The sequence below is a fragment of the Giraffa tippelskirchi genome, chromosome 7 (assembly GCF_054371585.1).
Source record: "Giraffa tippelskirchi isolate mGirTip1 chromosome 7, T2T-mGirTip1v1.2.pri, whole genome shotgun sequence".
Taxonomy (NCBI): Eukaryota; Metazoa; Chordata; class Mammalia; order Artiodactyla; family Giraffidae; genus Giraffa; species Giraffa tippelskirchi.
This window is the reverse complement of record NC_137281.1, coordinates 87038574-87104506: the sequence shown is the minus strand read 5'-3', so window position 1 is coordinate 87104506 and position 65933 is coordinate 87038574. Positions and strand designations below refer to the sequence as shown.

At 51.4% G+C, this 65933-nt stretch overlaps 7 protein-coding genes across 22 annotated transcripts; 3 read left to right on the top strand and 4 right to left on the bottom strand.

Annotated features, from left to right (window-relative positions):
• Positions 1-6327: 6327 nt before the first annotated feature.
• DHRS1 (dehydrogenase/reductase 1) lies at positions 6328-14875 on the bottom strand. Of its 2 annotated transcripts, none has more exons than XM_081506398.1 (9): positions 14599-14875; positions 14028-14202; positions 12419-12562; positions 12190-12269; positions 8375-8507; positions 7918-8064; positions 7299-7368; positions 6896-6976; positions 6328-6718 (listed from the first exon to the last, which is right to left on the bottom strand). In XM_081506398.1, exons 2-9 carry the CDS (start codon positions 14175-14177, stop codon positions 6582-6584), a joined length of 942 nt encoding a protein of 313 aa, XP_081362524.1. In that variant the 5' UTR covers positions 14178-14202; positions 14599-14875; the 3' UTR covers positions 6328-6581. The 2 variants fall into 2 exon arrangements, with proteins under 2 accessions (XP_081362524.1, XP_081362525.1); XM_081506399.1 differs by having other exon boundaries at positions 14432-14641.
• A 35-nt stretch (positions 14876-14910) lies between these two features.
• Positions 14911-20821, top strand: NOP9 (NOP9 nucleolar protein). Of its 2 annotated transcripts, none has more exons than XM_081506396.1 (10): positions 14911-15270; positions 15449-15892; positions 16810-16920; positions 17191-17332; positions 18003-18195; positions 18813-18953; positions 19350-19424; positions 19644-19880; positions 20092-20197; positions 20538-20821. In XM_081506396.1, the coding sequence occupies exons 1-10, from the start codon at positions 15024-15026 to the stop codon at positions 20693-20695; spliced, it is 1854 nt and encodes a 617-aa protein (XP_081362522.1). In that variant the 5' UTR covers positions 14911-15023; the 3' UTR covers positions 20696-20821. The 2 variants fall into 2 exon arrangements, with proteins under 2 accessions (XP_081362522.1, XP_081362521.1); XM_081506395.1 differs by having other exon boundaries at positions 19350-19475.
• Positions 20797-27305, bottom strand: CIDEB (cell death inducing DFFA like effector b). 4 transcript variants are annotated; one of them, XM_081506400.1, is made up of 5 exons: positions 23531-27305; positions 23018-23162; positions 21966-22115; positions 21540-21730; positions 20797-21370 (listed from the first exon to the last, which is right to left on the bottom strand). In XM_081506400.1, exons 1-5 carry the CDS (start codon positions 23569-23571, stop codon positions 21238-21240), a joined length of 660 nt encoding a protein of 219 aa, XP_081362526.1. In that variant the 5' UTR covers positions 23572-27305; the 3' UTR covers positions 20797-21237. The 4 variants fall into 4 exon arrangements, with proteins under 4 accessions (XP_081362526.1, XP_081362527.1, XP_081362528.1 ...); XM_081506401.1 differs by having other exon boundaries at positions 26833-27288; XM_081506402.1 differs by having other exon boundaries at positions 26243-27015.
• On the top strand, positions 25819-27684 carry LTB4R2 (leukotriene B4 receptor 2). Its single transcript, XM_081506397.1, has 2 exons — positions 25819-25914; positions 26270-27684. The coding sequence occupies exon 2, from the start codon at positions 26290-26292 to the stop codon at positions 27364-27366; it is 1077 nt and encodes a 358-aa protein (XP_081362523.1). The 5' UTR covers positions 25819-25914; positions 26270-26289; the 3' UTR covers positions 27367-27684.
• Positions 27685-30729: 3045 nt separating this feature from the next.
• LTB4R (leukotriene B4 receptor) lies at positions 30730-32788 on the top strand. The gene is made up of 2 exons (XM_081506394.1): positions 30730-30870; positions 31486-32788. Exon 2 carries the CDS (start codon positions 31501-31503, stop codon positions 32548-32550), a length of 1050 nt encoding a protein of 349 aa, XP_081362520.1. The 5' UTR covers positions 30730-30870; positions 31486-31500; the 3' UTR covers positions 32551-32788.
• A 570-nt stretch (positions 32789-33358) lies between these two features.
• On the bottom strand, positions 33359-50324 carry ADCY4 (adenylate cyclase 4). Of its 7 annotated transcripts, none has more exons than XR_014058579.1 (26): positions 49952-50324; positions 48499-48706; positions 47089-47286; positions 46822-46983; positions 46116-46265; positions 45524-45672; positions 45335-45446; positions 44484-44611; positions 44190-44348; positions 43820-43952; positions 43444-43617; positions 40664-40707; positions 40444-40530; positions 40191-40260; positions 39773-39870; positions 39012-39096; positions 38787-38924; positions 37814-37924; positions 37455-37639; positions 37201-37285; positions 36588-36746; positions 35513-35610; positions 35113-35220; positions 34881-34995; positions 34450-34574; positions 33359-34366 (listed from the first exon to the last, which is right to left on the bottom strand). XR_014058579.1 is itself a non-coding variant. In XM_081506383.1 (26 exons), exons 1-26 carry the CDS (start codon positions 50035-50037, stop codon positions 34214-34216), a joined length of 3369 nt encoding a protein of 1122 aa, XP_081362509.1. In that variant the 5' UTR covers positions 50038-50289; the 3' UTR covers positions 33359-34213. The 7 variants fall into 7 exon arrangements, 6 of the variants coding, with proteins under 6 accessions (XP_081362509.1, XP_081362510.1, XP_081362512.1 ...); XM_081506383.1 differs by having other exon boundaries at positions 35513-35659; positions 49952-50289; XM_081506384.1 differs by lacking the exon at positions 49952-50324 and adding an exon at positions 48996-49127 and having other exon boundaries at positions 35513-35659.
• RIPK3 (receptor interacting serine/threonine kinase 3) lies at positions 50087-54160 on the bottom strand. 5 transcript variants are annotated; one of them, XM_081506389.1, is made up of 10 exons: positions 54007-54160; positions 53643-53783; positions 53195-53504; positions 52563-52708; positions 52391-52437; positions 52007-52174; positions 51825-51910; positions 51265-51594; positions 51061-51121; positions 50087-50423 (listed from the first exon to the last, which is right to left on the bottom strand). In XM_081506389.1, the coding sequence occupies exons 1-10, from the start codon at positions 54024-54026 to the stop codon at positions 50239-50241; spliced, it is 1494 nt and encodes a 497-aa protein (XP_081362515.1). In that variant the 5' UTR covers positions 54027-54160; the 3' UTR covers positions 50087-50238. The 5 variants fall into 5 exon arrangements, with proteins under 5 accessions (XP_081362515.1, XP_081362516.1, XP_081362518.1 ...); XM_081506390.1 differs by having other exon boundaries at positions 52007-52171; XM_081506392.1 differs by lacking the exon at positions 51061-51121.
• Between the last annotated feature and the right edge of the window lie 11773 nt (positions 54161-65933).

Genomic DNA, 65933 nt, shown 5'->3' with positions numbered 1-65933 from the left:
TGGCCAAGAAACTCACTGCCTGGAAGGGCTTGGACGACAACCACCAGTGCACAACTCGAGGGTATGCCTTGGGTTTGGGGCATATACAATGTGAGTGGTGCCAAGAAGTAGTAGCCCTGGGTTCTATGCCTGCATGAGAAACAGAATCCTTGGAACAAGGTGAGACTGTGGGGTGCTCTGGCTGGTTGATGAGAACAGGGGACAGAGGACAGTCCCAGGAAGGAAGAGCTGCTTGCTTTGGGGAGGACCCAGCCCTTACCTCTTCCCTGTCCATTTCTTTGTTCAACAGAGAGTGACTGGGTGCCCCAGCACTGGACGCCATGGTAGGCATGGAGGCCAAATAGATGCATGGAGCTTATGGTCCCGAGCAGGGCTGTCCCACAGGACCTTTGGGAACAGTATATAGAGGCAGTCAAGTAATCTTATAGGCAAATGTAACATTACAGCTTTGCCCTTAGAGACATGTGTGACTCTGGTGGAGCTCTTATGCTAGTAGGTGAGGTTCCCAGGGAAGTGCTCTTGGAGTTGGGGCTGCAGGTGCAGGGGAGGAGTCCTGTCTTGGGGCTCAAACACACATCTCCTCTGTGCCTCCCCAGCGGCAGGCCCTATGGTGCCTGCAGTCAGGTCATCCTGGGGGGTGCACATCCCTGCTTTCTCTCTGGCCATGCTCTCTCAAGAAGGCTGCTTTGATTGCGTGTCCCCTCACCTAGTCCAGTGCCTGCACCATGGTAGCCACTCAACAACCATTTACATAATTCAGCTAGTCAATCCTTGATTAGTAATCACTGAGTACCAATACAGTTCACCCCACAGTATGACGAAGACTGCCAAGGTCCCTGCTCTCATAAAGCTTATTCTCAAGCTGGGGAGACCCACTGTGTAGAAGCAAATACATACAAAAGATGGTTTCATCGAGTGGTAAGTGCCCCCAAGGAAAATTAAATACCCCTAGGGTATTGAGATAAAGCTAGTGGTGGTGGTAGGGGTCCTGGGAAAGAATGAATGAGTGAATGAATGAATGGTGAGCCATGGTGGTCAGAGCAAGAGATGCTGCACCCATCTGGGTGGGGAAGAGGAGGCTGAGCTGGGACTTAGATCCTTTAGATACCAGAGCTGGGAGCTGAGGGTGAGGTGGGGAAGGGTGGTCAGAGATGTCTGCACCCTAGGTCTCATGCGAGGTGAGGAGGAAGTGGAGAGGGAGTGGTGTGGAGCCTCTAAATTCAGTGCAAAGAAGCAGAACGGCTGGAATTGCTGACTAAAGCAACACTGTGTCTCTGTATCCCCTTTGCATCCATCATGACTCAGGCTTGAGTTCCGAGGGGAGTGGAAGGGTGGGGCAGGGAGGACCCGGAGCTGAGGCTCAGGGAGTTTGCAGGGTTGGCCAGCCTCCCCAGGGCTTGTTCCCACAGAGGCCTCTGGTGCCCCCACAGCTGGCAGCCGTCCTGTGCAGTCCTCTCCCAGGCCCCAGACCCCTGAGCAGGGGGCAGGGAGCTGAGGTTGAGGCAGGAAATAGATGGGCTCCAGGTTAGACATTTACAGCCAGCCCCGTTTACATTGCTGAAACTGTGTAACTCCGACTGGGACTCGAGCCCAGCCTAAACCCAGAATGGGACTTGAACCCACAATTTTTTTATTTGTGTATTTATTTTAAATGTCAAAGCCTAAACATTTTTAATATTTATTTATTTGGCTGTTTCGGGTCTTGGTTGCAGCACTCCAGATCTTCACTGTGTCCTGTGAGATCTTTCCTTTAGGCATACGGACTCTCTAGTTGTGGTTGCAGGCTCAGTAGTTGCAGCATGTGGTCTTACTTGCTCCATAGCATGTGGGATCTTAGTTCCCTGACCAGGGATCAAACCCATGTTCCCTGCATTGCAAGGCAGATTCTTAACAACTGGACCACCAGGGAAATCCCTCATCATCTTTTTTTTTTTTTTAATGAGGTTTATGAAGAGTCACACTTTAAATTTTTATTTATTTTTGGCTGTGCTGGATCTTCCTGGCTGCTCGTGGGCTCTCTCTAGTTGCGGCAAGTGGGGGCTACTCTCTAGCTGCCAGTGCTCAGGCTACTCACTGCAGTGGCTTCCCTCGTAGAGCATAGGCTCTGGGCGCACAGGCTTCAGAAGTTGCAACGCACAGGTTTAATCGCCTGGTGGCATGTGGAATCTTTCCAGACCAAGGATCAAGCCAGTGTTCCCTGCATTGGCAGGCAGATTCTTAACCACTGGACCACCAGGGAAGTCCCCCCTCATGGTCTTTTAATTGAGATCACAGGCTTGTTCTCAGGACTTAATGAAGCTCAGGTTCTTGATGTCTCATTGCAGAAAGAATTCAGTGAGAGACAAAGGGATAGGTAAGAAGTGGGTTTATTTGAGAAACATGCTTCACAGACAGAGTGTGAGCCATCTCGGAAGACAGGAGGCCCTGAAATATGGGGTGTCAGTTTTTATGGGCTGGGTAATTTCACAGGCTAATGAGCGGGTGAATTATTCCAACTATTTGGGGGAAGGGACAGAGATTTCCAGGAACTGGGCCACCACCCACATTTTGATCTTTGATGACTGGCCTTAGAACTGTCATGGCACTGACTGGTGGGTGTGTCATTTAGCTTATGCTAATGTATTATAATGACTGAAAGCTGGAATCTGAGACCCCATGGTTCTGCCCCGCTTCCATCACCTTCTTGGTTTTTTGCATCAGCCAGTTGGTCAGAGCTACCTCCCTGGGGACTCCCTGGGGGCAGAAGCTCCACAGGTGGCCTCATCTGGGCACTCCTAGCCCTTGGGCAGTTGCTCTAGAAAGAGGAGTCCATTTCAGGTGTGACATGCATCTTGCAGGAGCAGTGTGGGTCCACTTCTGAGGAGCCCAGGACTGGTCAGGCTGCTGAGGCCCGGCTCCTCAGCAACACTACTGCTTTTTGCAGCCATTTTCCTCCATTCCTTAGGCACTCAGTTGCTGTTTCTCTTACTCTCCCTGCTGGCAGGGTAGGGAAGACTTTGGCGATGGGAGCACTTGCATAAGAACATGGGACGTGGTGGGGCCTCTGGACCCAGGGCTGCCCCTTGCTTAGAAGAGTAGGACACAAGGGCCAGAACAGGCCTTTCAAGCCTGGAAAATACAACCCTTTAGTGGAAGAGAGGCCCAGATGTGCATGCAGTCAAATCTCTCCTCTGAGTATGCTTAGCTCTCCACTTGCACAGGTGTGGGCTCTCTCTGTGGCTGCTTCTAGGTTGGGACTGGCACTGGTGAGTAGGGATAAAAGGAAGACTTCTCACCTTACCTTTGTATACCTTTTGGATTCTGAACCATGGGAATGTTGTGTTTAGAAATGTACATTTTAAAATGCTAATCAAAAGTCTCTTTTCCATCCTGCCCTGGGCGCCTTTAGGGGATTAAGCATCTCCTGGGGGCTGGCCAAGTCCCTAGATTTGCTCTGGTAGGGGTGGGGGCTCCATCTTAGCAGCCCCTGTGTCCCACCAGGGCTGACTTCTGGCAGGCTGGTGTCTCCTTCATAGCTCCAGCACGCTCTTTCTTTCTCTGTGCCTGTTGCTGCTTTCAAGGCCCCCGTGCTAGTGGTAACACCACGGCAGCCCTGCAACTGCCCCCTCCCTTCCGACAGGCCCCATCTGTTGACTTTGCCTCCTGCAATCTCTCCTGAGCCCACACCCCCATTGCCATTACATCCTGGGACACTGGTCAGCCTCCATGCAGCTCTTCAGTTTTCCCCCTGGTCCATCTTCCCCACCCCTGCGCCCCAGTCAGCTTCCTCAAATACAATTTGTGCATACTCCTCTCCCGCTTACATCCTCCTGTAGCCAACAGCATTAGTGCTCTGCTCAGCTCTGCACGCCCAGTGCTCTGGACGCCCCTTTCCATTTTTGTACCCGATGCCCCTTCAATGTGCTTTCAGGGTTGACACCTGCAGCTCTTCTTGGAGGGCTGCTCTTGATCTCCTGGACCTGGTTTACCCCGCCCAGCCCCACCTGGGCCACGCTGTGGCTGGTGACTGCTCAGTGGTAGTGGTGGTGGGGAATGAAAGCCCAGCTCCTTGCCCCAGTAGGGCTACCCTGAGGCCATACATCTAAGGCTGTCCCCCTGGGCTCCGAGGGAAGTCACCTCCACAGCTGAAATGGAGCTCCAGCTGGCCTCTCTCCAACCACCTACCTCCCCTGGGTGTTCTGCCTTAATAGTCACTCAGTGTCTAAGATGAATCCCTCATGTGGAAACCTACCGCCCACAATTTAAATCTTAATCACTGATCTGTATTCATCTTCTTTCTCTGAAAATTTATCCCATATCACATCTACACTTACGTCATAGCAACTTCTAGCTGTCCTGCAACATAATATGTTTCAATACCTGCCTTTTTTTTTTTACAGTTAGGAAAAACTACTCCATCCCCATTCCTTAAGTCTCTAATCAATATCACTCTCTTCAATTCCCTAATGGAGCCAGCTGCTTCCTCCTGTACTCTGTTCTGTGTAACTTATTGTAACATCCATCTCACCAAATTGAACTAGTCTTCTCTAGCATGGTGCTGGGCAGAATGCAGGTGTGAAAGAAATGTTTCTGAATGAATACTGACTCCCAACATGTCCTAAGACTCTCTGCTATTGGGTTTCTCAGATCTTGACACTCTTCTACTGCCAATCAACACTCACTGTCCATGTTTCATTCTCTCAGAGCTCTACTCTACTGTTTACATTTGTAAGATTAATTAAGTCTTGTTGAAGGGAAGCAGTGTGGTGTCTTTTGAAGAACACCGCTCTCTCCAACTTCTTGAGACACCAGGACCAAGGCTACACCCTGCATGGTGTGGACTCTTGGGGTCCCAGTTCACTCACTTCCTACGTTAAGTGGAAGGTCTAGCTGACTTCTAAGGTCTTCCAGGGCTGAATGAAAGTCCTCTGTGGGCTGGGGCCTACTCTGTTTGGTTCTCTGCTCTCCCAAAGCCAAGAACTAACGGTGCTTGCTGCAAAGCATACTCTTGCATGTTTTAAGAGATGAACTGACAACTTCACTGGCTCCATATTGCTTGGCCCATATGTGTTATTTCACTTAATTTCCAAAGGGGTGGAGTCAGGATTTGTATGCAGATTTGTACACCTTTGAAGCCCATGTTCTTCCCATCATGCCTTGTGGCCTTAAGGGGACAAGGCCCTTATGAAAGGATTTGTCCCAATGATGGCTTTTAAAGATGGCTGTGGAAGGCTGGAGGAGATCCTGAGGCCCTTGTCCTTCTTAAAGCATACAGGCAATTGCTGCTGCCCCTGACCAATCTCAGGGGAATTTAGGGTGGTGAGTGGAAGCGGGTGAGAGGGTGGTGAGGAAATCTGATCGCTGTGATCTAAATGGGGTGCCTTGGCAAATGGTGGAGTTTAGGTATGCAGTTCCAGTCACATGCTTGTAAGCTGGCTGGCTCTTTAAAAAAAAAACCCTGATTGACAGCAGCTGTTGATTCCTGTGGCATGTATATTTTCACCATGGCTGAACTCAAGCAACCACCGTGAAGTCGCTGGCAGCAGGATTGGAGGAGATGCACATATCAGCTCTCACAGGTCAGAGAGCCACCCCAGCAGTCACTGGAGCAGTAACCGGGGGCTATTCCCAGAAAGCCACGGGAAGATCGCAGCTTCCGTAGGCTCTGTGGGAAGCCTCGGCTCTCCTGCCTTTTGTGAAGATTAGAAATGGCCTCTGCCACTCTGATTTATAGTAGCTCTCCCATTACCTTGATGACCGTGGAGTGGCTGGTGGGAAGGTGGCCTCAAAGGGGCCCTTGGCTCCTCTTTGGAACACACCCTCTGTTGCCTTGCCTCAGGCTGGGACAGACCCCCAAGCAGGGAAGGCAGCCCTGAAAGGCTCTTGTGATCAGCTCTTCAGGAAACAGTTTCTGGGGTGTCATCCCAAGAGGGAGAATGTGAGTGTGTCAGTGCCATCAACTATTCCTCTGCCTTTCCCTTGGAATTTTCCTCCCCAATTCCAGGAAATCCTGAACATTATGGACTCTGCCCTCCCCGGATTGGGCCTCACCCTGGGATCAGGCCCAGCTAGAAGGAAGTGGGAATCCCTGAAGAGATGGCAGAATGAGGGTATGGGAAAGCAGTGAGGAAAGGGGGTGTGCCTGCTTCTGGCTGGGGAGGTACCCCGCTCCCTGGCTGGGGCATGGGACGGGCAGCTCTACAGAGAAGAGAAGGAGCAGATGTAGAGGAAAGGGGCCGTGTCCTGAGGATGCAGCTCCCTGAGAACCTCAACATGTTGCCTATTGTTAGGTCTTTCTCTAAAGTACCTACCACCTTGCTGAGCAAAGGATAAGCACTCAAAAATGAGTTGAAGGAGAAATGAGAGATTTATTATTAGCCCCTAGAACATTTTTCAGTGTTAAGGCAAAAAGTAAAATGCAGGGGTAAGGAAGGCCTGAAGAAGGACCTATAAAGGCCCCCAGGGCTCAACCAGGGCACAGCAGAGGCTTCTCTTCAGATCAAGGGTGTGCAGTAGGTAGGCAGGGAAGGTGGCTGTGTTCCAGCTGAGATAGACCAACCACTCAGCCCAAAGGGAAGCAGAATTGTGTGAGGCCAGCAGGGTTAGAACTTGCTAGCATAGAGGGTCATGACCCACTTGGGCACTCGGAGAAACCCAGGCAAGTAGGAGGCCAGCCAGCCCAGGCTGGAGACATGGGAGAGGGCGGAGCTCAAAGACAAATAATCCTGGACAGGGCGGCCTGTGGACCACAGGAAAAGGAGAAGGATTAGATCCTTGTTTCCCAGTCCTCAGACACCCCCACACAGCTGCAGAGACTGAGTGGAATGTGAGGGAGGAAGGGAGAGAGGGGGCGAAGGAGTAAGCCGGAAACAGAAGGAAGAGAGGTTCAGGCTGGCTGCTGGGCCAGAGCTCTTACCATCAACATCCTGCAGGCCGTAGCGCCGCACCAGGTCACAGGACGGCAGCACCTTCCCGCTCAGGCTCAGGATATTGGGATCTGTGGGCACACAGACAGCTGAGACAGCCTGCGAATGGCCCAGGGTGACAAGGCTTGGGCCCAATGGCACAGGGCATCACCAAGACAGGCTTAAGAGCCCATATTTGTTTCTTTCTGTTCCTAGGAAGGTTTCTGGGCCTCTGGCTCCTGGCCACCATTCCCAGGATCCAATTCCTGAGGCTCCCACACCACAAACTGGGCATCGGACACTTTGGGGGTAAAAAGAAGGGCATATTCCTGGCTCAGGACCCAGAACCAGTGGCCACCACCCTGCAGATCCTCCATGCCCTTTCTTGTTACCAGCTGCCCCCAGACTCTTCACCTGTTGCCAATGCCACCACACATTTGCCACTCATTTCTGTGGTCTCCGCGGATGAGAAACGAAATTTGAACTGAAATACAGGGGCAGAGAGTGAAAGGTTAATTTCCAAGAGCACTGCCCACATCCCTTTCCTGCTTTCAGCTTTTGTTCCAGGAGAGGGAGGCCCTTGTCACTGCACTGCAGGACTCAGCATCTGGGAAGGTATGGGAAGCACTCCTTCCCACATCCAGTGAGCCCTGTACCTGGGTACTGGTACCCACTGCCTTTCTGCCTTTCCTAAGTGGAAGAATATGGGGATGCCAACCACGTCTGGGCCTTCTAGATTAGTTCAGAGTGGAGGTCAAGACTATGGGCTTTGGAGGTGGATAGTCTTTCCACTTGTAGGATATGTGACTTTCGGTAAGTTTCTTAACCTCCCTGAATTTCAGTCTCCCAATCTTTAAAATGGAGCTACCATCTCACTTACGGAGTGAAGGACAGAATGTGTGTCAGTGCTCAGCCCTGCACCTGCCACAATGAGCCCTGGTATTTACTCTTAGTTGCTGTTGCTGTCTTGTCATTGGGGAGGGAAAAACTGGTTCCTTGCATTCCCTGCCACCATCGCCCTCCCCTTGCCCACCTGCTTAATCAGAGGATCTGAAGCATTCTCCTCCTTCATCATGTGCTCCTTCAGCAGTTCTGTCTGCACCAGCCCTGGCCACAGAGACACATAGCTGACCCCGTGGCGCCGCAGCTCCTGGGCACAGTCAGCAGCCATCCTGTCACACTGCAGAGGGACAGAAGGCCAGGTGGGAGTCAAGGCACCTGGTTGTGTCACCTCCCTCTCCTGCCTACCCTGCTTCCGCCGAGGATGTCCCAAACCCCTGGCCTTCCCAGGAGCCCCGTCTTAGCTATCCACCTTCCCCAGTGCACTGGCTGGCCAGCTGAGAGGAGCCCAGGCTAAGGAACTGTCTATGCAGGGGCAGAGGAAGAGCTGAGGGCCAGCCTCACCACCTGGACCACCGGGGATCACCTCTCCTGAGCTATGGATACTGTGACTGTTCTCCACCCCAACCCCTGCGCCAGTGTGTCCTCACCGCAGCTTTGCCCACGCCATAGGGGACGTTGAAGAGATACTTCAGCCCCCCAATGGAGGAGATGATCACGATGAGCCCCCGGCCAGCTGGTACCATCAGCCGAGCCCCATACACTGAACACAAGTAATGGCCTCTAGAAGGTGGGGCAGAGAAGAAGAAATGAACCACGTCAGGTCTGTCTCAAGAAGCTTCTTCTGCCCCCTAGTGGCTTCTGAGCCAGGAGGTAGTGGTGGTTTAGTCACTAAGTCATGTCTGACTCTTGTGACCCCATGGACTGTAGCTAGCCAGGCTCCTCTGCCCATGGGATTCTCCAGGCGACAATAATGGAGTGGGTTGCCATTTCCTTCTCCAACAGGGCTGCCAACCTGGTGAACCAAGGGCCTGAGGCTACATTCTAAGAAACCCAGAGGTAGAACTAACCACTGAAGGAGGAAAAATGGCAATCTTTAGAAGACCGTAACGGAAGAAAAGTGCTCTGTCATGTCAGCAGTGACAAAGCTAAAATAGCTCGGGGGGATAAAATATAATAAATACATAGGATCTACAAGGAAAAACTATAAAGTTCTATTTAATATAAAAGAATAAGTACAAGCCGCTCTCTCCCTCTGAGATGGCCCACACTCTATGTGTGGACTGTATTTCTCTCTAAATAAATCCACTTCTTACCTAAATATGCCAAAAAAGAACAAGTACAGACACAATCTGTTTAGAAGAACCAACGTGTAAAACTTGAGTTCTGCTTAAATTAATCCACAGATTCAGTCAATTTGAGTTATATCTCAATAAGACTTCTGGAAAAATTGATAATAATCTAAAGGTCAATGAGAATAAATGTGTGAAAATAGCCAGGAAAATTCTGAAAAAGGAAGAATAATATCTTGTGGGTGAGGGGGATATGCTGCCCTCACCCTGCCCCCCTACATTGTAAAATGTACAATGACATAATAGTTAAAAGAATGCAGAGGACTTCCCTGGTGGTCCACTGGCTAAGACTCTGAGCTTCCAATGTACGGGGTTCAATCCCTGGTCAGGGAACTAGACCCCACATAGATCCCACATGCTGCAACAAAAGTTGAAGATCACACCTGCTACACCCAAGATCTGGCTCAGCCAAATAAGTAAATATTTTTTAAAAAAGAATTCAGGGCTGGCTTTATAATACCTAAATAAGTAGATGAAACAAAATACTCAAAAGTTAATCCAAGTATAAAGAAGAATTCAGCAAAGTAGTAAGGGAACATTTCAAACCAACAGGGAGAGATGGTTGTTGTTCAGTTGCTCAGTGGTGTCCAACCCTTGGAGACACAGCTGAGAGACTAAACAACAAACATCTGGCCAACAGATAATTTGGGCTTCCCAAGGGGCACTAGTGGTATAGAACCCCCCTGTCAATGCAGGAGACATAAGAGACGCGGGTTCGATCCCTGGGTCAGGAAGATCCTCTGGAGGAGGGCATGGCAACCCACTCCAGTGTTCTTGCCTGGAGAATTCCAAGGACAGGGGAGCCTGGAGTTCACTTCAGAGTTGGACATGAATGAAGTGACTTAGCACGGTTGCATGGTCAGTTATTTAGTGGGTGGGATGGGTTCTCTACCTCATTTATTGCTTTAAAATGCATTCCCAAAATACTTGGGTATAAAAAAATGAGTGCCTAAAAGCAATAAAAGAAAGTATGACAATGTATAAATAAGCCTGAGGTAGGGGAAGCTTGTCTCAGTACCACACCAAGATATAAATGACTTATTGATGTTAAGACATATGTATATATGTAGATATACAACTACACACATGTATATACATTTAAGTATGTTTAGAGAGCTGAGGAAAGCATGCAGGCAAGTAACGAGTAATAAATTGGGAAAGATATTTGTAAAATACACATTAAAGGAATCTATTCTACAAAGGTCTCTTATAAATTGATGTGAAAACAATAATTTAGTAACATAACTCACAAAAGAATAAAGAACCAATACAAATGTAAAAAACAAAAGCTCAACTTCACAAATAATAGATAAATGTGAATTAAAAAAACACCTTCAGATATCTTTGGCTTATTAGAATGGCCAAACTTGCTTGACCTCGTGGCCTGATATTGTCTAGTATGATAGAGGACGTGGGGAAACAGATATTCTCCTTCATCGTTCTGAGATTATAAATTGGTGGGGTCTTTTTAGAGGACAGTTTGATAATGTTTACTAAAATCTCTGAGGTACATATTTTTTAGCCTAATTTTTTCCCACTATTGCAACAGATAAGGGGTTAGATAAATAAATTATGGTTATGTCTTCCCAGTGGAATATTTAAATGAATGGTAGAATATGTACTAGGCTGTTAATAGTAGCTACATCTCAGGCAAAAGAGGAAGGGGTGGTGATTATGGAATAAGATTATACTAATCTACCCAGTATATTTGGGGGCTTCTCTGGTGGCTCAGTGGTAAAGAATCCATCTGCCAATGCAGGAGATGTTAGTTCGATCTGTGAGCCAGGAAAATCCCCTGGAGAAGGAAATGGCAACCCACTCCAGTATTCTTGCCTGGGAAATCCCACGGACAGAGACTGGCAGGCTATAGTCCATGCGGTCGCAAAAGACTCAGACATGACTTAGTGACTAAACAACAACAACAACAATATCTTGGGCAAAAGAGAAAGGTAACTAGGGGAATATGATTACACTCATCAACACAGTATATTAAAAAAAAACAACACACATACGTGATAACCAGAAGAACATTTCTTTTGCACAGGAGACAGGACTCTCCAAATGAAAACAAGTAGAGTGAGTAGAGATGGTATCAAAAAGGCCAGCCTCAGGCAATGCAGAGGAAAGGCACAATAAGTATGTGTGGGAGAGGTGAGAGGAGGTGTTGGTGAGCTTCCGGCAGGGTCCCAGAATAACCTTCGCTTTGGAGAATTCATCAGGGCTCAGGCGTCAGGGTCTGGAGCTCAAAACCCTGCCCAGCAAGAGATGAGAGTGTGGAAGGCCCCTCTCTTTAGAGGGCTAAGGATATGGGTGTTGCCAATTTCTAGGTCTTTGGGTTTTCTTGACACTTGGTTGACCATCTCCTTCTCCTCACAACTTTTATTCCACTTTGGAAATGACAAGTGGATTGTAATCCTGCTTCCCTGGGATTGCCACTAGAAGCCAAGGGTTTCCTTAGATGCTTTAGATGTAGATTTGCCTATAATCTCTGGGTGACTCCCACAGGTGGCTGATCACATCCATAGCTTCTGAGAGGGTACCCTCTTCCCAACAATAAACACAGACCTGAAGGATGTATGTCATGCTGGGTGAACTGTAAATGCTGTGTTTCATCTCATTCCTTTTCCAGATGTATATGAAACCCCTGCTCTCTCTACTCACACCTGGAACACTCTTGCCTATGGGCTCGGAGTGAGGAGGGGAAGGCTAAGATGGCTGGCACTCAACCTTCCTTACTGACCTTCTCCTGATCTAAAACAAAACAATTCTTTCCTCTAGCCATGTTTGGACATACCGACTACAGGTGGCATGCTTTACTGAGGGAAAGAGGCTTCCTTATGGATCATGCGTTTGGACAAGCAGACAGTGAGACAGGAGATCGGGCAAGGGCAAGTTCAGATGGAAACTACTGACAGGAAAAAGGCAGAAGTTGACGTTCCTGGGTCCAGATTCACCTGGATGAAACTTCTTCAGAGGTCAGTGGACAAATAGGACAGATGGGAGAAGAAAGAGACAAGGAGATCAGAAAGAAAAGGAGAGGACACTTGTTAATGCTTGGCTGAGTGACTGAGGGGAGCCCAGGCCCTTAGATGGGTGACCGGGGAAGCACCTACCTGAGTCCGACGTTGTTGATGTCATCCCAAATGGAGGCGGGGTTTTCCCAGAATGACTTCTTAGAGTTGTTCAGGATCGGCTGGAAGGCACAGGGAGAGTGATGAATAGTTTGCTCTGGAGGCAAGAAGGGGCTGGATAATGGAAGGGGGACAACCAGTGGGGATGAGGACTCAGAGGTCAGAGGGGGAGGTCCGAAGTGTGGAGCTGGGGTCAAAGTTCAAAAAGCACCTGGACCCCAGCATAGGCGTTGTTGACCAGCACATCCAGACGTCCTTGCTGTTCTCGAGCCACCTGCTCAAACAGGTTTCGCACTTCACTCTCCTGGCTTGAATCACACACCACGGGCACACACCGTCCTCCCCGGGATTGCGCCTGGAGAGGGACAGAAGGGATATGAGCTCAGAGTCGCACAACGTGAGACAGAACTTAGCTCCCATCAGCCCCAACGTGGGAGCTAAGGCAATCCTAGGACTCAGGCAGTAGCTGAGGCAACATGGTGGGAAATACTGCCCTCTGGTGTCTGTTTTAGGAGTTTCAGTAATGCTGCTGCTGCTAAGTCGCTTGCTTCAGTCGTGTCCGACTCTGTGCGACCCCATACACGGCAGCCCACCAGGCTCCCCCGTCCCTGGGATTCTCCAGGCAAGAACACTGGAGTGGGTTGTCAGCACCTTCTCCAATGCATGAAAGTGAAAAGTGACAGTGAAGTCGCTCAGTCGTGTCTGACTCTTAGCGACCCCATGGACTGCCGCCTACCAGGCTCCTCCATCCAGGGGATTTTCCAGGCAAGAGTACTGGAGTGGGGTGCCATTGCCTTCTCCGTCAGTAATGCTAGGTACTGTCATTGTAGAGCAAGGTGGAAGGGGAATCCCAGGTTTAAAATCTACAGATATTTTCTGAGGTCTACTATGTGCAAGGCATTGTATTACTCTGCATGTGGAGGCTGAGGGACAAATAGGCTTGGAGGCTGCTCTTGAGAAAGGAGTTCTTTTTTCTCATTCTCAGTCATTTCCATCTCTCGTGCCCTTAGCTCCCACCCTTCACCACTCATCTGGAATCTCAACTCAATCCCAGCCTTCTTACCCTCACTCCACCAACACTGCTGCCTGGTAAATGAAAAAACAAAGCTCTCAGACATGAACTATCTCTACTTCCTACTCTGCCTCACTTCTACAAATGTGTCCCCTCCTCTAACTTCAGAGAAAGAATTTATTCAAGAACAATCCTCATATCCTGAAGATTCATGCTCTGGGTCCCACCCTCTGACCTCCCTGCCTAACTGCTCACTCACATTTCTAGTACATTCTGGACACACTTATTGCTTATCATGTTCATATTCATTACTTTCATCTCTTATCACTTCCTGTATTCCCATTACATTAAAATGATCCATTTCTGCCTTAGATTTCAGAGCAGAAGTTATGTCTTACTAAATTTGGTAACTCCAGTGTTTCACCCAGTGCCTAGCAAATCAAAGGCACCCCAAAATTTATTTAACTGAAATTCAGTAGAAAAATCAAATGAAAACATACAATTCAGTAAAATCTTAACAAGAAAAGAGAAAGAGTACAGGTCCACAACTCTTGAAATGCAATTCCAAAATCCCTAAAGCTCTCAAATAGTTTTTTTTTTTCCCATAAAATTCACTTAATGGCAAAATGTGCCCTGATCTGAAGTTACCTATGGGGTTTACTTATCCCACTTAGAATAAATGTTCATGTTTATTGAGGAATATTTTGGTTTCAGGTAAGGGATTAAGAGGAGTAGCTAATGGAAAGGGCTCCCTCAGGTGGGAGGGAGCCCTGGGACTGCCCCCTGGGACTCCAGAGGAAGCACTCACCTCCTGAGCAGTGGCCTGCAGCGTGTCCAGGTGGCGGCCAGTGATGTAAACTGTGGCACCTGCTTGGCAGAGCTGCAAAGCGATGCCCCGGCCAATACCCCTGGAGGCACCAGTCACCACGCACACCTGGCCTTTCATGGGAGCTGGCATGACTCAGCAAGCAAAGGGGTTAAATCTGTGGAAGCAAGGACTTGCTCTGAGGGAAACCTGCAGACTGCGTTATGTCGGAGGGGGGTGATCCTGATAGAGGTAGGAAGGGGAGCCAAGGTTGAGATCCTTTGATGGGGAGAGAAGTTTCTGAGAAGGATAACTAGTGCAGGCCTCGGACAAGATTGGTTGTCCCTTTTGGCAGACCAAGGAGTGAAGAAGGGGGCTGCGTGGGGCTGTCCAGCCCGGCCACCTACTGGGGCTCTGAATAGGACTGTGGCGGGGCAGTCCCTCTCGGCACGTCTTGCAGAGTCCTGAGCTATGGAGTTCAGGCCCCTCGCCCAGAGGTGCGGCTTCCGGGTGGAGGGTTGGCGCGAGGCCCAAGGACCCTGAGCCTGAAGTGGAGGGAGCTCGAACTCCATACCTGCCACCTGTGCTGCCGCTGGAGTCCTCGCGCCGTCTGGCTCACAAAGTTCTCGAAGTCGAGGAGTTTTAATTCTGGTCGCAGGGGCGGGACAAGGAGTCAAGAGAACGACGGTCGAGTGGAAGTTCACGTTCTGGTCCGGTTTCCGCAGGAGACTCGGAGGATCGGGTCAAAGAGTACTCCGCGTGTCCGTGACAAGCAGGAGCCTGGACAAGGGGCAGAAGCCAGGACCCGCCAGCGGGGCGGGGCGATCCAGAGACTCAGCCACGCCTTCCCCGGAGAGGCCGTCGCGAGGCTATGACGTGTAATGCCGCGCCTTAAGCGCGCCGGCTTGTCTAAACTGCCGGCCCTGGCCCGATCCCGGAAGGCTGAGTTCCCCCAGCGGCTAAGGCAGCTTTTCCGGGCGGAGCTGCCCCGACGCACCCATGGGGCTGGGTCCGGGTTCCCCCCACAAGCTGGGGCGCCGGTTCCCAGCTGGCGGGAAACGAGGGCGCGGGGCCAAGGGCGGGGGGCGCCCCCCACCAGGCCGCCAGCAACATCCCTGCCCGCCTCCGGATGGGCGCTCAGAGCCGTCCCCAGATGCTTACCCTCACCTGAGCCCAGAAGCTCTGGGGTATTTCCGCCGGGCGCTGTCCGCGCTGAAAGAGGCCCCCGAGACGGGAGAAGAACGCGGTAGGGAGCAACTTGGGGAGAGGGATCAAGGGAGGAACTGGTTGGGCATAATATTCAGGACAAGTGAGGACAATTTCGTGGGTCCCCAGGGTGTGAGGACTTAGTTTCATCTCCCCTAAGGCATAACCTTATCCTCCTCTCATTCTCTTTAATGTATTTCTTTTCTTGTTTTTTTCAGAGCTGATGGTGCACAATGTTTTGAAAGAAGTGGAGGCTCAGGCCCTAGCCTTGGCCACAAACCGGAGTGGCAGTGAGATGCTACAGGAACTGTTGGGGTTCAGTCCCCGGAAGCCGTTGTGTCGAGTATGGGCCGCTCTGCACTCCAGTTTGCGCTTTGTGGCCTGTCATCGATGTGGGGTCCACGTTTTGCAAAGCGCTTTGCTGCAGCTGCCTCGATTGCTAGGGAGCCCTGCAGAGGAGGAAGAGGAGGAGGATGGGAAGGGTGGTCATGTGGAGACTCTGGAGGAGCTGGTCCTGGGACTAGCTGCTGAGGTCTGTGATGATTTTCTGTTCTATTGTGGAGACACACATGGCAGCTTCGTGGTCAGAACTTTGCTGCAGGTATTGGGAGGGACTCTTCTGGAGTCTGAGAGAGCCAGGCACCGTGGCTCCCAGTCACCTGGTAAGTATTACAAGAAAGGTCCACACCTCCAGGGAAGGAGAGTTTAGGAAGTTCAGAAGGAGAGAGTAAGCAGAAGATTTCTTCATGTCCTTGAAGAATTAGCAGTGAAATTAGGACAGGGATATAGCAGGCCAAAGATGAGTGTGCATAGAGGCCCAGAGGTGAGGACACCTATGTGTTTTTAGGGGACAGCTGTTACAAGAATGGGGGCAAGTGGAAGAGGTGATTCACTTGAGCATTGCCTCTTAAACTTTTTTTTTAAACTACAGCTCACAGTAAGAAAACAATTTTCAAGCATCATTCAATATACATGTGTGTGTATATACACATATTGGATTCAAGCCAAAGGTCAGGAAGCAAGACCCTTCTACATACAACCCACTGATATTTTCTTTCCCCTTTTTTTTTTCCTGTGCCATGTGTGGCTTGCAAAATCTTAGTTACCCACCCAGGGATCAAACCCTTGCCCCTTACAGTGGGAGTGTGGAGCCCTATCCATTGGACCACTAGGGAATTCCCTCCTTTTTCATTTTATTCTGTGTGTTACATTAAAAAGTGCTTGTTGAGACCCACTAGACTGATTTCATAATACACTCATAGGCAGTGGACCTACATTTTGAAAAACATTGGGAAATCGGATAGTGAGTTTAGGTGAGGCCTGATTTTGGAACACCTTGAATTCCTGACTCAGGTGTTTGGACTATCTCCTATGGACCATGCGGGAGCTGGTTGCAGTTTCTTAGAAAAATTAAAAGGGAAATGTAGTCTCAGTTCAGTCATGGAGATGAGATGAGACATTGAGTTGTACCATATGCGTTCTGCATCTCCAGGCCAAATCCTTGTTCAGCTGTGCAATTCTCCCTTCAGGATGGCAAGCTGTTGTCTCACCACTGTATATGTTCTTGATCTTCCTTCAGAAGCACAAAGGGCCCCATCTCGGGAATGTAAGCCAGCTGATTTTGAGGTCCCTGAAACCTTCTTGAATTGCCTTCAGAACCTGAGCTCCTGCTTTCTAAAGGACATTGCTGGTAAGGAGGGAAATAGAGGAAGATCTCAGATCTTCTCTTTTGGAGAGGATTATCATCAAACAAGGCTCTTATTTCCATTGGTCTTACTCCTCTCTTTTTCAAATCTTGCCTGGTTTGATTGGTTGTAAAGGCTCTATTGCCTGATTGTAAAGGCTCTATTTAGACCATTTGTGTCCATAGTCCCTTGTACCTTGTTGCCTGAGGTTTGAGGTTGTGTAGGTTGTCTGGATTTTGGGAAAACCACTTTTATTATTTCTGCCTCCCCCACAGTGTTTATCACTGACAAGATATCCAGCTTCTGCCTTCAAGTGGCCTTACAGATCTTACACCGCAAGCTGCCCCAGTTTTGTGGGCATCTCTGCAATGCTGTGATTGGCTATCTGAGTAGCCGGAATTCCTCAGCAGATGGCAGGTATGGACAGGGCCTCAGGACTGATCAAGGTCGTGGGCTGTGTGAAATGAATGACATGATGTGGGTATTTTGTTTGTTTCCCTTTTCCATATGTGTGTGTTTTATTTTTTTATTTTACTTTTTTGTCCAGTTTTATTGAGATATAATTGACATACGGCACTATATAATTTTAAGGTATACAGCATGATTTGACTGGTTTACCTCATGAAACAGTTACCACAATAAGTTTAGTGAACATCCATCATCTTATTTATATACAAAAGTAAAGAAATGAGGAAAAAAAAATTTTTTTCCTAGTGATGGGAATTCTTAGGATTTAATTTCTTAACAACTTTCATATATAACATACGATAGTGATGTTATATTTATTATGTTATGCATTACATCCTTAGTATATATTTATCTTATAAATGGAATTTTGTAACTTTTGATTGTCTCCAGCCAATTCCCCCTCCCCCCAGACCCCTGTCTCTGGTAACCACAAATCTGATATCTTTTCCTCGTTTGTTTGTTCTTGAAGTATAATTGACCTACATTATGTTAGTTCCTGTTACACAATGTAGTGATTTGCTATTTCAGTACACTTCAAAATGATCGCCACGATAAGTCCAGTGATGTGAGTATTCTGAATGAACTGACGACTACCTGATCACCTTCTCCTTGTCCCCAGCCCCCTATTGCTGTTTCTGCGAGATCAGACAAGCTCCAGGCTCCTGGAGCAGGTGCTGCTAGTGTCAGAGCCCCCAGGGCTCCAGAGCCTCTTTGAAGATCACCTCCAAGGACAGCTGCAGGTCTTGGCTGCACATTCAATTGCCAACTTCCCTTTGCAGCGTTTCCTGGATGCTATCACCACCCCTGAGCTGGTGAGTTGGGAACTTGGCCGAGTCTGTTTCTGTTAGTACCTATTCACTGGGCTTTGCTTTGTTGTGTACATGCCTCTGTATTTCCAACAGTGTGTCGGCCGTTCCCCTTGAGAAGTCACTCCTGGAGGCTTCCCAGAGCTTAGGGTGAAGGTGCCTTCTTCCCAGAAAGGATGTGCTTTAGCTTTTCTCAGGTGCCAATGCCAATAGGAGATTGGCTTAATCCAAGTTCTCAGCCTGAGCTTCCGTGGCTTGCTCAGTCTCTGGGTGCTTGGCTGCAAATCCACGCGAGCAGCAGAACTGCTTTCGTAGCTTCTCTTTCTCTTTGCTGTTTAGTGCCAAGGCATGCTTTGCTGGGATCCCCTGGGTTGAGAGCTAGGATGGAAGGGCAGGTTTAATTCTAGCCCTCCCTTATCCTTCCCCTCCCCATGTGAGGCCTCACCTCTAAGACTCCTTTTGTTCTGGACCTTCCTTATCCATCCAAACCAAAGTCTTGCTATTGCCAGTGCTTTTATGTTTTACCTAGCATTGTTAGCTGCTTTTGGCAGGAAGATTTCACCAAATAACTTAGCCCACCGTTTGCCAGAATGCCAAATTCTTTATCCCATGTCTCTCCTCAGCTGTCCCCTGTGTTTGAGGAGCTGAGCCCTGCCCTGGAAGCTGTGCTGGCCCAGGGTCACCCAGGGGTAGTCATTGCCCTGGTTGGCGCCTGCCGCAGAGTTGGGACCCACCAAGCCCAGATCCTGCAGCTGTTGTTAGAGGTGAGTGGGGATTACCCACAACCCATTTGTACCCTGAGTTCAAGTTCTACCTGCTAGGATTTAGCTAATCTTCAGTTGTTGTATTTCTGGACCCATGGGATCTGATGCCCAGTGAGTTCACAGATATGGGGGAAATGAAGCTAGAGCCATCTCATGGCCCTGGAATGAAAAGTGTCTCCCAGGACAAAGAAAGAAGTTTTAAGGAAAAAATATTTACTCAGCCCCTGTTGTATATATGGAGGCTGTAAATATAGCAAGGAAGATGAGATCCTCTCCACATGCAGCTTATGTTCTTGTGGAGTCAGGCACCTGTCCGGAACGCTTTCCCCTGGCTGGAAAGCCGAGGTGTCGGATGAGGTAGTTCTCAGCTTCATCACGTTCTGTCTTCCCTTCTAGGCATTCCACTGTGCAGAGCCCTCTTCCCGGCAAGTGGCCTGTGTGCCCCTCTTTGCCGCCTTGATGACTTATGAGGTGTATTATGGACTGGTGGAGGAGGAGGGGGCAGTGCCCTTGGAGCACCAGGTGGGTGAGGTAGGGGAGTGGCCAAGCGTGTGACTCAGTGGGAACCAGGCCGCCCAGAGCTTAGGGAGCCCCTCACCACCGAGGTGAGCGCGGTGAGTCTCTGGCTTCATCCAAGTGAAGGTGGCAGTTTGGTGGCTGCCCCCTAATTCCCTGTCTTTGCCCTTTCAGGTGGAAATGGCCACCGCCAGGGGCCTGGGGGAAGTAACAGTTCTTGGGTCCCTACTGCTCCAGCATCTGCTGCACTTCTCCAGTCCTTGTCTCATACTTCGAAGTCTCAGTGCCTTGACAGGACCACAGCTTCTAACTCTGGCCCAAAGCCCTGCTGGTTCCCATGTGCTTGATGCCGTCCTCACCAGCCCCTCTGTGACACGCAAGCAGCGCCGCCGGGTGCTGAAGACCCTAAAGGTTAGATATTTGGCTTCTGTTTTGATTCCTCTGCCATCCCTCCATTTGGAGAGTGTGTGCTTTCCCCGAGACTGGCCTTCAGTCACAGAGAGGATGTGTAGTTCCTAGACTGCTTCAACTTGGCCTCTTAACATCACCTCCCCGCCCCACCCCCACCAACACCCTTTTGTGGACTGGCCTAGATGGCTCTTCCTTACTTATCTCAACGCAGGGACATTATGTGACTCTGGCCTGTAGTCGCCATGGCAGCCGTGTGCTAGATGCTATCTGGAGCAGAGCAGCCTTGGGGGCCCGGAAGGAAATTGCTGCTGAGCTGGGTGAGTGCCTCTCTTTGACCTTTCCAAACATTCCCTTTCCTTATTCTGAAAAGCTGGATGGCTGGGAGTGGACCTAAATTCAGCATAGACTTCAGTTAAAAAGGGTGGTTTTGGCTGTGAGTTCTGAGCAGTCTGCTTTCCCCTGCCCCTCCATGTAGTCTGCCCCTCCGCATAGCCCTCTGCTTCCATTTCTATTATTTGGACAGTGAGGTGTTAACTCTATCCTGAGGCAAACCCAGGGTTCCAGAAAAATGGAGGGACCTTCTCCCCAAGTAGAGTCTCTTCAAGCCTAGGGGGATGACTGCATGGTGATTCTGAACATGAATGGTTCCCTTTGCAGGGGAGCGGAACCAGGAGCTGATAAGAGACCCTTTTGGCCACCATGTGGCTCGAAACGTGGCCCTGACTACCTTCCTGAAGCGTCGAGAGGCTTGGGAACAGGAGCAGGGGGCAGTGGCCAAGCGGAGGCGGGCCTTGAACTCCATACTTGAAGACTGAGGGCTTCGGATCTGGGACTGGGTGTTGATGCAGAGTGGGGAAAGGAAGTATCTATCCTGTCCTGTTCTAGTTTAAATGGGAGTCAAAATGTCTTACCGATAAACATTTTTATATTTTTATTGGAAACACTTTTGTTATGTTGTGGGGGGAAGGGTACAGAGAAATAGAGGTCTCAAGGTGAGGTTAGAGAGGGCTCTGTTCAGGGCACCGAGGAGCCTAGGGACAGCAGGGGAGTATAATGACTTCTAGATGTAGTGGCAGTCAGGATGGGATCCAGACATCTGGGGACAGGCTGTGGCCTTTCAGGGTAAGTGGGAGGCTGGCACGATGGTTAGGAAGGAATAGTGTTCTTCAGGAACGGGTGTAGGCTGGGAGTGGAAGGATCATGCCGATGGGCCTGTTGTTACCACATCAGAGGACAGTGGGGAGATCAGGTGAGTTAGCCAGTCTGCACTGTGCAGGTCCCCAAGCTCGATGCTGTCACAATCCTTTACAGTTTGTCTCTTGGAATGAGGCTAGGGGCAGAAGCTCAGACACCCTTCTCAGTAGGGTTTAAGGCGACCCTGCCGCTGCCACTGCTCAGTCCCTTCTACTGCACGACGAAGGGTGGAGGAAATCCCCAGCAGCAGGTGGCCCAGGCCTTGCAGCAGCGAGGAGGCCCATCGGAGGAGCTCCCTGCAGGGCGGAGACAAGAGGAAGTCAGAGGTGGGGGAAGCCTGGGAGGCAGCCACTGAGGGCTGGGGGTTTTCCACAAGGGAGAGCTAACAGGGTGGGGGAGAGCACGAGAAGGAATTGTTGGGGCTGCAACTGTAGGGGTGGAAAAGTGTGACGTGTGGCCTCTGACCTGAGTATTTTCTTTGGGCCGAGTCCTTGAATGTCACAGCTCATGGAGTAGAGCCCGTAGAACGTGGCTTTGATGTTTAAGCTGCCGAAGAGATCTCGAGGGCTCTGCTTGTATACATCAAAGGTGATGCGCGCGATGTCCTTGCTGTGCTTGGGCTTCTCCCGGCCCAGGCCATACGACAGCACCCCACTCTGTGGGGCACCCCCTCATCAGTGTACTGAAGCTTCACCACTAAACCCTGTCAGCCCTGGGACAGACACCGACCCCCCGCTCCTCGCCTGGATTGTTTGTCCACTATGAGGAGTCTCTCAACTCCTCACCTCTCTTGTTCCCTCTGCCCCCAAGATCAGGGTTAGGCAAGACAAGAGGCTTGGGAGACACAGAAGGGATCAGTGGTCTACTGGAGCCCCAGTATGGCCCTCTCACCCTGCGGGGGCTCCAGCTCTGTCCCAACTCCAGCACCATCAGGCACGTGTCATCCTCCAACAGCTGGAAGAAGTCCTCGCTCTCCACGGTGGTCCCGTCTTCCTCCAGCACCAGTGTGAGTGCTCCACTCAGCACCAGGGTCTCCAGAGCCTGCCCAGTGGCAAGAAGAAGGAGGAGAGGGGCAGAGCTTATCCTGTGCTCCATCCCTGTCCAGCTGCCCAGCACCCAACGGTTGGCCCTGGGTGTTGGTTGATAACCCGAACTCTCCTTCCCGGTTCTGTGTCATCCTTTCAAAAGGCTCCAGCTCACAGTGTTCTTTAGTTGTTGGGAAACCCTCATTAGGGCCTGTCATTTTCCTATTTGTCCTATTTTGCTCCTACCATGTCACTGTCATCTCTCCCAGCTTCCCTCCAAGCCACACCTGCCAGTTTGGAATTGAAAAGCTAGCCAGGTTCTCTGGGGTAAAGGTATTATGCTGACAGGGCCTGCCATGATCGTGTCTCATCTCCAATGCCTCACCTCACTCTCCCCAACCCTCACCGAGTTCTCCAGAACTGTTTTCCGTAATGGTGACTTTTCACCTTTTTGAGTCTTCACTAGGGTCAAGTATCTGTGTAGCACTTTCATACCCTAGCTTCTTCTACACCTTTCCACAGCCCTAGGAGGTAGCTGTATCATTTCCTTTTTACAAATGAAGAAACTGAAGTTTTGAAGGGCTGAATACCTACCCAAGGTTTGACAGTAGGAAGCGGCAGAATCAGGATTTGAATTTGATCTGTCAGACATTGCTGTTCCATATGTTGAAGTTCTGAAATGTATTGCTCCAACCCTATCCACTCCTTTCCCACCCCCAAAGACAAGCTCACTCCTTAAAAATGAATTGCCTCAAATGCAGTAGAAGCCATCGGGCTGACCCTCCTGCTTTCAGCCCTCAGAGGGAGGAGCAGCCATGTAATAACCACAGCTCTTTCTGCTCATCGTTCCAAGCTCTCCCTCTTGACTAGCCCCTTGGCTGCCCCCACTCTTGGAACCCAGGGACTTGACTCACTCGCCTTGTCTAGCAGTTCCTGACGGGTAGCGGCTGTCAGGCCTTTCCGGGTGGTCCGCTTGTGATCACAGATGCGGAAAGGTCGCTGGGGTGGTGGAGCCGAGGTCCAGACCTTTCGGCCCAAATCGGAGCTCATATTGGATACTGACCTGGTAGGTGGGAAGGAAGGTCAAGGAGTGAGAGGTCTGCTGAGTGTACTGGGGGTGATGGGCGTGGGTGGAGTAGCTGCAGTGTTAGGGGAGTTGGGAGAGAGGATCTAGGTGTGCAGATTAGAGTAGCCCAGGGAGAGGAAGAGACTACCGAGTGGGGGATGGAGGAAGTAGGGAGCTGGAGGGGGAGTGGGGAGAATGGGGGGCTGGGTGTGGGTCAGAATCTAGAGAAGCCCACTGTGAAAAGTGGTGGCAGAGAGGGGGAAGGGTACAAATTGGAGAGTCTAGGAAACTAGAGGCTGAATGGAGTGTTGGGGCTCTGCCCATATACCCAGAGCTGGAGAGTGAAGTGGAGGGTTAGGAGTCACCTGAGCAGGCCGCTGGGGTCCAGGTTAGAGAGGTACTCCATGGTGGAGGGAGGGACCCGGAGAGGGGCCTCTCCCTGGAGTCCTAGGCTGGGTGCTTCTCTGCTGGGTTGGAGCTGAAGTGGTGGTGTTTTCTGTTACGGAGCTGGGATCTCAGCCCCAATGAGTTGGGGGATGAGTCAAGCCTGGACTCTGGACCCCTCTGCCGGCCAGTACACTGGGCAAAGTCCAAGGTGGGGGAGCGGGCGGGGTCTCAGTGGGGCAGTGGAGGAACTCTTGAGTCCCCGAGATGCCAGGCAAAAGCCATGGAGGTTTTGTGTGTGTGTGTCTGGTGGCAGTGTGTGATGTGAGAGTAAACAGAAACTATGTAATTGGATGGAATGTAATCTCTGGTGTTTTTCTTTATATGGAGGGAATTTCTAGCTGCCAATCTGTGCAAAGCTGCGTTGTGTGATTTGCTCTGTATGTGCTGCCACCTACTGCAAAAAACATTAACTGCAGTTTTAGGGAAAGGGAGGCTGTGCTGAGGACCAGCAAGGCTTGGAGAAAACAGGATAGGAAGCAGTGTGCACCCATGGGGTGTGATCCATGGATCCAGGACCATCAGGATCCTGTCTCGGACCCTGGCCTTCCTGCTTTCCTGCTCTTCCCTCTGTGGTCCAGGGGAGGGGCTGGCTTAACATTTCTCTGACTTCCTTCTCTAGAACTGCCTGCTTCAGTCACAGTGGATTAGTCACTCACTTTTCCCTCCCACTGGCCACTTTAAATTACCATGAAGGAGTCATGGATGGGGTCTTCTCAGGTGGCGCTAATGGTAAAGAACCCACCTGCCAGTGCAGGAGACAAATGCAGGTTCAGTCCCTGGGTCGGGAAGATCCCCTGGAGGAGGTCATGGCAACCCACTCCAGTATTCTTGTCTGGAGAATCCCATGGACAGAGGAGCCTGGTGGGCTACAGTCCATGGGGTCGCAAAGAGTCAGACATAACTGAACAACAGTACGAAGAGTCACGGTTGGGGACAGAGAAAATGCCTCCTTTGACGGACTTTAGCTTTAGGTATCCTGTGTCCCATCTCTCACTTCAGCTGTGGTTGCAATGAACAGTTGTGTGGAAGCTCAGACTCTCACTGTCGGTGAACACATCACACAAACACCGTCCAGGAGCCTTGTCTGAAGCTGTCCAGTACAGGCTGCAAGTGTGCGTTAGGGCATTAAAGCCTCTAGGACAACCCTCAAACAATGGGGAAGGTGAGATGGACATAAATATCTGCCTTCTGTCTTTCCGGAAAGTATTCTGTGTGCTCAGAGGTTCCTGTTGCCCACTGAAGGAACTCAGTAACACACCCTTACTGGCTCCCCTCTTCCCCTTCCCTTGCTCTCTGGCTTCCCAAGCTGACCATCTAAAGACAGGATTACCTGTATCCACACCCTTGATTCAAGCTCTGCTGAGAGAGGAACCAAACTGAGACAATAATGGTGTCCTGGCTCCCAAGGAGCCCCTTTCTGGCTGTTGACAGGCAGAAGACTTTTTCCCTCTTCCTTCAATTTTATCACTCTGCCAATTTCATTTCTAAGTTTTGCCTGACCTCTCCACACACAAAAGGCTTCCTTTCAGCATGTCTCTACACTGCAGCCTCTCCTCTTTTCTCGCCTTGTATCCTGGTGCAGCCCAGTAGTGTGGCCTCTTCGTGGGTGTGTGTCACAACTCTTCACGCAGCCTATAAGCCTGTCCCACCTCCGTGCATCTCCCTCTCCCCCTGGGAACTTAGCCCCATGCTTTACACTGAAAGCTGTCATTGATAGCTCTCTGAGAGCCGTGAGGCTGGAGTGACTGGGCAGGGCCCAAGGCAGGAGGTGAGAGGCGTAGGTAGGAAGCTGAGGAAAAGTGGGGTTTAGCAGGGTCAGGAGTCCGAAAACAGGCAAAGATACAGCAGTTAGGGGAATGAGTTGGGTTGCCTTCTCTGCTGAGAGCTGGCAAGGGACGCCTGACAGCGTAAGAGCTGCAGGGTGGGAGGGCTGAGAACTGGGGATGTGTGTGTGTTGTAGGGGGGAAATGAGCGCAGAGGCAGGACCCAGGGGCAGGATCTGGCAGTGTCCCTACTCACCCCCACACCCAGGGAACCTCATCTGCACCCCCTCAGTTTATCCTGTTTCCTAGGGAGGCGGGCTCTCACATGCCTGGACGAGTTAGTGTTGGGAAGCAGCAGGGTGAGGGAGGGCTCCTGGAAAGGCCCAAGAGGAGCCCCACCTTGTCCCTCCCTGTTTCTGCCTCACCCTCTGCCAACCTGACAGGCACAGGACAGACTTAGCCAACTTGCCCACTGCCGCTTTGCCTTTGGGCTTCCCCAGGCCCCTGGAGAGCCCCCAACCCTGCTCCCGCCCAGCTGGGTAAGTAGATCTGCCCACTAGACCTTACTCCCCTCCACTCACTTTTGCCCTGAGGTATATACATATAGAGAATGGGGCTGGACCAAGAAAGAGGCCAGGTGAGAAGGGTGTGAGGTGGAGGCAGGGACAGCCTGGGAGTCAGAACTGGGGAGGTGGCCTGACAGAGAGCAGGGGATATGGGTTCCAAGAAGTAGTGTTTGAGTTGGGGCTGGGGTCCTGCGGGGAAGAGACAGAGGCCCCCAGACAGAACAGAGGCAGGCTGCAGAGGAGTGAGGGACGCTCAGCTCCTTCTCACTGGCATCAGGCGGAACGTGGGCTTCTGCCCCACCTGAATGCGCCCCATGGCCATTTACAGCCTCCTGGAAGCACAGAAGAATGTCGGTCTGCTACCGTCCGCCAGGCAACGAGACGCTGCTGAGCTGGAAGACCTCGCGGGCCACGGGTACGGCCTTCCTGCTGCTGGCGGCGCTGCTGGGGCTGCCGGGCAATGGCTTCGTGGTGTGGAGCCTGGCCGGCTGGCGGGCCGCGCGAGGGCGCCCCCTGGCAGCCACACTCGTGCTGCACCTGGCGCTGGCCGACGGCGCGGTGCTGCTGCTCACGCCGCTCTTCGTGGCCTTCCTCATCCGGCAGGCCTGGCCGCTGGGCCAGGCGGGCTGCAAGGCCGTGTACTACGTGTGCGCGCTCAGCATGTACGCCAGCGTGCTGCTCACCGGCCTGCTCAGCCTGCAGCGCTGCCTCGCCGTCACGCGCCCCTTCCTGGCGCCCCGGCTACGCAGCCCGGCCCTGGCCCGCCGCCTGCTGCTGGCCGTCTGGCTGGCCGCCCTGGTGCTCGCCACCCCGGCGGCAGTCTACCGTCACCTCGGGGCGGACCGTGTGTGCCAGCTGTGCCACCCGTCGGCCGCCCACGCCGCCGCCCACCTGAGCCTGGAGACCCTGACCGCCTTCGTGCTGCCCTTCGGGCTGGTGCTCAGTTGCTACGGCGTGACGATGGCGCGGCTGCGGGGCGTTCGCTGGGGCGCCGGGCGGCGCGCGACGCGGGTGGGCCGGCTGGTGGGCGCCATCGTGCTGGCCTTCGGCCTGCTCTGGGCCCCCTACCACGCCGTCAACGTGCTGCAGGCGCTCGCCGCGCTGGCTCCGCCGGAGGGGGCGTTCGCCAGACTGGGCGGGGCGGGCCAGGCGGCGCGAGCCGGAACCACGGCTCTGGCCTTCTTCAGCTCCAGCGTCAACCCGGTGCTGTACCTCTTCACCGCCGGGGATCTCCTGCCCCGGGCGGGTCCCCGCTTCCTCATGCGGCTCTTTGAGGGCTCCGGAGAGGCCCGAGGGGGCGGCCGCTCTAGGGAGGGGACCTTGGAGCTCCGAGCTACCCCTCGGCTCAAAGTGGTGGGGCAGGGCGGCGGCAATGGAGACCCTGGGGGCGGGGCGCAGAAGGACAGTAAGGGTTGGGACCCATGACGTCAAACCCTACCACCAGGCCTGCTCTTCCCTGTCCCCTTCCAGCGCCCCCTTGGAACTCAGGGAACCACTCTGGATGGTTTGGGGATCCTTCTCCCACCAGTGTTGAGATCTCTCTGGGCAGAATTATACATCTGGGGCAGGCCCAGTTTCCTCCAAATCGAGGGACTGGGAGTGGTGATGGCCCGTATTAAAGACTATCATGTACCTGCAAGCTGGCATGTGACCGGATGCCAGAGCTGCTAACTTGTTGCCAATAGCTATTGTGAAAGACACTGTGAAATTGTGTGAAATACATTACAGGATGACTTAAGCATGCTCCCTCCAGTGGTTCATCCTACTTGAGTGAAACTACCCCGTGTCACCTAACTCACTGCTGGGTCAGGCCAAGGCTGGGCAATGCAAGCCCTCGGTGGCATCTTAACCTGTCCTCCCCAGCCCAGATGGCCTGGTTCCCCCAAGCCAACCCATAGAACTGCTCTGGAAATAAGTGGAGAAAGAGGAAGGAAAGGTGTGAGTGCTTGGCAGAGGGATGGTGATAAGATCTATTCTCTGGGTCTGTTAGAGCTAAGTGGGTGGGAAACTGGCTCTGGGAGGGGAAAGTCAGTCTGTAGGGTTTGAAAGGAAAGTTTTCTTGTCTGTCTTGTGGTTGGAACAGCGGGGGAGGGGCCTTGGAAGTCAGAGACTTACCTTCTGAATGTAACTCTCCCTGAAAAGGTCACCTGACTCAAAAAAGGAGCTCAGGAGCAGACACTCATTCTCCCAGGAGGCTTCTGGGGGTTGGAGTTGAGGGGTATGAGGAACGGTGTGGATATCTGGAAGACAAAAGGAATTTTTCAGGGAGATGCCACCTCTCCTTTCTCTCTTTTTCCTCTCTGCCAAGACTGCTAGCTGTTCCTCACCTCCCCCAGTACTTCTGGGTTCCCATCTTTTGGAATCTCTCTAGGTCTCAAAATTGTTCTGGATCCTGACACTTCTGAGTTTGGGAATGTAGGATGGAGTCCTTTTTAGGGGATGTCCATGTGTACACATGTGTGGTGACTAGGGTAACCAGCTCATCCCCATTTGCCTAGGACTTTCTCAGTTTTAGCACTGCAAGTCTCTTGTCCCAGCCCCCTGAGTCTCTAACAAATTTAGATGCTTGATTACCTGAGTGGTCACACCGACCATCACCCTAGGTTCTGTTTTTGTGACTGTTCACACCACCCAGGTAGAAGTCAAGTTAGAGGAAATACAGTCCTCAGGGTCAGGCCAGGGCCACCAAAACTGGGGTTGGACAGAGCTCTAGACTTGGAGGGGGGCAGAAAGTATGGTTAGAGTGTCTAGTCTGGGGCAGAGGGAGAAAGACCATAGAGAGAGATGGAGGTGGGGAGCAGCTTGGAAGAGGAGGCAAAGACAACCTAGTTCCTGTCAGAAGGGACCTCTGGGTGACCCCAGAGCTCTGAGCCAGAAGCTTCTATCCCCAAACACTGAGTTCATGGCTTTCTTCCTGTCCTCGCGCACCAGAGCAGAGGCTTCCTAACTTGTGTTACACATTCCCCATCCCACACACTGTTTGTGGTCAGAAAGCTCTTCCTCAACCCTGCCTCCAGTTCTTGCTGCGGTCTCAGCCCATTTCTTTTCATCATATCCTCTAACTGATAGCTGCTGGGTCAACTCTGCTCTGGCTCTTCTCTTTTTTTATTTCTTAAAAAAATTTAATTTACTTATTTTTTGCTGTGCTGGGTCTTTGTAGCTGCGCACGGGCTTTCTCAAGTCGTGGTGAGTGGGGCCTACTCTCTAGTTGTGGTGTGTGAGTTTCTCATTGAGGGGGCTTCTCTCGTTGTGGCTCAAAGGCTCTAGAGCTTAGGTTCAGAAATCGTGGCACACGGGCTTAGTTGCCCCTTGGCATGTGGAATCTTCCTGGAGCAGGGATTGAATCCATGTCCCCTGCATTGGCAGGCAGATTCCTAACCACAGGGAAGTCCTGCTCTGGCTTTTCTCAAAGCAGGAAAGCTGGGGCCACTACAAAGGATAAGGGACCTCAATGACCACCATTACACTCTTACCCATTACCACCATTACGCATGTTTCCCAAGAAGTGGTGGAGTTGGAAGGGAAGCAGGAAGGCTCATAATTGGATTGAAGATTAGACTTCTTGGTTCTTAGCTTCTGCAAGTGAGTCAAGAAGAGGAGACTGCTCTCCTTCCAGGGAGGGGTAAGAGTGGTCCTTTTGGGGGCTGTTTCGCTTTCCACATTCCTGGTTTCCCCCCTCTCTCATGTCTGCTTCTTGTGCTCATCTCTGCTTTCCCTCTGTGTCTAAGGTGGGACAGAAGTCAGCTGTGGGAAGCTAGGAAAGAGGTGGTGCAGACTTACTTGCCCAGCGCCCACATCTTAAGTCCAAATTCATGAGGTAGCGAAGCCACATTGGCAAGCGCAAGGCAAGTGGTTCAGGAAGGGGAAGAAATTGTCATTCTGTGTGATACTGCTGCTACTGCTGCTGCTGCTAAGTCGCTTCAGTCGTGTCCAACTCTGTGCGACCCCATAGACGGCAGCCCACCAGGCTCCCCCGTTGCTGGGATTCTCCAGGCAAGAACACTGGAGTGGGCTGCCATTTCCTTCTCCAATGCATTAAAGTGAAAAGGGAAAGTGAAGTCGCTCAGTCATGTCTGACTCTTAGCGACCCCATGGACTGCAGCCTACCAGGCTCCTCTGTCCATGGGATTTTCCAGGCAAGAGTACTGGAGTGGGGTGCCATTGCCTTCTCTGTGTGTGATACTAGAGAGACCATTTGGCTTCTACGAAAGAAAAGGGAGATGGACCTAGAATGGAACTAGTTCTTTTAAATGAGGGGAGGGATGGAGGGTGCTGGAAGGGGGTCCTCTCCACCAAATCCCAGTCATGGCTTGAAACCAAGCCAAAGCCAGAGTGCTGTCGTCTTGAAGTCATGACGTCACCTGACCCAAACCCAGAACTGAGCCACAGCCCCAGCCCACATTTCCCATTAATCTGAAAATCTACATCGTTCACAGAAGATAGAAAGATACTTAACATTATGACCTCTCAGTCTGAGTCCATTTCCCCTCTCTGGCTTCCTTCCCTCCTTCCCCTGCATGACATAATTCATTATTCTGTTCGATTCTTCAGTCTAGACCTGCATCTGAGGCCACACTTCAGCCTACCCACCCCCTTACTCCTCTTTCCTCTCTCACTGCCTCTTCCGGGGCTCTTCTCTTCTGGCCCCACCCCTGAGGAGTCCTCCTCCCCACTGGGCTCTTCTGGAACACAAAGACTATTCCACCCCACCTAGTGAAGGGAGCGGGTAGGAGTTTCTGCCCCACCCTCAGGAAGATGCATCTTCCCTCCCCTGCTCTGTGGTACTTCCTCTTTAGCTGACTTAACTGATAGCACCCAGCTCCCAGGCCAGGCCCCTGGCACCGGCATAGATCTGGGGATAGGCTACGCCATTCTGCCTTCACCCTGGGATTGGCACCAGCTTCCAACCAGTGCCCGGCAAAGTCTTAAGTAAGTACCCTGGGAGTAGGGGAGGTGGGGGGAGGGAGCACAGCTGTAACAGAAGGTCCAAAGGATTTCCAAAGAAAGCTAACCAGTGGTAAAGGAACTTGAGACAGGTCTTGTCTCCTGTCCACATTATCTTCCCCATCCCTGTTATTCTTGGTTGACCCTGGGCACCTCTGGGGCGAGTGGGTAGGTGATTGGAAGAGGTCAGTGGCACTTGAGTGGGCTGAGGGTCTGGCGGGGGTGGTGGTAGTAGGGGAAAGGAGCTAGCCTTTTGAGAGGTGCAGCATTGTTAAGGAAAGCCTCCACTTTGGTTCTGGGTTTTAGGGTCTCCTAAGGGATGGAGGCTGATGGGTTTGGAAATACAGCTTCTGCTCTTGCTGTATATTTTGCATTTGGGTCTATGGCCAGGAAGGAGCTCTGTGGCCCAGTTAGGAAATTAATCTTGCTACTCAGCCAGATCCCCTTAAGACAGGTCAGTGGGTGATGATGAGGGTAGTGTACCCTGGTGAGCAGCATCTGATGGTGCTGATCTTGGAGACAGATGAGAGTACCCAGAGTAGGTGTGTCCAGAGTGTCAGGAGACCCTTCCTTCATATGCGTGTCACCCTCACTCTCCAGGTCTTTGCTATAGCCATGAACACTACATCTCCTGCAGCACCCTCCGCATCAGGCTTCAGTTTCATCTCTCTGCTGGTCATCATCGTACTGTCAGTGGCACTGGCTGTAGGGCTTCCTGGCAACAGCTTTGTGGTGTGGAGCATCCTGGCAAAGCTGCAGAAGCGCTCTGTCACTGCCCTGATGGTGCTGCACTTGGCCCTGGCCGACTTGGCTGTGTTGCTCACCGCGCCCTTTTTCCTCCACTCTGTGGCCCAAGGCACCTGGACTTTTGGACTGTCTGGCTGCCGCCTGTTCCACTATGTCTGTGGAGTCAGCATGTATGCCAGCGTCCTACTTATCATGGTCATGAGTCTGGATCGCTCGCTGGCGGTGGCCCTCCCCTTTGTGTCCCAGAAGCTGCGCACCAAGGCCGTCGCCTGGCGGGTGCTTGCCGGCATCTGGGTGGTGTCTGTTCTGCTGGCCACTCCCGTCGTCTTGTACCGCACGGTGCACTTGGGATTGGACAATAGGAGCCTGACCTGCTTCCTGAAGTACCCCAGCGAAAGGCATCGGGCCTTCCATCTGTTCTTCGAGGTGATCACTGGCTTCCTGCTGCCCTTCCTGGTCGTGGTGGCCAGCTACTGCGACATCGGGCGCAGGTTGCGGGCCCGGCGCTTCCGCCGCAGCCGCCGCACCGGCCGCCTGGTGGCGCTCATCATCCTGGCCTTCGCCGCCTTCTGGCTGCCCTACCACGTGGTGAACCTGGCTGAGGGGTTCCGCGCGGCAGCAGGCAAGGCCCTGGGTTCTGGACTGGTGGGTAAGCGGCTGCTCCTGGCCCGCGGCGTGCTCATCACGCTGGCCTTCCTGAGCAGCAGCGTGAACCCCGTGCTGTACGCGTGCGCCGGGGGCGGCCTGTTGCGCTCGGCCGGCGTGGCCTTCGTTGCCAAGCTGTTAGAGGGCACCGGCTCCGAGGCGTCCAGCAGCCGTCGCGGGGGCACCCTGGCCCAGTCGGTGAGGGGAACCCCCGCCTCTCCCGAGCCTGACCCCGCCGAGAGCCTCACTGCCTCCACCAACCCTCTCGAGTGAAGCGAACTCAACTAGGCCTGCTGGGTGGCCGCAGTGCAAGGACCCTAGCTTTCCTCCTGGGGGAATGCCCTCCTTGCTGGCCTGACCCAATTTTTGACCATCCCCCTCCTTCCCCCAGGAAGAGAACGCTGGTGGGAGAGTAGAGCGGAAGAGGGGGAGGGACACAAGTCAGGGCTGAATGGGAACTGGGTCCCCACAGGCAGCTTTGACAATTAAAACTGAAGTCTGAAACTGGGTCAACCCTGGTGTGTGTGATGTGCTCATGATAGGGGAATGGGGTGCTCCTGGTTGCTCCTTCTCGATAGCAGAGTAGCACATCGTTTAGTTTCCCATGCTTTTCAGTTTTGGGACACAGAGACAGAGAAATCAGACCTTCCAACCCCAATTCTGAGGAAGGTGATCTGCAGATCATACTTGGAACAACACAGGTCTGCAGACCCCTGAAGGAGCTGGCCAAGGAAGACCACCCTGGTGTACTCGTCACTCCAGACTCCCTGACTCAGGACAGGAAGAACATTTAGACCTGCTAAGAGGTGTCTGCCCAGAGGGCTGGGGTGGGGATCTTTGTTAGCGGGACTCCAACCTCCTGCCAGTACTCTTTGTCCTCTCAATGGGAGATGTCTTAGGGGATTGCCTCTTTTCCCTCTCTCTCCCAAGGCAGTCTCACCAGAGAGCCAAGTCATCAGATCTTATCCCCTAGAACTCTGCACATCAGCATCCTGCCAGCCTCTAAAATGCTGTGGCGCAGGCTGGAGCTGAAGGCCCTCTGTGATGTGGTCACCCTTAGGAAATGAAGATTTGCAAAAGCGAGAGGGTTGGGTCATTCTTTACTTAGGAAGACTGTTGTCTTGGAGAGCCTTGGACAGGCTCTGTTCTGACAGCATTTTAAGAAGATGGTAGTGGCAGTTTACTTTTTGAATCTCTTGCATAAAAAGGGAAAGACAACTAGGAGAAAAGTCAAAAATCCTCATGTAACATCTGCACATCAAGATAACTCTCATGGACCCCAAAATGTGAGCAGGAATGAGCCATGGATGCTTCAGGACCTATGTAATATCAACATCTGGGCAGAAGGAGGCAAAAGGAAGCAAGGGAGAATTTGAGAGACCTGAGAATTGGAGACCCCCAGCCGTATACATGTCCTTGCTAGAAAGCATGGTGGGTCAACTTGAGAACAGCAGCTGAAATGAGGAGGGACCTAACAGATTATATCCCAGGCCTCCCACGCATGCTACATAGTAAGCACATAACAGGTGCTTATTTAGTGTTTGTTGCGTGAATAAAGATGAAATGACATTTTCCTGGAGATTCTTTCCAGTATTTGTGGATAGGAAGCAGGAGAGGACAAGTCTTTGTTTTGAGTCATGTGGATAAAATTCTACTTCCAAGGGTACCCAGTACTGGAATCAGGTTGGGAGGCAGGCAGGGAGGCAGAGGCAGTCCTTTTGCTGAGCTTCTGAGAAAAAAAAAATCACTCCTTTTTAACATACTCATGCTCACACTTGCGTACACACATTCAGCTTGGCCTGGGAAGAAGCAGTCCTACTGAGAGGCGAGAAGATGTTCCTCAGCTAAACCAGCAGCTTCTGACATCAATTCTAACCCAGACATACCAGAGTCTCTTTACTGAGGGTCTTAAGATGGAGAGGACAGGGTTGGGTTCTCAGCCTAGGGTGGCTGAGGGAGGTCCAGTTCGTGTCAAATCTGTGTTCAAGAAGTAGGTGCAGAGCTGCCCTTTGCCTTTGACCTTGATGATGCCCCGGCTGTAGCAGGTGTAGCCTAAGGACTGCAGGGCCCAGGCTGTCTCTTCTGTTACCTGCAATTGGAAAGGGGTGAGGGAATGTAGGGGTGTCCTTAACCCTATCCCCCTGCCCCCACTCCTCTGAGTGGCTCCCTCACCTGAATCTTGCCCAGGACGCCGGTACTCTCCATGCGGCTGGCCACATTCACCGTGTTGCCCCAGATGTCATATTGTGGTTTCTGGGCCCCAATCACTCCAGCCACTACAGGTCCGTGGTTTAACCCTGACAAGAGGTGTGGTCAAGAGGGGCCCTGAGGGGGAATTTTGAAGAAGGAGAGGGGGGAAAGAAAGCTCAGGGAACTAGACTGAAGGGGCTGGGGGCCTTGGAGGAAAGGAGGACAGGCTAGAGGAGTGCTGCTTAGGGAAGGAAGTGGATGGGCCTCCTAGCTTCATGCTCCATCGCAAGGGGTGAGTCTGGAACGGTTTCCCGGGATGAGCTGGGGAGCAGCTAACAAAGGACTTGGGGGAGGGAGAGCTTGGGAAGGTGAGAAGGAGGTCCCAAACTGCCCCAGGAAGGGAGGGTCCTCACCTACACGCAAGCGGAAATTGTTGAATGAGTGCTTGTTGATGACATCCAGCTTAGACCCAAGGGCCACAGCAAACTCTACCATGGTGCCAAGGTGGCCGCAGCTTTGCTCAGCATCCTGGCAAAGGGTCAGCCCACCAGGACAGGTCAATGAAGGCACAGGGATAAGGCCCACTTATGGGCCCACCAAGGAGAACCCAAAAGAGGGTTAGTAGGTAAGGAAGGGATGCGGTACCTGCTGTGCATCCTGTCCAGAGGTGGCGTTCAAGCCAGTAGCTGCCATGTAGGTGCTGCAGATGGTTTTGATCTTCTCCACCCCACTGAACTTGGGCTTGGAGAGCAGCTGTACAGAAAGGAGGCTGTGTCCCCAGTCTCTCTGGCTCTCCCAGAAGCCCAGCCCCAGGCTTTTGGAAGCTAAAGGACCAGTTGTGGGGTCAGGGATGGTGGTGGCAGGGCGAGAGTTGGCAGTGAGCAGAGTTGTTTGGGAGGGCAGAGCTGGGGGATCAGAGGAGGAGCAGGAGGGCTGGGGAGGGGAGAATGGTCCTCCTGGCCAGGAGAGTGAAGTGGAAGGAGGGCCTGGTGGGAAATTCTAGAATCCAGGACATAGGGTCTGGGGGGACCCTTGGCACTGTCACCTCATCAAAATCAGCAATTATCTCATTGAGCAGCCGCAGACACTCTAGCCCCTCATGGTTGATGCTGGATTCAGAGTAGAACTCCTTAAAGTCTGGGACTGAGGCGAAGAGGACACACACACACTCATAGGACTGGTGGTAGAGGTCCTGGGAGGGCAGGAGGCTGGGGTGAGGGGCTATGCCATGTTCTTCCCCCTTCTGGGTCTATATGGTCTTCCTCCCTGTGGCCACACTCCTTCCCCTCGGTTTAAGAAGGATCAGGAAGGAAGGAGAGGGGCAGGGTCAGGTTACCCCAGGGATGTGACTCAGGAGTTAAAGATTGGGTCTCACTGCGATTCCAGGAAAGAGAGAGGTTTGGAGTCAAGATCACCTCACAGCAACGTGAAGGGAGTCTCTTTTGGAACTGGGATCATATCCATGGGAATTATCTTTATATCTTATTGCTGAAAAGTGTTAAGTCAGCTTACAATGATAGCTACACTTTGGAAGATAAAATGAAGCAATAATAGCCTCCAGAACTCTGAGAAATAAATTTTGCTATTCAAACTACAAAAAAAAAAAAAAAAAAGGCAATAGTAGGGAGAAGAAGAGTCTAGAGCAGTATCATCCAGCAGAAGTTTCTGTGGCGATGGAAATGTTCTATTGGCTGCACTGTTCTAGGTAGCCACTAGCCTAAGCAGCTGTGGAACACTTGTAATGGGGCCAGTGTGACCGAGGAACTGAATCTTCTATTTTAATGAATGGCCACACTGAGGCTAATGGCTACCAAACTGGACAGTGCAGGGCTAGAGAGATGGGAGGACTGTGTCCTTCACGCGGTTCCCATTGACACTCAGTGAGGCTTTTGAAGGATAGGGAGCAGCCATCGGAGAGGACACTCTTTCCCAGTAAGACTTTGGGAGGCAGAGACTGTGTGCTCACCAAAGTCAGAGCCTAAGAACTTGTAAAAATGGAAGCCCCTGACGGGCATGGGGGCTTGGGCGGCCGCCCAACCCGTCAGGCGGGAGCCCAGACAGGATGGGCCAAGTCAAGATTTTCGTCCTCTGGGGCTCAGGGGTTGGGGGTGGGGAGTCACCTCATTGCGCCGATTCTGACCGATGAACTGGGGGGCCACGTGTGCGGGGAGCACGTTCTCTAAGAGCAGCCGAGTCAGGTTCTCCATCGTCTCCGTCTCTTCCTGCTCTTGCCTCAGCTTCTTCTTCCACAGAAAGTCCAGGCGGCAGTAATATTCATTCTGTGGAGGGTCACAGGGGGCCATGGGGAGACACAGTACAGGGGGGCCCAGCTCCTGAGCATTCACCCCTCACTCCATGATGCTTAAAACCACACTATACCCCCAGTTTAGAGAAAAGCTTAAGGTGCAACTCTGCCCAGGGAGACTGCCTCGAATCTAGATTCAAATGAGGGAGGGCAGCAGGGGCAGAGAATATTTTCTTAAACATGATTTTCCTAGATTGGGGTGGGAGGGAGGGGCAGAGGGGAGGATTTAAGGGCACTGCCCTTGGGAAGTAAAGAAGAAGAAAGGGAGCAGGAGATTTCACTTAGAAGCTTCCAATGGACAGACCATTTGGGTTCGCCCCTGGAAATATGAGATTAAGGGAAAGGGTGAGAGAGACTAAGTCACATATATGGGGACCCTGCCTCACCCTTTCTAGGGAGGCCCTGGAGTGCTGAGCCGGGAGACTTACCTGCCGAGCCAGGACTAGGAGGGTGAAGAAGAAGATGAAGAAGGAGACTGCTCCCATCAGTTTGGGCTCCTTCAGCACCCCTGGCCTGAGGAGGCCACAGATCAGGGTTGTTCCATGGCCTCCCCATCACTTCCCGCACCAGCACCCATGTAGCCCTCGGCCTTTGCCCCGTGGGTGGTTCAGGCAGAGAGATGAGGACAGTTCTGCTCTGTCCCATCCCAGCCTGGGCCCCTCTGTGCAGCGGCCGTGCCCACCTGGAGTCCAAGGTACCCGGATAGAGGCGGGCAATGAGGCAGTCGGACAACCAGGCGTGGGAGTGCAGGAAGATGGAGCAGGAGGCCGTCAGCCACAGCAGGAGCAGCAGCAGCTTCAGCTCAAAGCTCATGTGCAGGAAGAGGGAGCAGGAGAGGAACCCCAATACGCAGCAGTGCATGGAGTACTGTGGGGCCAGGCAGGGTGGTCAGGAGGTGGGGCCTGACCCACGGGCAGAGGTGGCAGTCACACAAACACACACCGAGTGGGACTCGTGTCTGTCCCCGTCCACAGGGTGGAGTGGGGGAGGGGCCAAGGAAGGCTCTGGAGAAGGACGTTCAGGGCTGTGAGGGACACTCACTGGGACGCTGATGAGAGGCAGGGACCCAGGGAGCTCCCAGGAGAGGTTGGAAGCCATGGAGGATACATTGGGAGCCTGGAAAGGGCAGGTTGATGCTGCTGGTAAGAAGACCTGCAAGAGACAAGGAGCTGAGGTGGGCAGGCAGCTGCTTGGGCACGATGGTGACTTGAGCTGGGTTTCAGCTGACCCAGGGGTGAGTCGGGGCCAGACACTGCCAAAGTGGTGGATCCTGTTATCCTCCCTGGTTGGTGAGGAAGTCTCGGTGCCGGGGTCCTTGCTGGGGGTGAGCAGGGATTGGGGGAGTGGGTGTCATGAGCACTAGTCTGTCGTGGATCCACTGTGTGGTCTTTTGCCAACCACGTAATCTCTCTGGGCCTCAGCTTCCGCTTTTGCAACTTGGTTGGGGGATGATTCCTAAGGTGTTTTTCAGGGATAGAATTCTAGGAATGATTCTAAGTTCTAAAAAACCTGCCAAACTCAGCTTTCAAAATCATAATGTGTAAGGTAGGGCTTCCCCGGTGGCTCAAACAGTAAAGAAACTGCCTGCAATGTGGGAGACCCAGGTTCAACTCCTGGGTTGGGAAGAACCCCTAGAGAAGGGAATGGCAACCCACTTCAGTATTCTTGCCTGGAGAATCCCATGGATAGAGGAGCCTAGCAGGCTATAGTCCATGGGGTCACAGAGAGTCAGACACAACTGAGCGACTAACACTACTTTCATTTTCAAGGTAAGTAAGGAAGAACTGCATGCATAGAAAAAAAGATAGGAAGGATGTCCACCAAAGTGTTATTAATGATGATTATGCCCAGGTGGTAGGCTGTGCATGACTGTAATTTTAATTTACACTTGTCCAACATTTCCAGTATCCCCTGGCCTTAGTCCAGCTGTTCTCCCAAATCCAAGGGTCCTCTTTCAGCCTCTGGAAGGTCCAGCATGCCCTGATGGGGGTGCATAGGGCCCCTTCTCTCTCACCAGACTGGTAATGGCCATGGCGAAGATGAGCAGGATGGTAGCAGTGCCCAGAGCAACTCGCAGTCCTGGCCGTGTGGCCACCAGGACAGACAGGGTAGGTAGCCAGTGCAGCATCTTGGGGCCTTTCAAGACACACTTCTGTGGAAGGAGCATGGGAGTCTTAGCCATGCAGCTGGAGCACCCACTATAGGCCAGCTCACCACTCTGCCCCTAAGCCCACCTCACCATCAGGTGCTCTGAGAAGCAGACGAAGAGGAGGAGGAAGAAGAGGAGGAAGGTGATGCTATAAGTGATGGTGAGAGCTGGAGGCCTAAAGAGAGACAAAGAATGAGGCCTTGAAGAGCCAGAATAGGCTTTCTGTGTGCTGGGAAGGCATCCTGCAGTCTAGGTGGGAGACACAGGGAAAAGTGGTCCCGGGGATCTGAACCGGCTGCTGCTCAAGCCTAGGCAGATGAAAGACATTACATGCTGATGACCTGGGAAAGCTGCAGGGTCTCGGACAGTACTGGGATAACGCAGGGACAATTTTCGAAGGGACGGGGGCTCATGAGAGTGGCCGAGGCTGCATCAAACTGGTCTCTGGGCTTTTGGGCCAAAGTTCTTTCACCTGGCTGAGTTTTGAATGAATCCTCACCCTTCCTAGCAGCGAACTAGGAGTGAGGACCTACTCTCTAAGCTCATTTGCTGTGAGATTTGGACATCTTAATGGAAACAAAAGAAATAAAAATCTCATGGGACTGTTGTTAGACTTGAGAGATAAGCAGGTGAAAATGCTCGGGGTATGCTGAAAGCCCACAGGACGTAAGACAGTAAGATGAGGGCTATGATTACTGGTTCCCCAGAACAAGTATTTCCATTTCCTCTGTGGTTCAGTGCCCTGAGCAGAGGGGAAGTGAGTAAGGGAAGAAAGTGTGGGTCAGGGGTCTGGAAGAGCCAGGGGTTCTCTTCTGGAGAATCAGGGCTTCCCTTATCTAGGGGTCTCTCACCTGTTTGTCACCAGCATCTGGATAATGAAGTTGGAGAGAAAAACCAGGAAGGTGCAGGCTGCATAGTATTTGAAGGCGGGGAGTGCAGAGAGCCGATACTGCAAGGGTTGGGGAGGGGTCGACACCAGTGCTGCCCATCACCTTGAAGGTGTCAATCCCAAGCAAGGAGTGGATCCCCAGCCTCACTGTCCCACCCTCCAGTTCTGACCCAGGAAGCTGCTACCGGTTCTCCAAGGAGCTGTCCTCCTTCCTCTCATCACCACCCAGTAATTCAAAGGACTAGTACAAGCCCTTCAACCCTCCAAGGTCACAAACTGACCAGAACTGGGAAAGGGAGGTGGGACCACAGGGCCTGGACCCTCCCCAAGGCAGAGAAACTGAGGTTGGGAAATCCTCTGGTGCCATCTCCCCAGCCTACCTCTTTCTCCATCTCCTTCTCTCTGAAGTACAGTGTCAGTGGATTGAAGTCCTTTGACTGTTTCCACTGTCTGGTGGGAGGTAGAGGGCAGTAAGCCCGGAAGAGGAAGGGGCGGGAGGGTGGTGGTCAGGTGAGTGGAAAGGCTAGAGCTGGGAAGGTTTTCCCTTCCTTTCTGGGCAGAGGAAGCACTGCCCTTCCTCTACCACCTGAGCCCTGGCCTCCAGCCCTCCCAGCCCTCTTCAGATCTCCATACTTCTGAGAGTTGAGCTGTTCGATGACCTGGAAGAACTTGGCATCCCCGGTGTCTAGTTCATCGTCAGGTCCCCGCAGGGTACGGCTCCTGCACAGTGAGAACCCAGCCTGTCACCAGGAAGACCCTCGAAAGCATCTGGGCAAAGCAGGAGCAGCCCCCCAGGGAGGATGGAGGTAGGTCACAGGGACAACCCCACTCAGATTTGCTCAGGCCACCTTACCGGTCCAGGCTCCACTGGGGGCTGAAGGAAGACAGGGCTTTCTCCTGCAAGGAGAACACAGGGATGGAGGAAGATGAAAGATGGTGAGCATCCCCCACGGTGGTGGAGCCTCTCTGCAGTGAGGCATTTCAAATTTGCACGGGCCTTGACTTGAGCATCTGACCTAACTCTCTCTCTCCCTTTCTATCTTTACCTCTCTCTATATGTATACACATCACCATTTCTATCTCCATTTCCATCTCTACCAAATCCCATCTGCCCACAAACCACATTTATTTCTTCAAGCTTCTTTCTGACCTTTCAGACTCCAAGAGTCTCTATGCCCTCTGATTTCCTCATAGTTTCTATCACTTAAGAGGCAACCCTGGATCTTCTATAGGCTTGATGGCTGTGATTTCTTGTGTCTCAAGGACACAATTTCCCTAAGGACTGCAACAGATTCCAAAGGCAGTGACTTGCCCATCACCCCATGCCAAAAAAAACTCCCTGGTTGAAACTGGAATGTCAATGCAGAACACTTTGAATCTCCTCTGCCCTTTCATGATGATCAGGCTGAGCTGGGAGGTGGTGGGGGGGAGAGAACCAAAAATGGAGAAGAAAGGGAAAGAGGAAGAGAAACCAGGTTAGAGTCATTCTCTTCTGCACCAAAAGGAATACTCAATGTGTGCAGGGATGTGAGAATGAGCATGCAACTGAGGATGAGCGCCAAGGAAGGAGGTGAAGTGCTGCAGCCACTGCCTAGGGCAAGATGTAGGGTGACCATCCTTCCCCAATCCCCTGGCTCACGTGAAGAAAACAGGTCACAGGGGGCCACCCTGTGGATTTGGCTCACAAACCAAAACCCTGTGTACGTGAGAGGAGCAGAGAGGGAGAGACAGAGTGATTGAGAGATATGTTTTAGGCATGGAACCATCTACACCTGAGTCTAACTTTTATCAAACTACCTCCTGCCCTCCCCTATGCCTATAAATTATTTAAAGGCAGGGAACTATCTCATTCATTTCTGTCTTTTCAAGAACTACCCTAGTGCATGCCACATAGTAGGTACTGAAAGATTGTAGAAGGAATAAATATGGATGGATGGTAGCCATCACACAAACACTGCCCAGTCACCCCATAGTTCCACACTGTTTAATAGTAAGCCAAGTGCGATTCTCAGGATCCCTAACATTTAAATGAGACCCTGGAAGGTCAGGGACTGAGAAGGGAGTCTCTGGGCTGGTGTGGTCCCACATCAAAAGATACCTTAGAACAAGGGGTTCCCACTCTGCCCTGACACTTATTAGCCTGCATGACAGTGAAGGGGTTAGGGAGGTCTGGCAGGATTCTGAGGGGGCATCCCCACCATGAGGATTGCACTCAACACTGTCTTACAGCCCCTGGGCAAGCCCCCTTTTCCCCTACCCGCACCGGGCGTCCTCAGCCTGCAATAGTCACGGGGTCTTGGGTCCTTCCTTCCTCTCCATCCTGCCAGCATAGCACTCTGACCTCTCCCCTTCCCCACGCTGAGGCACTGAGCCACTGAGCCACTGCTGCCAAGGTCCTCCACCCCTCCTCGCTCCCCACGACTCACTGATCTCTGGCCTGCTTTCCTGTTGGATGGGAGAGGAGGGGGGATGGGACACAGAAAGGGTACCCTGGAGTCACCCCATAAATCCAAGCAGGTCTACCCGGAGAAGGCAATGGCACCCCACTCCAGTACTCTTGCCTGGAAAATCCCATGAACGGAGGAGCCTGGTGGGCTGCAGTCCATGGGGTCGCTAAGAGTCAGACACGACTGAGCAACTTCACTTTCACTTTTCACTTTCATGCATTGGAGAAGGAAATGGCAACCCACTCCAGTGTTCTTGCCTGGAGAATCCCAGGGACGGGGGAGCCTGGTGGGCTGCCGTCTATGGGATCGCACAGAGTCAGACACGACTGAAGCGACTTAGCAGCAGCTACCTGGCTGAAAAGATTCTGGGAAGATCTGTGGACAAGTGGCTAGGAATGCTGAACAGTTTTGGGGAAGATGGGGTACAATGGAGGAGAACAGGCTGAGGAATCGAATCCCAGGGCAAGCCTTTAGGGACATGGCCTGGGTCCCTGCATGAGGGGGTTCAGGCCACTCATCATCAAGTACCAAGAGCCTCTGGAGAAGATGCAGGCTCTCCTGGCAGGTGATGAATCACCATTACTTTGAAGTGCTTTGCATAGATCAGCCAGTAATGTCCTGCCCTAGCTTTCCCCAGACTCAGGGCGGGCTGGCCCCCCTGCCCAATCCCCGACTCTGCCCACTCATGGTTACTTCCTTCTTCAAGGCCATGAGAGATTTTCACTGTCACTTCATCTTATCTGTGTACAAGTGCTGGAGAGTGGGGGCAACAAGTGATTGGCCCCCACTGTCCTGGTCCCAGTAGGGACTGAAGAAGAGAGCGTGCAGTCTGAGCTAAACAGAGACATTTCCTGGTGGGGAAGGGTGTGCAGCACTGGCCTCAGAGTTAGGAGGGAGTACGGCTCCAGGGGAAGGGGCTTCCTGAATGAAGGCTGGGGAGCAATGGACATGGTGTCTATGGGGTCTTGAGTCTTCTCTGAACTGAGCTCAGAGGGAAGTCATCTTTGTCCTTTCTCTGGAAAGAAGGGCAAGGAAGGTCCTGAACCAGTGACTGGAGTGACCAGACAGTTCAGGACCTTGGGATGTCATCAAGTGACTCACTGGTGGAAGGGGCAGGAAGAGCTGGAAGTGGGCCACGGGGGAGGGTTGATGTTAAGTGCTGGGCTCATGAAGGAGGTGCACATACCGGGAGAGGGGTGGAGGTGGACACAGGGCTGTCTACATGGCTCAGGTGGGCGAAAGGCTTGGCTGCACCCCAGGACTCCAGGTAGCGGGTCATCAGCAGTGACGGACGCATCTTGGGGCCCTCAAGAGAGGACAGCAACCCTCCTGCAGTGCCCTTCTCATCCTCCTCTGCAGCCTGGGCCATATGAGGGCTGAGCGTCAAGGTCACATTGACATGACTTCCCCATTCTTCCCACACTCCTTTAAGACTTGTATCCCCTCCCTCGTGATACACACATCAGGACCCAGGAGCTCAGTCTCTGGCATGGATGAGATCAGGCTCATTGGCTGTGGATGTCGGGGTGGGCCAGGCCATGGGGTCCAGGCTGGGTTCTTACCCAGGGGTCGATGACCAGGTAGGTCGGCTCCCCCAGCTCCCGAAGGTATGGGTCCCGGTGTTCCATGGCTGCATCCTCCACAGCATAAGCCCCGGCCAGGAGGGCTAGCGTAGCCCCTGTGATATGTACTCGTCTGGAAGAAGAGGGCAGGGGGAGTCAGGAGGGAGGGCTTCCAAATCTCTCATTTCTTTCGAGGATCATTCCTGGAGGTCTGACTTCCAGCAAGATCCTGTGCTACAGGAGGTGTCTCCCAGCTCCCCTCCCTGTCCCCAGGATCTCCCTGAGCCCCGCTTGAGAACATGCTCATTTTAAAGAACTGTGAAAACCAGGCATGTGGGAGGCCTGATGGGTCTTTTGCCCCAGCTCTCACCCTGGCACTCCACTCGCCTCCATGTGGTTGGCCAGAGTGACATCATGGGACCAGACATCATACTGCCATTTCTGTAGCCCGATGACCCCGCAGAGCACACTGCCTGAGTGCACGCCCACACGCATGTTGATATCCACACCTGTGGCTGCCCGAAGTTTCCTGAGCAAGATGTGTAGAGAACAGTCTGAGTGCTGACTTCAGCCCTACCCATGCTGTACCCCTCCCTCTTTCCAGGAGGACTTCCACCATCCTGTTTGCTCCTCCTGCACATCCATCCTGCCCACCCCAGCTGACCTGATGGCCCGGCACATGTCCAGCCCCATGCGCACACAGTTGATGGCATGGTCTGGCAGTGAGAGCGGCAGCCCGGAGACACAGTAGTAACAGTCGCCCAGGATCTTGATCCGCATGCATTCGTGCTCCTAGGGGAAGGGTGTGCAAGGGGCGGGGGCACCTGGTTAGCAGCCAGAGGAGGCAGGAAGGAGCTGGGAAAAGTGGGAGCAAATGTGGTATCCCTGAAGAACTTCTGAGGTTGGGAGTGTCGAGATCAGATCTAGGGCCTCCCTCAACTTGATATGGGGCTGGCTGAGGTTTCCTATGTGGGTATCTTTCTCAGAAGGGCATCTGAAGGGTTGGGGTGTTTGTGAATCTCCCCAGCTTTGGCACATGTACGGTGTATACAGATTTGAGCATATGAAAGTAATCTCAGGATTGAGGGGTTCTTTTGGGAGGACACCCAAGATTAAATTCCTTGGGGGCATCCTTGGGGACCGATCGGGTAGCTAAGTTGAGGATGCAGAGGGCAGTGATTTCCCTTGGAAGGGCCTCCTAACATTAGTGCATCAGAAAAATCCATCTAGATTTGGTTGTGGTGTCCAGAGACACCTGTGCTGGGACTCAGAGCCTGTTTGGGGGTGTTGTGGTTGGGGCATCTGTGAGGATGTTGAAAGGTCCCTCCAAGTCTGAGGTGTGCAGTGAGCAGTTCCATACCTGGGGATGTTTGAGAGGGTTTCCTACCACAGTGGAGTATCTGGGAGCCCACATGAGCTTGGAAGTGGGACAGGGATCTTATAAGGCAGGACTTTCCCTGGCAGGGTCTCTCCAGGGTGGGGAGTTTGAAGGTGGGGAAGGAAGCCCCCTCTGACCTTGGCGATTTGGTCGAACTTGCCAAAGAGCTCGTTGAGCATAAGCACCAACTCCTTAGGGGAGCACTCACTGGCCAGTCGCGTGAAGCCCACGATGTCAGCATACAGCACGCTGGGCAGGGCAGACAGCATCAATGGGGCTGGGGTCTCAGCCCACACCCCCTCCCCTCTGACCATCCTTCTTCATACCTGACTCCCTGGTGCCTCTTGACATAGAGGCTGTGGAAGTTGTTGGTGCTCTCTGGCCGTGACCCCTGTCCAGCCTGCAGTCGTGCCATGATCTCTGCCTTCATCTCTCGGGCCAGGTAGGCAGGAAGGATGGACAAGAGAAGGTGTTCCTGAGGGAGGCAACTATGAGCACCAACCCTCACCCCCACTCCCTAAAGCCAGGAGCCCCAGCCCCCTCAAACCCCTAGGAGCCCACAGACTCCTCCAGTCCCAGAGGTGTTCACCAAAGTGATGGCCCAGGTCCTTCCCACCACCCACAGCCCAGCTCCAGCTCTGCCCTGCACTCATCGACGTTAGGGGTTAAACTTCCAGCACCAACACAGGAATTAGAGCCCTTCGTTTAATATCATAAGGCTCTAGAGTGCTTTCACAAGATTCAGTTTTTTTGAACCTCACAGCAGCCTTCCAAGGTGGGCAATAGCTACATTTTATAAAGGAGGAAACAGGTCAAGCGACCCGCCTAGAGTCATTCAGTCTCCGGAGCCCGGTTGTGTGATCTAAACAACTCCTCTCTCCGAGTCCCAGCCCCACTCGGCCTCCTGGCCCGGAGGACCTGATGCTTCTTCTCGGTGTCCAGTCTCCGCCGCGAGTGCAGGGAACTAAGTGCCTCCCGGAAAGTGGCGCGCAGCGCGCGCTCCATCAGCGCCTTGTGATAGGCTCCGGCCACGTTCCCGCACAGGAACAACACCGCGTTTGCAGCCAGCTGCGGGGAGGGTCAGTCTCAGAGGACCCTGCACCCCGGGGTGGGGGCGGGGGGCTAACTGAGATGGCAGGGAGGACTCTACAGTTAAGAGTATTTCAAGGCAACGGGTGCCGCATTGTGGAGTCTGTAGGGGGCTCTTTTCCCTCACCCCACCACCCCATCCAGACCCTTGGTTGCTGCACCAACATAGCCTATTAGGTCTAGAAACCTTCTGCCGGGAATACCTCTCCACCAACCCCGCGCACGTGGCACCAGGAAACTACTCAAGCTCCAACTTTTACATTCTCTGTGAAGGTTCTGTTCTCCACATCTGTCCCCATCACCCTGGTCCCCTGGCGAACTCCCTTCCCCGGGGACCAGAGCCCTCTTCTGGTGTTTGCAGGCATCGCGCCCGCACGGTGGACCAGCTCCACCAGGCCTGTGTTTGAACCCTGAACCCTCCCTTGTACCCCGCCATGGAGTCAGCTCAACAAAACAGCTGGTGAATGCCCAGAGGAAGCAAGCAGCGGCCAGCGAAGCCAGCCCCGGACGCAGCCTGTGCTTCCTGTGTGCTCACCTGCGGCAGCAGCGCCGGCTGTGAGTCCGGCTGAGGCCCAAGATACAGCCCAAGGACGAGCAAGTGTGAGAGTGAGGAGGTGACACCCGCGGTGATGGCGTCCCGCATGTCCAAGGGCAACATGGCATACACAGTGAAGATGACAAAAAGGAAAAAGGACACCTAGGGGAGAGGGGCACTGGAAGTTGCAAGCTTATGTTGTTCCTCCAGGCCTGGGTGCATGTTTGAGGCCTAGGAAGCCCCATTCCCCTGCTCCACCTGCCTCACCTGGTCCCAGGCGCTCACCACGCCCCCCGTGAACAGGAAGCTGTGGCCTAGGGCAAGCAGTGCCGCCCACACGAGGCCTGACAGGGGACGCGTCCAGCGCTGCAGTCGCTGCTCCCGGGAAGCCAGGACCAGCAGCAGTGAGAAGCCGCCCAGAGCACACAGCACAGCGGTCAGGAAGGCTGGGTCTGCCGCCAGCTCCTGGTGGGGAGGGGGAACATGAGGCAAGATTGGAATGTGGGGTTTGGGGAGCTTATCCAAGGAGAGGAGGAGCAGACAGCAGTGGGCAAAGCACCTCCACTTGCCTTTCACATTAGACTGAAATACATGAAGATGCTAATAATCTGTTTTTAATCAATAGAGCCAGCAGTCTCCTATGATTCAACTCACTATCTCACTTGCATACTGCAGGGCGACTGAACCTGGACCATCTACCCAGAAGACCTTGCTCCAACCTCATATTGGCCACTTGTGAATCTATGACCTTTCTGGGCCTCAGGTTTTTCACCTGCCAGATAGGAACTATAGCACCCCTCCCACGCCCACCCCACCCCTGGAATCCCAAAGCAAGTGAAAAATTCTAGCTCACAGAGGGACTTAGCATGAGTGTATCCAATCTGGCCAACTGGCTTGGGAAATTCCCTGCCTGGGGCCCCGAGGCTCTCCTGCCCCCACCTCTCAGTGCTTTGGCAGGGGGACACCGAGAAACTCCCTTGCCTGCCTAGGAGTTGGATCTCCCCATTCCTCAAGGCATAGAAGCAACACCCCGTTCCCAGTCTCCACCATTTGTCCCCACCTCTTCCTGGACTTGGAGGAGGACCATTGGTCTCAGCCAGTGGGTTTCCCACCTTGCCTCCAAAATGTGGAAAGAAAACACGGAGCAGGATATTTCCAGAAATGGAACTGAAGAGCCCCTTTCCCCCACAAAACAAACTGGAAATAGGTTATCTGGGGGCTAAATGAGAGCTGGATGGAAAGTGCTTTCTGGGAGCCTGTGGGTACAATTGCCGCATAGCCCCCTGAAGAGGGAAAGAAAACCAGGAAACAGATTCCCATGGGGCCCAGTGTAATTTCCCCCCTGGAAAATTGGAAAACCCGGCATTGGATTTATCCTAGGACCAGCAGATCACAGGCGCCGGTAAGATTGGTCAGACCCACAGAGAAATTAGAAGCATCGAGGGCCCAGCTGTCTCCTTGCATAGACCCAGAAACTGTGGCCTGAGAGGCAGCGACTTGTGCAGGGTCACTGCAGCTCCTAGCAAGGTCCAGCACTTGTTTCCCGGGTCCCAGCAAAGAAAACACATCCAAAAGAAGACCCTGGAATCCCAACCCTGAAAATGCCCTGGAGGCAGTGCCTGTCCTGCAGTCCTCAAGGACGCCTGCACCAGAGCCCCCCTCCAATCCCCTGCTCACCCTGCCACTTGCCCAGGCAACGGGGAGCAGCGCCAGGAGCCCCAAGAGCACAATCAGCAGCAGCAGCAGCAGCAGTGGGTACTGCTGGCTCAGGCTGTAGTAGGTCTCGTAGAAGAGGTCTTCGCTGGGGGGCTGCCGGGGACTGAAGAGGCGGGCCATGGTCTCGCCCGGGCCCTGCGCCACACCGCCTGGGGGTGGACCCCTGGGGCTGAGGAGGGCCAGGGTGGGTTACTGTCTGAGGCCCCAACCAGCCCCAACTGTGCCCTTCTCACCAGGACCAAGCCACTTGCTCCCAGACCTCCCAAGCTCAATTCCGTCTCCTTCCAGGTACTCTCTGGGCCTCCCAGCCTTCTTCCAGCTGGCGGTGAGGGGACTCCTCACTCGTTTGATCATCACCCTTCAAACCCAGACTGCAGAGGTGCTCAGGCAAAAGCCAGGGGCACAGGATTTAGGGTTAAAGCAAAGGAGCCCCAGCCTCCCCCTTCCCCCCAACTCACGGACTCGATGCAGCTGCAGCTGAACCGAGTAACCCTGGGCCAGGTTGTGGAGTCAGCGTGCTGCTAGGCTAGTAGCTCTGAGCCTAGGGCAACAGGCACTTCCCTCCAGGCGCCTCGGCCCCCTCCCACTTCCCCGATGGGACGGCCCGGCCCTTCCTGTGCCCTAGCCAGGCTCGGCACTCCCACCTCCTCCCCCACTCTGATTGTCTCTCCTGACACCACAGCCTCCTCACATCTGTTCCCCTCAAGGAAGGGAAAGGCAGACCACGGGAGAGATGCAAGGGGTGGTGTGGGCTGCACCAAGTGTCAAATGTCAAAATGGGCCCGAAACCTTGGGTGTGGGGAGACTGAGGGTGAGCTGGAGCAAAAGTTGGCAAGGATGTGGGGAAGAAGAGCATGGTGCCGTATGGGGACCAGGGTCTAGGTCCAGATGAGAGGCAATCATCCCCTGCCCCTCCAGCCTGGATGGCAGTGCTGTGGCCTCGTCTGAGCGGTCTATACTCCAGTGGTGTCCAGCTCCATGGGAGGGGCACATCTGTGTGTAGCTTTGTGGACCCATTGCTCTCCACTCCCAAATACCAGCTGAGAATCAAAGGTTTCCAACGTGTCCATGGAAGCGACATGTGCATGAATATATGTGGGGGAGGGAGGTGGCAGTATGGGGGCTGACCTATGAGTGAGACTAGTGGCATCATGCAGGGCAAAGATGTGCTGGGGCCTGAGAATTCCCAGGGAGAGCTCCCTCCCCAGGACTCCACTGCCAAGTGTCTACAGCCCAGAAGAAAAGGTGGTGGCAGGACCACAGCCTGTATCCTCAGGGTTTGGTTTAGGGTGGGGTCTTGCCTGCTCTACAGGAAGTGCTCTGCCCTGAGATTAGAGCTGCCCCAGGAGCCAGGATTCCTTCCTGCCCCCACCACCAGCAGGGCCCTGACCTTGTGTGCCACAACATTACCCACCTACAGCACTCAGCTTCCCACTTCCGGCCATACAGAGAAACCACAGTGCCTCCCACTCTCTCGATGGCAGCTCCCCCATCTCTCATCCATGTCTCTTCTGGCCCCTTGCTGAAGCTTTAGCCTCCTTCATGGTGCTTTGGTTAAAATTGCACATTTATTGCCTCCTGGGGCCACAAAGACAGTTCAGGTGCAGGCCTGATGGCCCTCAGAGAACGTCTAGGCTAGCAGCCTCAAGTCCAGGAGGCAGTTGAGAAGCTGCTTCAATTCTTGCTATCATGATACCAGTCCTATGGCCCACTCCAGGCTTCAGGTTCTTGCGGGCCTTTTGAACTTTTTCCTTGAGGGGTGTGCTGAGGGCCCCTATCCACGCCCCAACGTGCCATGCCCTGCGTGGATAAGGGAGTTCCTCCTTGTATAATCATATAGTTGTTGTTTCCGATCTGTACTCCTTGGCAGTTAGAAAACCAGGGCCCTTTAAGAGAGAGAGTGAGGATGGTTGGAGGATTAAGTGGCTGGAGATTTATAGTAAGGAGGAGCAGCAGGATGGAGGGGCAGCGACACCTCGTGTTCACCCTGGGGAAATGCAAGTGTGGGGTCTCAGGCCTGCCTTTAGCCTTTCCCTTCAGGCTGCACCTTCAGAACTGGGTTTGCAGAAGCTAAAGAGGAGTGGCAACTAACACCTGAGACTCTGATGTTGTTCAGTCACTCAGTCGTGTCCGACTCTTTGCGACCCCATGGACTGCTACGCCAGGCTTCCCTGTCTTTCACTATCTCCAGGAATTTGCTCAAACTCAAGTCCATTGAATCGATGATACTTGGGTCTTTTCTGATGGGAGATCCTCTGGACCGACCCAGTGACAGTGGAATGGAATTTAGAGGTTCACAGCGCTGGTGCTGGGGCAAGTCCAAATGCTCAGGGGCCAAGTTGGCTTTGCTGTGTGACCTCAGTGGCTGTCAGTTTCTTCATTTACAGAATGAGAAGGCTGGGGTAGGTGGGCTCTAGCCCTTTCTCATTCCCCCTCCCCAAGTACCCTGCATCTGTGTTTGGTCTTGAGGAAGAAGCTGGTGGAAGAATTGAGCAGGGAAAGGAAGGAGTGGGGAGTGGGTACCTGGTACCAGATTTGGTGCCGGCCCTCTGGGAGGCCAGTTGGTGTCACGTCTCTCAGCCCCCTACAAACAACACAGGGCTCTCAGGCTCCCTGTCCTGGGGCCTGTTCCCTTATGGCAGATACCCTCAGCCCCAAGTGTTCCCTGGCAAGGGGACAGGATTCACAGGAGTCCCAGCGCATCCTGTAGTCCTGCCAATGTCTCACCTGACTCCCTTGGGGTCCAGGACCTGGGGTGGGGCAGGAATTCTGGTTTCTGAAAGGTAAAGTCTCTGGAGTCTGAGGAGGTCGGGCTGTTGAATCTGAAGATGTCTCTGCTGTCCAGGCAGGCGGAACCTGCTCTCTCTGGACCCTGATGCTCTCAAGAAGTTTTGTACATTTTTCAGGAACAGAGCTGGGGCACCCCTCCAGATTCAGGTTCATCATTTCAGAGACCAAGGAATCATGGCTTCCTGTGGTTTCCCTAGGACCGTCTATTTCTGTCCTTTCCAGGCCCGGCCTGTTGCTGCCCCTGTGCTCAGAAAGGAACTCCTTCACCTGTAAGGATAGGGAGCTGGCTGGGCATGGAGGTGGGAGAGCCAGAGTAAACCCAAGGGAGGTGGGTCCATATCTGTTGCCTGGGAACTCAGGGATGGGGTGAGGAGAGGGGGGACCATAGTCAAAGCTTAGAGAATGGTGGTCAGTGGGGGGTCATTGAGTGGCCAAGGGAGCCATGTTGTGCCATCCTGCCCAGCTCCTGGGTGGGGGTGGGGGTGTTGAGCACTCACCATGGAGACTGCATCATTCATCTTTCTACCAGACACATCTTCTTTATTTACCAGATCAAGGGCTTTCTTGGTGTTTGTTCGGCATTCTAGAGAGAAGGCAGAGTGGGTGGCAGGTGAACAAAATTTCTAACCTGCTGACAAATTCAGGCCTATCTCGACTGCCAGCTGGATGGCCAGCGCACCTTGGAAGGAAGGCCTCTTCTGGGGCTCATGGTTCCAGCATTGCTGCATCAAATCTGTCAGTTCTTCCAAGCCAGGAGTCTCAGGCCCAGACAGGGGCAGCTCAGTCAGTGGGGGCCGGATCTGCCTCTCACACACTGCTTCCCGCACCAATGATGTCTGGGGTACTACTAGGGTGGGGGTGTGTGTGTGAAGAGAAGGCATTCAGAGTATGAAGGCTACCCCATCATGGAAAGGGGTGGGGAGTGTAGGAGATGTGAGGAAGGAGTGGGGCAGCCTGAAGAGGTAAACAGGAGGAGGAAGAGGGCTTGGGGACTGGGGAATTGGGGGCTTGGGAGAGGGGGGCACCTGAGGTGAAGGATCCCAGAGTCTGTCTAGAGTCTTACTCTCAGCTTCTCTTCCGGCTAGCACTGCCCACATTAGGATCCCAAAGCTGCAGTAGACACAAAGCTGAGGCATGACCCAACTGCTGGCAAGACTCCTTTCCACACAGCATCCCTTCGAAGGACCCAGACAGGTGTAGAAATTGGGGATATATGTTTGGAGTGGGTGCCTTACCTGTAGACATCACTGGCCCTGGAGGCCTTCTGGTTTATATCAGCCAACAGTTCTGGGGCCAAGTAGGCTGGGGTGCACCCTGACTCCCCAAATCCTACCCCTGACTGTGAGCCTCCCTGAAATGTGGACAGGCCAAAATCTGCCACCTGCAAAAGGGAGATAAGAAGGAGGAGATAGGGAATGGGCAGGTCCAAGAAACTCCCAGAACCCTTTTCTTCCCCCCTCTCCCCCACAAAAAAGTGCAGGCCCAGCCTTGTAAAGAGGGTATGGAGGGTTAGGGGAAGGGTAGGACCAGTGGGGCCCCTGGTTGGAGGTCTGGATCCCCTCTCCATGGCACTGGGTTGAGGTCTGAGTCTCCTGGGCTAGATCAGCCACGGATCTTTGGAGGGCCTGGTGGGGTGGACCCGTGGAACTGACCATGTTGGTCAAGGCCTCTATCACCTGGTGTGGCAGGAGCCAGAGCCCCAGGCTAGGCCTTAACATTGGGCAGCCCCGTGTCCAGAGGGAGATGCTGAGAGTATCCAGGAGACAGGGCTGCAGCAGGTGCAGGTCCAATGTCCCGTGGATGGGGCTGGAGCAGCTCTGGGGCAGGACTTTGTCCAGAAGATGGGCTGGGTGAGGAATGGGCTGACCTTGGCGTGCAGCTCTGAGTCTAGCAGGACGTTGGAGGGCTTGAGATCCCGGTGGAGAAGCACTGGGTTCTGGCTGTGCAGGTAGCACATCCCGAGCACCAGCTCCTGCAGCAGGCGGCAGAGGAGCGGCCAGGGCCGAGGGCAGTGGGGCTGTAGCAGCACCGCCAGGGAGCCGTTCTCCATGAATTGAGTCACCAGAGCCGGCCCAGACACGTACTCCCACTCCAGCTTCTCGGTGACCCCCAGCAGGAGCAGCACATGCTTGTTATGCAGACTGGACATGGCCTTCACCTCCCTGGATATGGCCCTCCTGCGCTCAGGAGAAGGTTGCCCTCAGCTCTGCTCCGGAGAGATTCTTCCCGGCCGCCCTCAGGTCCCGCCCCGCGGCACAGCGGCCCCTCCTCCCCGGCCCCGCCTCCTGGACCAGACACCCGCTCGGGTCACTCACGAGTTCACGATCTTGACCGCCACTTCTAAGCCCCAACTCCTGTGTTGTGCCCGGAAGACAGAGCCAAATCCGCCCTTGCCTATTAACTCCGGGCTCTCCAGTTCCTCGATGGGCACCAGCGGGGCTGAGGCACCGCTGGGCCTGAGAGAGGGGGGCCACGTAACCAGCTGGCCGTGGCCCCAAGGCCTCCCTGCTTCCCTCCCATCCCCACCCCTCCAACCGGCAACCCGCACCCCCCCACCCCCCGCCTCCCTGATTCGACTTAGCGACTTAGCGCTGTCAGTTCGAGCCCCAGCCTCTCCCGTGAGACCCACTGTGCCCTGGTCTTGGCACGGGGCGCATCCATATCTCACTCTCTACTCACCATAACTTAGAGCCAGACATCAGGCTGGAAGATGAGAGAAGCTTCTGGAAGTTGCGAGCCCCCGCGGATGAAAGAGGGGTTGGGGGCTGGGAGAGAGGTCAATCTCCAGGCTACTTCACGGTTCCGCTTCCCGCTTCCCGCAGTTGCTCTCTCTGCCTGAACCACTTCCTTCTTTAATAGATGCCTCTACAGTCCCGCCCCAGGGGCGGGGAAGGGCCCGTGGCAGGGTGCAGAACAGAAACTAGTGCTGTTCCTAAGGTGTCAGGTCAGGTACAGTTGTCACTGGGTATCCTCACTCTCCAGGAACCAACCGCCTCCTACCGCTGGCCTCTCTCCCTTCTTCCACAGGATTCCCAGCTCCACCGCCAAGCCTGGGATACCGCAGCGGGGTTGGAGGAAGTGGAGGGTGGGGCGGGGGCGGGGAGGGGGTGGTGCTGAGGAGGATACCATGGTCCTAGGCCTCTCTTCTCCCACAGCTGCCCTAAGATCGTAGCTAACACTTCTCTAAAGCTCACCACATGCCATTAGCTCATTTAATCCTCACACCAACCCTAAGGGGATAGGTACTGCTTTTGTTACTTCTTTATAGGTGAGAAGGCACTGACGTCAGAGCCTGGCTCTGAACCATGAAGCTTTGCCATTTTCACAAAGGCTTCAGCTGGTGGGGAAGGTGATTAGGGAAGGTGTGGAGTGTCCAGTGGTCTCTATTCCTTCTGAATACAGACCTCTCCCAGGGTGCTGTGGTCAGCTAGGAGAACTGGCCCACCAGAGGGTTGTTGATACTGTGGTGTACATGGCAGTGGAGACACCACAGAGCCTCTTTGCCCTCTCTCCCCACGGCCACCCTTCCATTGCAAATTCTCTGGTTAATATTAATAAATGTTTTTGACAAACATGCTCTGGACAAGGGTCTTGGAGAACTCAGGAGCTTCGGGAGACTTAAGGATTCAGGGTTGACAAAAGGTGTTCATATTTTACCTGCCCAAGGCCTGACCATAGCTGGAGATTGTGGAATTAGATAAAACCAGCCTTAGGCACTCAGTCCTTCATGGGGAGATTCAACCCTGTGGGTCATGGGGCAAGACTCACTGGAAGGTGCTCACCTTGTGGAACTTTCCATCCTGTCCAGTGGTCCATGGACTCCTCTAGCCAGAGCAAAAGCGGCCAGTCATTAACTGTGGTTTCTCCAGGAACTGGAGCTCCAGGACACACATCTTGTATTCTGGTGGAGTCAGTGCATGCTATTTTTGACCTATTTAGGGAATTCTTAAACTGTAGTCTCTTTAAAAGCTGGTACAAGGTAGGTGCCCAATAAATATTTGTTGCATTGGATTAATAAATGAACAACCCAAACTTTTTGAGGCTTCACTGAGATGCTAATCATCCCAGATGGTGCTCCATACTCAATCGAGAGGAGATAGGAGGTTGGGTTTCTTTATGGTTTGGAGTCTCCTCATGTACCTGCACAGTTGACAGAATTCATCTGAAGTCTTATAGTGATATGGTAGTATCTCACAGAATATAAAGGAAAGTCTGGCAGTTCCTCGAAAGTCTAGTTCAGGAGCTAAGAGCCATCAGAGAGGACAGTCATTCCTTTCATGATTCTTTTTGAGCTCATGGTCTCAACACCTGGCCTCCATTTGAAGAGAGTAGTCAGAAAGGAGTTAGAGGTGCATTTAAAAACCTTTTACAGCTAGGTTTCTTTAGATTGACATATGAACCTGAGAATTGGAAGAAGTTACTATAAAGTATAAGATTGGGGATGGTGTCAGAACCTATAATAGTTTTTGACTCAAAATAAACCAACTTGGGCTTCCCTGATGGCTCAGTGGTAAAGAATCTGCCTGTCCATATAGAAGACACAGATTCAATTCCTGGTCCAGGAAGATCCCACATGCTGTGGGGCAACAAAGCCCGTGTGCCACAACTACTGGGCCTGTGCTCTAGAGCCCATGAGCTGCAACTATTGGAGTTTATGCACACTTGAGCCCATGCTCCACAATAAGAAAAGCCACTGTAATGAGAAGCCCTCACATTGCAACCAAAGTTTTCCCTGCTCACCGCCACTAGAGAAAAAGCCCGCACAGCTACAAAGACCTAGCTCAGCCAAAAATAAATAAAAGTGCCCACTCAGTTTCCAGCAAATGTATGAAGAAAAAAAAGTCCATACTCAGGCACATGATCAAGAAATTTCAAAAAAAATACAAAAAACAAACCAAGCATCTTTAAGAGAAGGAGGGGTAGGAAGAGGAGCCTGGAGTGAGTGCCTGAGAAGACCTCTGCTTCCTTCTTCCAGCAGTGGGGAACTGGTAAGGCAGAGTTGATTCCTGGATTTTGAAGCTCTGGCCTTTCCTGAGGCCTGGTACACCTGACCCTGGTTGTCCCAGGCCTTTGGAGTCTATTTGGGTGTCTCTCATCCCTTCAGCTCTCTATAACTGATTGTCTTCAGTGACCTTCAGCCCATCCTTTGTACCTGCTCTGATTCCCTATTTCTAGTTGCTGGGATGCAAGTGAGAAGCAGGGATTGTGGTCTCTCTTCTTGCATATTCTAGCCCTAATTCTCCTCTGTTGTTTGATTAAAGAGATTTCAATTATAGACCAAATTGTATTAATTGAGGTGACAGTAAAAAAGATTATGGAGAATTTTTGTTTTCCTTAGTATTTGAATATTTTATATTAACAGGTATCACTTTTATAAACAGGTAAAGAAAGAAAAAGGTTATGATGTATGCAAAGATTTAGCCAAAGATTCAGGATATTCACTGAAGTGTTGTTTAAAATAGTGAAAAAATAGAGACTTAAATACCCAATAATAGGAAAAGATTGAATACATTACACAGTGGAAGACTGACTATACAGCCATTAAAATGGTGCTCTAGACCTGTATTTATTAGTACAACAGGTGTTTATCATATATCAAAGGAAAAAAAGCAGATTATAAAACAATATATACCATATAATCACATTTTTTTTTCGTTTGCTTCAAAAATTCTCTTCCAGTAGTGTGACAGAGTTCACAGAAGTCTCCCATGGCATAATACCTAAATGCTATATAAAGCACAACAAACATATTTTAAAAGTAACTTGGTGAGGTCCCGAGGAAATAAGGATAATCTCCCAAGTGTGTCCCCCTGAAACAAACAAAATAATACAAAGCAAAAAGGAAATAGTAAGTAAACAGAGGAGTCAACTAAGTAGAAACTTGGAGCTTTGGGAACTGGGTAGGGGTAAGGAGTTTGGGGGAGAACCAGAGAGTAAGCCCTACGGCCTAAGAAGATGAAAGAGCTAAATGTGAGGCAACTCTATTCCCCCCAAAGCTTGGACCCTCAAGGGGCTACATTCTTAACAGAAAGGAAGAAGTCCACCCACTTGCAGAGAGAACTTACAAGCAAACCTATCCAGACTGCAGCTCTAGATGTTAACATTAATAAAAATGTTAGCTTCCATGTGAGATCTGCTAACATAGGGATTTGCGGTTGGAATTTTAACTTTCCCTTTTTTAAAGTAAACCATAACCTTAAAACATTAAATGGCCCAATGTTATTAATGCTCCTTGAAGTCCAACAGAAGCAAATGGAATTCTCCCTAGAGAAAAGCATCTTCAATCCAAACTTCTGGATTAAATTCGGCCAAATATAAACTCATCAAAAAATTACTGAATATAAATATATAAGGATTCAAGTCACCACAAATGAGTGTCAGCAGGAATGATAATCAACAGGCTTAAATCTTTAAGGGCTCCAGAGTTTGGAGCAATCAGATGAAGAATCTGAAGCTACTGGGAAATGTTTAAAGAAACAGAATATGGAATAGAAAACATAAACCAGGAATAAGAGATAATAAAAATGCCCGGAGAGATGTAGGAAAAAATAAATTATCAAGAAACAAAAGATTTTATGTAACCATTTAAATTAAAACTGCCATGCTGAAGATCTAGCTGAAGAAAGTGCACTAAAAGGTGGACATGAAAAAATTCATCAGGATGCAGCAACAGGGACAAGCTGATAAAAAAGTTGAGGCAAAAAAAGCGAGGTGATCTTTCCATCATTAAATTGGCTTCTCCGTGAGGAGAAGAGAAAGAAAAATGGGGCAAGGCAATATATGAGGAGCAAATGACTGAAAAATTTCCAGAATTGATGAAAGACAGGAATTCACAAAAATAGGAAGCACAATTTATGCCAAGAAGGATAAATTTAAAGAAATCCACATCTAGACACAATTCACTAAAACTGCAGAGCAATTAAGAACTACAAACTAAAGGCTAGAGAGAAAACATAGATCATCTACAAAGAAATACAGCTAAACCAGTGGCACAATTCTCGACAGCCACTAGAAACTAGAAGACATTGGAATGATTCAAAGTGCTAAAATAAAGGGGGGAAAATCTATAAACATTGAATTGTATCCTCAGTAAAGTTATTTTTGAGACAAAGTTTTTTTTAAAAGACACTTTCAATAAAATGACTCGGGAACAAGCCGACTACTGTGTCTCCCACATGAAGCCCTACGTGGACGGCAAGGGCCGCGAACTCCCCACTGCTTTCGAGTACGTCGAGTTCACCCGCTCGCTCTTTGTGAACTGATCCTCCGCTCCTAGGTTAGCCTGGCCCACGCTGCTTGCCCTGCCGTTGCCTTGCTGCATGTCAACTCCTCTCTGTGCTCTTAAGAAAAATATTCCAGACAGTGTTGCTTTCCAGTGTAACCTTAACTTGCTTAGCTTGGGATAAGATTTAGTAGGAAACGGTGCTTCAGTAACCGGCTTAAAGGTCTAGTCGCCATTGCCATGTTGCCGCAGGGACCCAATTCCTGTCTCAAGGCTGGCTGCCCCATTCCGACTACAGAAAAATCTGAGCAGCCGGCTAGTTCCCCTCTTGTTCTCCCTCCCCAAATTTTGTTTTCATGTAAAAGACAAATAAATGACCTGACTCCCTTAAAAAAAAATAAATAAATAAAAGACACTTTCAAATAAGTGAAAACTGAGTTTAACACCTACAGAGTCTTCTAAAGAAATTTCTAAATAGTCACCTAAAGAAATTTTCAGTGGATGTGCACCAGGAATGTGAAGAAAACCTACCCCAGATGGAACATGTGAAATGCAAGAAGGAATATCAGTTTTCTCATAAGTTCAACCACAAAATCATTTAGCATCATATCAGACTCATAGAAATGAGAAGGTAGGGTTCGCTGATTTTAAAAAGAATCTGCTGGAACTTTCCTGTCTGTCCAGTGACTAAAAACCGAGTTTCCATTTTAGCGGTCATGTGTTGGATCCTTGGTTGAGAAATAAAGACCTCACATGCCACATGGCCAAGAAGAAAAGAAAAAAGCAAAAAGGATCTGATACCGGCAATTCCACTTCTGGAATTGAAATTCCACTCAAAGAAATTGAAAGCAGTGACTCAAACTGATATTTACACACCAATATATTTATTGGTGAAATGCAAGCATTATTTACAATGTTATTTGTAAATGCTGCATTATTTGTAATAGCCAAAAAGTGGAAACAACCCAAATGTTCATCAGTGAATGAATACAAAATGTGGTATATGCCATACAATGGAATACTATTCAGCCTTAGAAAGGAATAAAATCCTGACACATGCTATAATGTGGATGAACCTGGAAGTTATTATGCTAAGTGAAATAAACCAGTCACAAAAAAGGCAAATATTGTAATGATTATACTTTTATGAGCTACCTAGAGACAGAAAGGAGAATGGTGGTTGCCAGGGGCTAAGGGGAGAAGGCCATGAGGAGTTACTGTTCGAGTGGTACAGAGTTTTAGTTTAGGAAGATGAAAATTTCTGAAGGATAGTGGTGGTGGTTATACAACAACGTGAATGTACTTAATGCCACTGAACTGTACACTTAAAAATGATTGAAGTGGTAGATTTTATGTTATGTATGTTTCACCACAGAAAGACCTGTTAAAAATGTGATTCCATATATTAGATAGGGAGGTATGAAGATTTCTATTAACATTTAGTTATTTGGTTTGAACGTTAAATTTTACTGGGAAGAAACATTAAACTTTAGATATATATAAAATCTAAATGGACAAATAGAAAAATGTTTAAAGTGATGGATGGTAGGTTTGCAGATGCTTTTATTTTCTTATATTTTATATTCATATTTTTCTATGTATTTTTAAAATTTTATTTATTTATTTGGCTGCCCTGGGTCTTAGTTGGTGGCACACAGGATCTTCACTGAATCATGCGGGCTCAGTAGTTGTGGCCTGTGGGCTTAGTTGCTCCAAGACATGTGGGATCTTGGTTCCCTGACCATGTATTGAACCTTTATCCCCTGCATTGCAAGGCAGATTTTTAACCACTGGACGACCAGGAAAGTCCCATTTATCTGTATTTTCTGACTCTCCTAAAGTGAATTTGATGGACTGCAAGGAGAGCAAACCAGTCAATCCTAATATTGAATCCTAATATTGAAATCAACCCCGAACATTCATTGGAACGACTGATGCTGAGACTGAAGCTCCAATACTTGGGCCACCTGATGCGAAGAGCCGACTCATTAGAAAAGACCCTGATGTTGGGAAAGAATGAAGGCAGGAGGAGAAGGGGACGACAGAGGAGGAGATAGTTGGCTGACATCACTGACTCATTGGGCATGAGTTTGAGCAAGTTCTGGGGGATGGTAAAGGACAGGCAAGCCTGTTGTGCTGCAGTTCATGGGGTTGCAAACTGAGCGACTGAACAACAACACAAAAGTGAATTTATGAAAATTATTTGATAGGGCTACATCTCAGCCACCCTTTTCCCTCAGGACTGGAGGTGCAGCAGCTTCCCTCTCCCACATGTCACTACCCTGACCTGGAAATCCACTCTGCTGCTTCCTCTTGACTTTTGCAGCTATCCATCTGCTGGTGTCACATTTAATACCTGATTGAAGTTGGCCCTTGGTGTTCCAGTGAGGAATAGGGTTTCGACAGACAAAACCTGGGAGAAGTGATTCCAGCAGAGAGGATGTCATGAGCAAAAGTGCAAACTTTACAGTGTGAACTTTGGGAAAGACAAGGAGTCCAGACTGGCTAAGTCGCCTTTCCCCACCATAAGTCATTATTATCATTATTATCGTCAACAATGATAAAAAAACTAGTCTTTTTTTTACACTTGATGGTTTACAAAGTCCTTTCACAGAAGGTTACCACAATTCTGAGAGGTCAGACCTATTGTCAAATTTTGTAGATGAAGACATTTTTTATTTCTCTCTCTCTCTCTTTTTGTTTTTTTTTTGGTCTGGATGTGAAGAACAAAGATAAAACAAGAACCTCTGTTACTTTGGCAGGGCAGGTCCTCACCTCGTTGGCACACGGTTGCTTCTGCTTATCAGGGGAAATCTTATCTCTGCTCCCAGCTGCTGAAAAATACCCTCCCCAGAGAGGGAAAGGGTACAACTATGGGCAAATTAACTGTCACTTTGGGAGACTGGGCTGCATTCTACTTAGAAAAGTCACAAACCACCCCCCACCCACTTCCACCCCCCACTCCAGGGTTTGAGCAGAGAAGAGCTATGGGGAAAACGTTCTGCTTGGAGAGGAATCTATGGTATTGTGATTTATAACAAGAAATAGTTGCTCTTTGACCCCATTCTTGGCACAGAGCTCCTAAAACACTTGGAATTTCCAGTGTTGAGAGAGGAATGTTGCTACATTGATGAAGTGACTTTTGGAAAGCCCTTAGATACCAAAGGGATGGGGGCTGGCTGCCAGAGGGACCAAACTTGTGATTAGAGGGTTGGAACCTTTGGTACCTGATCCGTCTTCAAACTCTGGATCAGAGAGAGGGGCTGGAGGTTGAATCAATGGCAGTGAGTTAATCAATCATGTTTATGTAATGAAGCCTCTACAAACCCTGAAAGGATAAGTGTGGAGAGCTTCCGGGTTGGCAAACACATTGATATTCAGGGAGAGTGGCACCTGGAGAGGGCACGGAAGCTCTGTGCCCTTTCCCTGTACCTTACCGTGTGCATCTCTTCCATCTGTCTGTTGCTGAGTTAAATCCTTTTCTAATAAACCAGAGATCTAGTAAGCAAAATCTTTCTTTGTGTTCTGCATTGCTCTAGTAAATTAATTGAAACCAAGGCAAGGTTTGATGGAAACTTCAGTCTATTGCCTGTTGGCTAGAAACCCAGGTGAGAACCTGGAGTTGAGACTACTATCTGAAGTTGGGGGAGGGGCAGACTTGTAGGACAGAGCCCTTCACTACCTTGTGGGATCTGATGCTCTCTCCAGGTAGTGTCAGGATTGAGTTGAATTGTAGGACACCCTGCTGGTGTCCCATAATTGCTTGGTGCTGTGGGACACCTGCTGCTTCCTGATACACGTTGGAATTGGGTCCAGAACCTTTGGGATCCCTGCTGAGGTGGCTGCTGCTTCTCTCCGCTTTTGGATTCATTTTGGAGGGAAACCTTTTCAGTGCCCGGGGCATGCTCTTCTCCTTTAGTGTTCCAAGGAGGACAAAAGCCTCTTTTCACTTGTTTTCCTCAGCAAAGTGGAGAGACCGATGCTTTCACAAAGAACTACTCCGTCTAGGGCCACCTGCCTCAGCAAATGGAATCTCTGCTTACCATTGGTTCTTCACAGAGCGGGTTTGGCAGAACCTAAGCTGCCTGTCTGCACCTTCAAGGCAAAGGAAATTGGAAGGGTAGCTTCTTTTTATTCTACCTTAGCATGAAGGGACTAAAAAGATTTTGAACAACCGTCAACGACAAGTGTCCATATATGTTGTTCTTTAGTTGCTAAGTCATGTGTGACTCTTTTGAGACCCATGGACTGCCGCCTGCTAGGCTCTTCTGTCCACAGAATTTCCCAGGCAAGAAGACTGGAGTGGGTTGCCATTTCCTTCTCCAGGGGATCTTCCCAACCCAGGGATTGAACCTGCATTTCCTGCATTGGCAGGTGGATTCTTTACCACCGAGCCACCAGGGGAGCCTGTCCATACACAGACAACCATAATTTGCCTTCTAGTGTCAGTGTGGAGTCCTTCTCTCTTTGCTTTCTGTGCCTAGTTAATGTTGATGATCTAATTTCTGTGCTCCCCTAGCCTCTCTCATCCCAGTAAGGCAGCTTTTCCAGCTGAATGTTCTGCTCTCTCTCTCTCATAGGGAGTTAACTATAACTTAGTGGTCAAAGGTCCAGCCTCTGAGGTTAGGCTACCTGGAACTTAATTCTGCCTCTGCAAGTTACTAGCTGTTTGATATTTAACAAGTTACTCAATTTCTCTGCACTTCAATTAATTATACTACCGACTGGACTGGGTTACTGAGAGGATGAAATGAAATAACGCATGAAAGAATACAGCCCATTTCCCAATATATATTGTGTGCTTAATAACTGATAGACACTAATACAATCAGTATTATTGTGTTTCCAATCTGAGGAACATTGCTAATTCACTATTTGTAGAGCAGAGAAAAATGATTTCACTGTTGCTCAGTGAAATAGCTAGCTTTTCCTTCTGGTAAATTCCCAGCCCCACCCTTTCCTCCCAGGGCCCCTTTAATGACTCACCCCTCAGGTATTCTCACTCCTCTCTCCCAGACAAGTGTCCTGAGGGAGCAATTGAGGAAGTCAGTTGTGTCCCTGCCTGTGCTCTAGAGGAGGACTTGAATCCTGGGTCTCAAGCTTCTCAGCTGTCAGGTTGTCTAAGGTTGAAACGGTCATGTGGTTGACCCAAAGATGGGCCTTGGGCCCAAAGCAGCTGCTTTTGGTGCCCCCCTTGCCACACATTCTCAGGCCCCCTTTGATTTGAGCTGCATCCACAGTGCATCTGTCCCTGCCCCCTCAACCAGCCGCGATCCCGACAGTGCCCCATCCTAAAGGTCTGTCTCGGTTTTTCCCCCTCAGTTGACAGAATTGTGGTGAGAGGAGAGAAGAGTTAATGCCTTAGGGACAACCCTCGTGGTGGAGGACATGGGTCAGTGCCCCAGTCTCCTGTCTTTCAAAGGGTCAATTCTCTTTTTTCTTTTGTCTTTATGAATCCATTGACTGTAGCCTGCCAGGCTCCTCTGTCCATGGAAATTCCCAGGCAAGAATACTAGAGTGGGTGGCCATTTCCTTCTCCAGAGGATCTTCCCGACCCAGGGATTGAACCCAAGTCTCATGTGTCTCCTGCATTGCAGGCTGAATCGTTTACTGGTGAGCCATTGGGGAAGGCCCTTATCATCTAAAAAATTAATAAATAAATTAATTAATTTTTTTGCTGTGCTGGTTCTTTGTTGCTGCACCACCTTCTCTCTAGTTGCAGTCTGCGGGCTTCTCAATGTGGTGGCTTCTCTTGTTGCACATCATGGGCTCTAGGGTGCACAGGCTCAGTAGTTGCAGCATGAGGCTTCGGTAGTTGAAGCTTCAGGCTCTCAAGCACAGGCCCAATAGTTGTGGCTCAGGGCTTAGTTGCTCTGAGGCATGTAGGATCTTCCTGGATCAGGGATCGACCTTTGTCTCCTGCATTGGCAGGTGGACCCTCCACCACTGAGTCACCAGGAGAGCCCCAAAGCATCAATTCTGAGGTATGTTCTGTTACTATTCAGAGGGCCTCTGACAGGACTGAGCTCCACAACAGTAGCTAGCTCAACAGATACCTTTTGGGGGCATCATCTCCTTCCCTGACTCACATTTTCTGCTCCATCCGTTCTGACCCTTGGGACCACCCTCCAGGAAGTCTCATGTTCTGGCCTCAGATGATGTTTTCAGGGGAACACAATCCAAGCCCTCTGCCATGTTTCCTCCTCATTGTTTATCCTCTGGATGTCTTTGTGACTAGGATCCCTCCCTGTCTGGAAGGAAAGAGGGCAAAAGTGGGAACAGAAATGAATCTAACTCCTTCGGAGATGGGGAATCATGTATTTATGTGCCTACAGCTTTCTCATCTGTTATCTCACTCAAATTTTAGCAACAAACCCGTGAGGCAGATTATTATTAGCCCCATTTTATGGATGAAGAAAATGAGATGCTGTGAGAGTTTAAGTAACCAGTCTAAGGTCATACAAAAACTTTAAAAAACCAGATCTATGCTCTTTCATACATGGGGTGGCAAAGAATCAGACACAACTGAGCAACTGAACTGAACGGATGCTCTTTCAGCTGCTTTCTTTTATGGGTGAGGTCCTCTGAAAGAATCCGGAAGTAGGACTTTGAATCAATCAAGTAAGTTTATCAGGTGTTTTTTTTTTTTTTTTTTTGGCTTCGTCCTGTGGCATGTGGGATCTTAGTTTCTTGACCAAGGATCGAACCCATGTCTCCTGCACTGAAAGCTCGGAGTCTTAACCACTGGACTATCAGGGAAGTTCCTATCAACTTTTTGAAGTTAAATATTTTAACAGCATTATTTAAGTAGAGTTGACATTCAATACATTGCCCATATTTAAGGTGTACAGTGTGATGAGTTTTGACATACTTATGTGCCAGTGAAACCATCAGCACAATTAAGATAGTGAACATATGTATCACATCCAAAACTTCCCTGTACCCCCTTTCAATCTTTCCCTCTGGCTTTCTATGCTATTTTCCCTTTCTTGGCAACCACTAATCTGCTTTCTGTCACTTTAGATTGGTTTGCTTTTTCTATTTTATATTAATATAAATGGAATCACCTAGTATGTGTTCTTTTTTTAATCTGATCTCTTTCATGTAATGTGGTTATTTTGAGAGTCACCTATGTTGTTGTGTGTATAAATAGTTCAGGGCTTCCCAGGTGGCACTAGTGGTAAAGAACTCACCTGCCAATGCAGGATACATAAGAGACATAGGTTTGATCCCTACATTGGGAAGATCTCCTAGAGGAGGGCATGGTAACCCACTCCAGTTTTCTTGCCTGGAGAATTCCATGGATTGAGGAGCATGGTAGGATACAGTCCATAGGGTCACAAAGGATTGGGCATGACAGAAGTGACTTAGCATGCATGCATAG

Bases quoted from the DNA above. Each gene is read 5' to 3' on its own strand.
- DHRS1 (XM_081506398.1), bottom strand. From the start codon at position 14,177: ATGCCAGCTCCCATGAAAGGCCAGGTGTGCGTGGTGACTGGTGCCTCC. The intron at 8,065-8,374 runs GTGAGGACACAC...GTCCCTCTGCAG, and splicing joins ATGGCGTGGGCAAAGCTGCG to TGTGACAGGATGGCTGCTGA. The intron at 7,369-7,917 runs GTGGGCAAGGGG...CCTGTATTTCAG, and splicing joins CAGATCCTCTGATTAAGCAG to TTCAAATTTCGTTTCTCATC.
- NOP9 (XM_081506395.1), top strand. From the start codon at position 15,024: ATGGGGCTGGGTCCGGGTTCCCCCCACAAGCTGGGGCGCCGGTTCCCA. The intron at 19,476-19,643 runs GTGGGTGAGGTA...TTGCCCTTTCAG, and splicing joins CAGTGCCCTTGGAGCACCAG to GTGGAAATGGCCACCGCCAG. The intron at 20,198-20,537 runs GTGAGTGCCTCT...TTCCCTTTGCAG, and splicing joins GGAAATTGCTGCTGAGCTGG to GGGAGCGGAACCAGGAGCTG.
- CIDEB (XM_081506400.1), bottom strand. From the start codon at position 23,571: ATGGAGTACCTCTCTAACCTGGACCCCAGCGGCCTGCTCAG. The intron at 22,116-23,017 runs GCGAGTGAGTCA...GCCACTGGGCAG, and splicing joins GTCAGGAACTGCTAGACAAG to GCTCTGGAGACCCTGGTGCT. The intron at 21,371-21,539 runs GTCAGAGGCCAC...TCCGCCCTGCAG, and splicing joins GGCCCAAAGAAAATACTCAG to GGAGCTCCTCCGATGGGCCT.
- LTB4R2 (XM_081506397.1), top strand. From the start codon at position 26,290: ATGTCGGTCTGCTACCGTCCGCCAGGCAACGAGACGCTGCTGAGCTGG.
- LTB4R (XM_081506394.1), top strand. From the start codon at position 31,501: ATGAACACTACATCTCCTGCAGCACCCTCCGCATCAGGCTTCAGTTTC.
- ADCY4 (XM_081506383.1), bottom strand. From the start codon at position 50,037: ATGAGAGATGGGGGAGCTGCCATCGAGAGAGTGGGAGGCACTGTGGTT. The intron at 37,925-38,786 runs GTGAGAGAGAAG...TGTCTCTTGCAG, and splicing joins CCATGGCCATTACCAGTCTG to GTCTTCTTACCAGCAGCATC. The intron at 34,575-34,880 runs GTGAGGACCCTC...ACCTCTTGTCAG, and splicing joins CAATTTCCGCTTGCGTGTAG to GGTTAAACCACGGACCTGTA.
- RIPK3 (XM_081506389.1), bottom strand. From the start codon at position 54,026: ATGTCTGGCTCTAAGTTATG. The intron at 52,709-53,194 runs GTCAGCCCATTC...TCCCTTTTGCAG, and splicing joins ACTCAGAGCTGCACGCCAAG to GTGGCAGATTTTGGCCTGTC. The intron at 52,175-52,390 runs GTAAGACTCTAG...CCCCCACCCTAG, and splicing joins AGCCGGAAGAGAAGCTGAGA to TAGTACCCCAGACATCATTG.